Source organism: Anas acuta, chromosome 4 (genome assembly GCF_963932015.1).
Source record: "Anas acuta chromosome 4, bAnaAcu1.1, whole genome shotgun sequence".
NCBI lineage: Eukaryota > Metazoa > Chordata > Aves > Anseriformes > Anatidae > Anas > Anas acuta.
In genome coordinates this window covers 34,500,533-34,572,621 of record NC_088982.1, presented here as the reverse complement: position 1 = coordinate 34,572,621, position 72,089 = coordinate 34,500,533, and the positions used below count along the sequence as shown (strand labels likewise).

At 39.4% G+C, this 72,089-nt stretch overlaps 1 long non-coding RNA gene across 2 annotated transcripts; it reads right to left on the bottom strand.

Annotated features, from left to right (window-relative positions):
* Nucleotides 1–19,419: 19,419 nt before the first annotated feature.
* LOC137855955 (uncharacterized) lies at nucleotides 19,420–47,919 on the bottom strand. 2 transcript variants are annotated; one of them, XR_011096083.1, is made up of 4 exons: nucleotides 47,838–47,919; nucleotides 47,584–47,650; nucleotides 24,670–24,877; nucleotides 19,420–21,859 (listed from the first exon to the last, which is right to left on the bottom strand). It is a non-coding gene; the product is annotated as an uncharacterized lncRNA (long non-coding RNA). The 2 variants fall into 2 exon arrangements; XR_011096084.1 differs by lacking the exon at nucleotides 19,420–21,859 and adding an exon at nucleotides 22,280–23,249.
* Nucleotides 47,920–72,089: the final 24,170 nt, after the last annotated feature.

Below are 72,089 nucleotides of genomic sequence, written 5' to 3'. Positions count from 1 at the left end.
TCTTTGTGCCTGCCTAATGGCATTCCTGTGAGGGTGGGTGGCGGAGCTGGAAGCTGTTCAGAGGACAGCCTGGGTCTTCCCAGGAAGCAGTTTCTAGTTTCACTAGTTTCACCCATATGATATATAAAGGAAATTTCACCTCACAGCTCCGGCAGGGTATTCCTGTACTCCTACATACAGCAACTGAATCCATTTTCTTATCGTCAGCCCTGCACCAGGGACCTTTGTAGTCAGGAAATGGGGCCGATATCTTTTCCAGCTTTAGCCTGTCCCAGAGATGCACCCTCGGCTGTCCTGCTGGTGTGATTGACGCTCCCTGTTCCTATACATATAGAGTTACACCAGACTGACATGCGTGCTTCTCTGAGTTCAGCTCCCCGCTCAGTGAGGATAACCGATAAAGCAGGCTGTGTGGGGATGCTACCACTCCTTTTTATGTTTTCATATGATGTAGGCTATACCTCAGTCAAAAAAACATTCCAGATTGGTCAGAATAACTGATATAACTGACTTACCATTTGGCTATACCACATATTTTTCTGACATTTTTATCAAAATTAATTCCATTTTCTCCCAGACCATTGATAAAGATCTAGAATGATATTTGACCAAGACTAGATGGTTTCTGACAGAGCTACCACAAACACCCTAGTAGAACAAGGATACCTCTTTTTTTTTTTTTTTTGTCCTATTCCAGCAGTCCAGTTAAGTTAGCCTGTTGAACACAGTCTGCTCTCTGAGCAGAGATATTTTATCAGGACTCATATGGGATTGAGTCAAATGCTATAAAGAACCCTAGTATCACCACTCACAAAACTAGTATCAAACTCAAATTTTATGTGATTTTGTCTGGTTGTGTTTTTTTTTCTTTTTTTTTTTTTTTTTTTTTTTCCTTAGATAAAGCCTATTTCAAAATGTGTCACAAATCAACTTGGCATTCATTGCTCGAATTCTGCCCTCGCCCAGCACAAGAGTCTTCCATGACTGTATGACAGACAACAGACTAACCAGCTTGTCCTTTCCAGCCTGTCTGAACGTACATTATTAACTGTTTAACTGTCTCTTAGTATTTTACTGATATGTTCAAGGACTTTTAAAATGAGCAATCCAGGTCCTGCATGCCAAGAATTATTCTAATATTTTTTTCACTTTTTTTTTTTTTTAAGTGCAGCTTTACTGGCATTTGTGTACCCAGTCATAAGATGCCAGGAAAAGAGACAAGTCATATAATTACGTTTTGAGTGTACAGCAGCTGCCAGGAATGGACGCTATTGTTCAGACCATTGAAAGCAGTTATTTGTTTTTATTTTACTATTATATTTTTTCTCAGTAGGTATCAGTCATTTCTCTAAGCCATGCTGTCCTCTAGGCTTAGTGTTATGTAAGAATTCAGTTAGCTTAATTTTATGACCTTGAAATATGCTATAGGCTTCTAAACTAGCACTGGATGTGGGGGTTAAAATTCAAGCTGCATTTGCTGGTCCACATTTGAGGTCGATTGACTAAGCTCCGTTTATCCTGGGGATGGACCAGGGGAGTGCAGCCTCAGCCACCGTTCACTTGGTGGTGGTGGCACCTTGCTGGCATCGTGCCCTGGCACCACCACGCATGGCCACCGAGCACCATCCTTGTGTCATGCTGGCAAATTGGCCTGGCCAGTGAAGTCTGCAGGCTTTCTATAGCAATGACCACTCCCTTCAAGAAGTAATTTCATTTTGAATTTGTCATGTTGTGGGAGGGAAAGTTTTCAGGCAGTGAAGGGTAGATTTCCAGTTGTAACTCACTAGAGTTTCATGTGCTTTTTCAAACATTCTGCAGAAGCCAAGCTTACAGTTCTTGATTGTACTGTAAATATTGTTTTTGTTATATGTCTCTCTTTTTTTGTGTTTGAAGCAAGCAAATGGCTTCTTCATCATTGTTCCAGAGTGTGTTTTTCCAGGAGCTTTTACCACAGGACTAGCCTTGCCATTACTCACATAAACCAACATTTGATAATTTGTTGTTGTTGTTGTTGAAGCCTATGTTCCACGTCCTAATGACAGTCCAAGACAGCTTGTTTTATTAGCCCATAAAACCCCTCCCTCAGAGGTGATATTTCGATGTTCTGGCAGAGCTTTATGGAAGGTGCTATGACAACCAAGTTGCTTGAGAATTGGGAACATCCTCAAAGGAGACCAAGAGATCAGTTTTCAGACAGTTTTATCACAGGCACATTTTGGACTCTGTTTCCCCCCCACAGTGTTATTTCAGGCCCAAGACCAGCATGGCGATAGGAAATTCTAGGTCTTATAATAAAATTGCGAATTTCCCACTACAAAACTTGATGGCAAATCTGGGTTCTATTAAACATGTTGTGATTTTTGTTGTTGTAGTTATTTTAATACACAGTTGCAAAGGACAATTTCCCACGTTCTCTCACCCACTTGTCTAGTTTCATGATTTCCTAGCTTTTTATCTGAAATTGTATTTACTTGTCATAGTCCTCTGCCTCATCTGAGACACCCTTTTCTTAAGAGGGTGAAGCATCTCTTGATGAATGGGTAAATCTAATCTTCTTCAGTTCTTCTGCTGAGCTTTTTATTTGTTGCTTCCTTTGACTAACTTAATTCAAATTAGAAACACCATTTTGTATTTCAGTCAGGGGAAGATATGGGGGAAAAAACAGCTTTGCTCCATTGCTTTTGGTTGTGACATACCAATATAATATTTTCCTCAGGAAGAAGTTTATCAGTAACTGAAGCAGAACAATATTGATTTAAATCAATCACTATTGATTACAACCTTCTCATTATTATCATTTTGCCAAAAAAACAGGAGGAGTCAAAGGTCTGCACACAAGTGGCCAAATGTCTAGGTAGAATTAGCACAAGCCAGCCCATAGACATGAGCAAGTGAGGCAGCAGTGTCATTGTAGATAATTTAAACCTCCTGACAAGAGGGTTGTTTCTCTTCCATTGCCTTTCATAAGGACTTTCAGATGGCATTCATGGATCTCCTGAGGTCCACTCATTGTCGGTTGAAGGAATTAATTAAAATCCATGGATGTGAGTATATGCAATTACTATTATGCCTAGAAAACCCTGGGCTCCTAGGGACTTAGGTTGGCATAATCAGCTCCACTCATACCCTTTTGTAAACACTTTCATGGGGCTCAAAGCTATGACCTCAATGCAGAAAATCCTTCTGGAAACTGATGCAATATAGGAAATATGGGAAACCCTATCTTCAGTCGTGGGCAAGGTTATTATTCTTGACAAGCACACCTGCTTTTCACTGGTTACAAAAACAGCTGACAGAAGTCTGCTTTTCCTTCATTCCCTTACCCAGCCCCTGCTGTCTTCTCTGCCTTACAAAAAGGGAAGCAGGGCACTTTTGTCCTACCAAGGCTGCAGGGGAGCTTGCAATGACTCCTGTGTCACTATAAGCAGTGTGTCCTTAAAATAAACAAACAAACAAACAAATAAATAAATAAAAATAATTCATCACAGAGCCTTGCTATTGATACCCCTGTTTAGTCTCCACAAGACTCAAGTTCTCTTTGCTCTCACCCTGCAGATTTTAGGCTGGCATAATTCATAATGTGTTACTGAGGATCATGTCATCTTTGGTAGGGACAGCAGGATCAGTCCTTTTGAGTCTGATTCAATTCTCAGTTGTCTTCCCAGTCACACTAATGAGAGATGAATTGGCCTTTTTGATATTTAGCACTTAATAGACCAGCAGTGTTTGGAAAAAAAACATTAAAATGTTTTTTCCAGCCATGTTTTATAGCCTAGGAATATACTGGTTTAAGCCCAGTAGATTTATTTTGCAACATCTGTCTGCAACAGTATGTTTTCTTTTTCTTTTAACAGCCAGAGTGTTCAGCAGTGTTCTTAACTGTGTATGGTGGCGGTGGCACTGTTGTTTCAAAATTATGTCTTCTTTTTTAATAGCCATGGCCTGGTTGTTGGTGAAATCTTACTGAAGTCAGCAGCTGCCCCATTTGTAAAGGTTTTTGAAGAGATTCTTACAATCCAGGTGCAGAATTCAACACTATTCCTCTCAAGGCCACATTCCCATCAATTGTATCTTCTGAAAACAAAACACAAAGCAAAATAAAAACCATAGAAAAGCCCAAAACAAATAGAAATCCTCTGCTTCCCAGACAGGACACTGGCACTTCCTAAGGACATCTGATTTGGCCAGGAGACAGAAAGAAATTATCCAGGGTATTACTAATGTTTCTTTACTGTTTTTGTTTTTGTTGTCCTTGTTGTTTTCATTTCTTCTAAGTTTTATTGTTCTGATTTCCTTGGCACACCATTTTAAGAGCCTAAATAGCAGCAGAAGGTTTGTATCACTCTATTTTTCTGCTTTCACTGTAAAAAAAACTTTCACAGATCAAGTTAGAAGTTTGAAAGAGAACGGGAAGATACTGGAATATGTGGCATGTGCATCCACCATTGGGACTCAGAACATGACAAATGGGAAGCACAAATTACATAAAAGCTTTGGTAGTGTTCTATTCATAGTATGCTGCTTATAAGAAATGGCAATGCTCTCATCAATTTTAGACTGAAAAACCTACTAATGATTTTGATACGGAAACTGTAATTTCCTAGATACCCACCAGATGGTGTAGTACAGCTGCGAAGTAGTATAATCTCTGCGTTACTGTTGCCTATGCCATGAACAGATACTATTGCTAACTCGTTAAATAATAATTAATTTTGATAATATCCCAGAAGCTCAATTTCAACTTTTTTTTTTTTTCATAATTTCTGTGAACTTTTGGAGAACTTTTCATTGCTTGTTTAGCCTTGCTATCTATTTTGAAGAAAGAGAATGAGAGCATCTCGTTACTCCTTCAGACATCTGTATACCACACTGTTTGGATACGGTTCTCTTGTCCGATCTGTTTAGTAACCACTGACAGTCGGACATTGAGAAAACCAACTATTTGTCTTGAATCCAGCAAATCTGTAATCTGGTTTAGTGTATCAATTACTGTGAAGCTGCTGGGCTTTTACTCTGTCTTCATAAGAAAAAGCTGCCTTTAAATCAGAAATACAGCCTATCATCCAGTACAACAGCTGTGCAAATCAACAAATCTGAAAGTTAAATCTGTCCTTTGGAGTCCAGCAGCTTTACTGATAGTCTCCCTGATGATATGTGGTGCTTTACTGACTCTTCTCATGAAGCCATTTTTTTTAAGGAAGCTGAGTAATATACCCATGTTTCAAATGCAGTGTTTGAAACAGCAAATCCATTCAGCTAAAATTGACTTGGAGTTCAGAAGAAGAAAAATTTGTTATAAATTGGGCGTATAATGGCAGTTATTTCAGTATGGATGTAATTATAGGATAAAGAAAAAAAAAAGGGGGGGGGGGAGGAAGGAGAGGAACAGTAAAAAAAAAAAAAAAAAAAAGGTTTTTCACATATGTTATTTTAATTTATACATTTTCAAGAGCTATTTCCACTGGTCATTGTATTGCTGATCTGCAGAGCTGATAGCACTGTCCAAAAAGCAGCTCCCAGTTCCCAGCACCCTGCAATCTCCCAGTCAGGCACTGAAGTCCTGGAGCAGTCTGAGTCTCTTCAGGGCTTCGCTTGCAGCTGCTTATAAACCTGAATAAATGAGCTTCTATTAAGCTATTGATACAGTGACTGATAACAGCTGTACAAAGCTCAGTCCATGCTAATTAAATTCTTAGACTCATCATTGGAATACTTTGTTGTTATCTGCTCAACCCAAGTTGCTAATAGGTAATAATCTTTGAAAGAACAGCAGGGGGTAAATTTATGTAAGGAAGAGAATCTGCATAACATTCAAAAATGTGTACAGTCTATAGGAAGTAATAAATAAATAAAAACAAACAAACAAACAAACAAACAAAAACCACAAAAAAAAACAGAAGCAGACATCCTTCATCATTTTTTTTTAAACACCTTAGAAAACCTGTGATGTGTTCAAGGGTGCAAAACGGCACACAGGCTCTGTACTGAGTTGTATGAGATGTAAGTGTTGCATAGGCTTTACCTTACATCTCCTTAAAGCAAATGACTCTATTTCACACTCAATAAAAAAATAAAGATCTCAGAATTAAACCAGGCTCAAAATAAAATGGAACAAGATATTTATGTCTTTGCTTCTAGAATGACATGACATGGAGATTTACTACGAAGGCTTTTTTTTTTTTTTTTTTTTCCCTAAAAGGTAAAACTTTGGAGCCTTCAGGCTGTACAGAAGGTGAAATATGTTATGGTCTATCATAATTCATCCATTTCATATTTTATTGATTAAGGTGGAATTTTATTTTTACAAAAAAAAAAAAAAAAAAAGCCAGTAATATTAATATTCTAACATATTATGAATGTTAGGATAAGGCATAGCTACTTCATATCACTGTTTAATCTCATCCTAAAGTACACGTGTATTACACAAGGTGTAATTACAACAAACTAGGTGCTAAATAGGGATTGATAGTGGGTGTTGGGAACTTACATAAGTTGACAACGAATGAGGAATGGTTACTTATCACTTGAGAAGTAGCTGCATGGGTGCACCCCGTGAGCTCCGCTCCCTGTGGACAGGGCAGTGATGCTGCCAACAGCACAGTGACCGCACATCCCTTGGTACACCAGGTCCCTCACCTCCCTGCAGGGCTGCTTGCAGCTCCAGAGAACGGGTGTCTGCAGAGAAAGAAACAGCAAAGCATAGCTTGGACCTCGCCGTACAGGGCTGCCCTCTGCAGCACAAGTGGAATTTGATGACGCCGAGGTGATGGGTTAATTTGATATTGGTCTAAACATGAACTTTGTCCTGAAATATGTTCAAGATGTTCACATACATATGTGCAAATTCATATGAGCACTCCAGTACACACAATATAGCATGAACTTCAATGGAATTGAAGTTACTTACCATTACCTAATGCAAATAGGCTACTCTTGCCTTAACTGTAAGACCTCAAACAGAAAAGTTGCTTTTCGTTAAGTCACATCTATTTGGGTGTAGAGACACAATTATGCAAATATATATATATATACACATTAGAAACTGCTTTCCCCTCCTTCATAGTGAATAGTCTCTGGGGCACATAAAGCCTGTCCAATACACTCATAATATTTTTACTTAGTTGACTTTGACCTGATTAACTAAGCCTCATAAGAGCTTTATGCCACACCATTTGGATGCACAATGTTACAAAATAAACTATGAGACAGAAATATATTTTGTAGTGAGGTTAGTGAATTACAGGAAGAGAGAAAGCTTTAGCAAACTCAAAGTATTATGTAAAATCTGCATTGTTTTGAAAGGTTACAGGGCCTGAATGCATCCAACAAAGCTTTAAGGCAATCCATTTGGTCTCACAAAAATACTGTGCCAAATTAATAATATGATTATGCAGTGGTGTATAAGGCAGGAACACCCTGGCTTTGCTTCAGCCCAGTACATTTGTAATACTACTTGAGCAACAGGGATAATATCAGGCTGGGGGTGCATCCTTGCTCTCAGATGAATTCATAAAGGTATATTTTTCCCTATTTTATGATTAGTCCCTCAAAAGCATGGCTAGCTGGTCACTAGGTTTGAGAGCAGTATTTGTTGCAAACAAGACTTTCCTTAAAAACATTGTGTTTTAATATAATTGCCATTGAAACATCATAAAGAAGTAAAGAAATATCAGACATAAATGAGTCCCCTCTTTTGACAAATATTGCTGTACTACTGGAAGAGCCACATCAGCTAAAAAGTATTGATTGTCAGTGTGTTGTTGTCTGCTAATTACAGGATAGATCATCATCTACTGAAGCAGCTTCTGCTTCCCACATAGTTAGATTTAAATTTCCTGTGAAATAAAGGCTTCTCCAGCATAGCAGTCAATAGTGTTGATACTAGATCAGCTCTATTGTCACGCTCTATTGTCATGCAATTTTTAAAACAGGAAATAAATTCTTGACTGATACTGAATGCAAAACTCAGGTGGATGTGGTTAATTTGCCCCCCTGTGAGTGTTGCTGGATCCAGTAATTTTGCATCCAGTGACAAGCATTCAGACTAAGTCATTAACACCAAAGAAAAGCCACTAGCTGAGTCTCAAAACCCTCTGAGGATTTCAGAACCAAACCCAGGGCAGTGGCCCCAGCACCCAGCTAGTGACCAAGGGAGCTGGGACTCACTGCTCATCCCTGCTACCATCAAGCACAACCAAACAATACGTGGGCTGATACATATATGCATGGCTTTTATTCCCCCAGGCTGGTCAGCATTGCCTTTGGCAATCAATGATAGTGAAATTGCAGTGTTTCAATGTGGGCTCGCATCACTTCTGTGTGTTAATCGTGTGCTTCAGACATCTCCTATTTCTTGAAGTGTGAGCTGACGTTTCTCCAGTTAGAGCAACCAAAACAGGGAAGCTGAGGTTGGGTGGTCTCTGTCAAAGAATGAAATAGAAACAGAAACAGAAAACCAGATGAGGGAGAATGAGCACAGCAAGTAATTCTTTTGCCCCTCTTCATTCGAAATGCCCTTGTAGTGGTAATTACTGATATTTCTGCTTCGATTACCCTTAGGGAGTATTTTGCTTACATACTGCAGTATGTATTCATTGCATTATTCCAGAATAAATACTGTCTTGAATCATTTGCATTTTTACAGAATCACTTATATTAGTAAAGTGTTTTTTGTTGTTGTAGGTTTTTTTTTTTTTTTTTTTTTTTTTTTTTTTTTTGTATGCAAGTTGTATTTGAGGCTAAGCTGTTTCTATTTCTCAAGGACTCATTATCCATATGGAAGAGACACTTTCCATTACATTTGATCCATCCTCTGTTTTACAGTTGGCTGCTTCAATTTAATTTTGAGGTAATGAGAATGAAAATCCCCACTCGCAGTGTAACTGTTGCTGTTTCTGTTATTGTTATTTTTTTCTATTGCTCCCCATTATGCTTCCTGAATATGCCAGCTTCAGGAACCAGTAGGAACTGTGACAGAGCTCACTGCACTCAGTTCAGACAGAGAAGACGAAGGCTGTCTCCATGTCCTGCTGAGCACTGGCAAAAGCCATCAGAAGCCTGTTTGCAGGCCATTCATTTCATACGCAGTGTACCTGAAAGCAGAGGGTCTCAGCCTCTTCTCTCAGAGCATGAACAGCACACGGTTAACCATGGGGAGGCACTCTGGGTATCAAAGTTTGACTAGTTCATATTTGGCAGGGGTGTTCTCTCATTTCATGGTCATTTATTAGAAAAACGCCTATAATTATATGTTCTACAAATGTTATTATGAAGCTAACCTGGTGTGCAAACGTAATTAAACTATTATTTTCTCTCAAAACATGTAAGTCTTCTTTCTCTATAATCGCAGCCACATTTTGAAACTAATACTTAGATACACACTAAATATTAGGAAAGCTTACATTTTCACACTGAAATATGTGTTCCCATCACTGCAGTTTTGGTGCCTCCTGAAAACAACACTGTTAATATCATAGTACCATTGTGCATCAGGTTGGATTCGGGGATTACATTTAAATAGAAAGCAGAATCTCGGTTTCAGGAAGGAAGATTGGTCTCCTTGTTTATAAGCACACTCTTCTTCCTATCCAGACTTCTGCTCTCTCTGTGGGTGCTCCCACCTGCCCAGGTCATGTTTGCAGGAAGCAAGCACGGCTGTACTGCAGAACATACTCTGCATGGTGGGCATACCCAAACATTAATAATCTTATCTTCTACCTTAACATTTGCTTTATACATAACTTTATATATATATATATAAAACTATAAATAACTATATATATAAACTATATATAGTTTATATAAATATATATATTACATATATATAGAATATAATATATATTTATATATATATTACATACATATATATATTATATATATATGTATGTAATATATATGTGTAATATATATATTTATATAAAAATCTTTTAATATATATAATTTTATATAAATATAACTTATATAACTTCCCTGATGGGCTTGTGTACAGAGAATTGTATTGGTTTTGACAAATTAGAAGGAGCAGAACACGTTTCCTGATATTGTGCCACGAATACAGGGTTTTACTTTTTTTTTTTACATTAAAAAAAGATACGTCATAAAAGGTGACATTTTCCTCTTACACTGTAGATATGCCAAGGGTTTAAAATTTGACAGGTCAGAATTTTTCAGGCATCCTTTCTGTGGTAGGAGCTCCATCCATCACATGTTTTCATCCCAAGTTGAAGGAGTGTATATTTCCCATGGTGTACTTTTATCAGTACCTCCATCTATCAGAGTGAACCACAACGCTCCCAAAATCACTGTGTGAAAAGCACCCACCTGTTAGTTGTCCTCAGAGGTGGTAGAGTTCCCTCCTGTGCCATGACCAGGGGTGCAGCTGGCCCCAGCTAACCTGTCTGTTCTCCTAGGAACCTGAAATTGCTGGTGGTGATTTCCTAGAACTTAATGTAGCTTCCGTTTCTGCAGAATGGTTTGTGCACTGGGAAAAGTACAGCGATTAACACTGTCAGAAGTACCTGGGTCAGACTAATTTCAACAGAAGCATTTTCCCTTAGAAAGCGACATTAAAATGGTATCTGCAATTGTGTCTTTTCCACTTCTCTTCCTTTTGCAGAGTTCTTCACTTGAGTTTCCTCACTTACCTTATTTATTTAGGCTTTAAGCCCTTCGGAGCAGTGACTAAATTTACCTTTAAATTACCCACAACACACCAGCACCTGTCCTTGCTTGGAGACCCCTTCACACTATAATCTCAGGTATAAATTTAAATTGCAGAAATATTCTGTGCCATTTGCCCTACCCTAGCTAAATGATAGAAAAGGTTAAGGAAAATGAAAGACATTTTGAGAAGAAAACAGAATCCTATATAATGAGCTTGTGGTGTCATATCATCGCGAAGCAAGTTTGAAAAAATTATTTCCTGTGAAATGTGAAGAACAAAACACAAGGATTTGTTCAACTGCTTATTCTGTCACCTTAGATCTGGCTTCCTTCCAAAGGAGGTACACAACAAAGTTGTCAGAGCTGCATTTTAGACCCAAGTGCCAATATCAGTATTTTTGAGAAAATAAATCTTCATTGTTAACCAAATTTATTTAAAAACAAATCAGCAGGACCTCTTTGTAATTATGTATGTGCCCAGCTATTTGCAAAATCTTTTATTTATCTGTAATCCTTCAGAGGATGTAGTAGAAAAGGGCCAGTTACTCTGAGTTTCCCCTGCTCAGGGTCTAAAAGGGTTTAATTGTCTGCACAGATGTTGGTCTCAGCAGGGTACAGTAGCTCTCTGTTATTTTCTAAGAAAGGGGGGAAAAAAAGTTAAAGATTTTGCAAAAACTAATACCCTTAGTATTTTCTTGGAGCATCTATGTGAATTCCTTCGAGCTGTCTGCCCAGATCCAGGCATTTAAAAAGCTGGACTCTATTTCCAATCTGTGCTGGACACAAAGCCATCTTTCTGCATCCCCTGCAGAGCAGCGCAGGGGGGATGCTCCCCCCAGCCTGGCCGCCACGCTGGGGCCGCCCGCACCCTCCCACTTGCCAGAGGAGAAGGGGCACAAGGCTGGGACCTGCTCGGATCTGGTGGGGATGTGTATTGCATAGTCACTCTTAAGTCTGCTTGACATTAAAAAAAAAAAAAAAACAAACAAAAAAACAAGGCAATAAATTCTCATTGGAGTCATGACCATGTGCCTGTATCTCATTTTAAAAATGCAAGTTGTACTGTTAGGAAGAAAATATCCTATGCTCATGGGAAGAAGCCTTGAACAAAATGAGAATGGCCTCCACACAAATAAAAAAGGAAGAAAGATGTTATTAAATGATGAAATACATTTGGCAGCTGCCTTCATAAACCTAATATGGCATTTACTTTTTTTTTTTCAGTTTTGTGAATATGATTTTCCAACTACAGTTTCTGTTAAATTTAACACATAATGTGGCTGCACGTCTTCTAACATACCTGAGTAACACCTTTAAAAATGAATGATATCTTCATATTTCTTCATAAATTGCTATTTCACATTAATTCCCCACTAATTTCATGCTAGCTCTTGTAAATTGTACCATTGTTTTCTGAACTTCATTTACCACAATCTCCCTGTTTTTCTAAATAATCATATCCCCAGAAAGCTATTAATTACATTTAGAAGCACTACCATTAGCCAAGGCCTTAATTATGCAAACATATTCAGTGTCCCCATGACATTTGGATAATCAAGGTTGTACCGTCTAAACAGCAGCCCTATGATTAGGCCTCTCTGCCCTAGGCTGAATAATCTCCCCTGCACCTGTTGTACCCCATGAAAATAATGGGATGTATTGTAAAAAAAAAAAAAGAAACAGCTGAGGAAGATCTTTGTTTTAGTGAGCTCAACGAGTGGTGTGATTTCAGGCAGTGGTTTGAAAAACCTGGTGGCCACCACGGCACCTCAGCACCTTTCCTGGCCACCACATAAATGGAGGTTCTCCACTTCCTCTGCTCACACAGAAAAGCTGTGTTTGACTTGCACACAGAAGCCCTGTAGCACCTGAGATTTAAATGATATGTCCAAATATCACACAGGTGGATTTGCTATGCAGATACAGCTGAGAGCAGTTTCTGCCCACAGCTGAGGTCTGTCTCCTCTGCTCCCACGGCCAGTCCCCACCAGCTGCTGATTTCTGCACCATGTGCTGTGCAAGTACCTGAGCTGCAAGGGAAATTATGGCTCTGGCTCCAGTTCATTCCCTGAAACAATAGTCAAATTTGCCTGTGAGTAAAAGATACAGTCCAAGATATCTACAGATTGTTAGCAGGCTTTCTAATAGCTGAATTTGGAAAGATGAAAGTGTTCCTTTCCTGGTGTTTTTTCTTTCAAATATCTGTTTATAGATCAATTATAAATAAATAAATAAATAAGTACAAAATAAAAAGGTCCTCTAGCTACATGGATCAATATCCATCTAATCACTGGCAGAAGGGAATCCCCATAAGGCACAATTAAGTCCTGCAGCAAGCACAATCCATGTACACCAGCTTTTTCACCACCATTAAATGCAATGTTCTGGAGGAAGCATAATATATATGAAGTGATGTCTGAATATATAAAAAAAAAAAAAAAAAAAACACAAAAAATTTTAACTGTTTACTGGAACAATAGTTTTTAATTCTTGTTTAAGATCCTCCTGTTATCTCCGGATTATAATGCTTTGAGTTTTTGTTTTTGTTTTTTCCTAGAAAGTACAGATTTAACCTGCATACATTGCTTCCTTATAAAATAAATTTGTGACATACATGGGATATGCTGCAAAACCAGTGTTTTGCTGAATGGTAGTTGCCATAGGTTGGTTTGTGCTTGTGGATGCTCCCTCTGCTACTGAAGCAGGCAACAGTGGTTCCAGCACAGCGACTGGAGGTAGCTGCAGGTCCAGGTACCACTCTGGCCTTTTTTTTTTTTTTCCAGGAAAAAAGTCTCAAGGTAATAAAATTGATCCCAACTCAGTTATCAAAGGGGCTTTTATATATTTCAAAATCTGTTCATGCTAGTAAGCAAACACTGTAAGAATTGCTTCCACTGGGGTTCCTCTTATTTATCATCCAACCATACTACTCATTCCTTTCCTGTTATGTTTTAAAGACAGTGTTTTGTGTCCTTGCTGCATTTTGATTCCTGTATTTTTTTTTCTGAGCAGGTGTATTTCCGTAGAGCCCCATTAGTACCATGTAATAACCCTGTTTGTTTGTTTAAAAAATTGAAGCCAGTGATTGTCAAACACCCTGTGGACACTGCTTTGTGCACATCAGACCTGCAGCTCCCTGCTAGTATGTCTTGCAGACAGCTTTGGTGCCCGTGGAACAGCCACACTTTTATTTTATGCAGCTATCTCCTCTGCATGTTTGCTAATTGGACATTGGTGGCTTCCCTTCATTTTCATTTAGAGTTAATCCTGTCGAGCCAAATTTCATCTCAAATTCTAATATTCTTGGAAATGCTGCATCACAGAAATGAAAAGCCCTGTTATGCTCACTTCTAGCTACACATTAACAGGTATTTTAGATCAGAGCTTCCTGATCATTCCTCTTGGAGCCTGAAATCATATTTGAAAGCTTGTGCTGCCATATGCACAGCATAGACAGCAAATACTTTGCTCAGTATAGCCTGCAGTGTACCTATCTATCTTTGCTCAGTGGATGCCTGGCAAAACTGATCTTTTTTTTTCTGTCTTCTAAAGAATATAATTTTATGATTCTTATTATGAAAAGTGTGATTCAGATTATGAGAGGAAGATCATGCTATTATTAATATTGATGACCTTTTCTCCCTCCTTGGGCAAAACTAATTTTCTTAATTAGCAAAATCTTGTCAATGCTGCCCTGGAACACAAGAACCCATGAAGTGTTTTATAGAATTGGCTGTTACATTTACGTACATCAAATGCTTTTCAAGATAATAGCATCTGGCTTCAGAATCTGAAAAACAAATTATATTTGGTAATAAAGGCTGTAAGAATAACGTGAAATCAATGTCTGTACTGTGAGCAGAGAGGAACGAGAGTATAGTATTTTTTTTAATCTAGCAGAATACCAGATATGATTTAAACACGAAACATCTAAACTATCATTCCTTAAGTGAAGAAAATTTGAAGCAGCACTGAACTTAGGCAAATTCATCAATTTCAAAGCACTTCCATAAGTCTAATTAATGAAAATTAAAAGATGTAGATATGATTAAACAAGCCAAGGGCTTACCATAAAATTTTGTATTTATACATATGTGAAATACTACAAGTTAGAGGAAAGCTTTCAAAAGGTAGAGAAATGCCTAAGAAGATAAAATGTTCATGTTCTTTCTTCTGAATCAAGGCTTTATTTAAATTAATGGAAAAAAAATCCTAGGATTTCACCTTATACATGTGTCCACTAGGTTCTTGTAATTACCAAAATGTATCTGTAAGCCAGTAGACTAGTCAGTATTAAATTTCTATGACAGTTCATAAAAAAAAAGCATCATGCTTAACTCTGAAGCAAATACCAGACAAAATTTGATGAACTTTAGCTCATAGGTCATACATAGAAAAGAGATGCAGCCCAGAGTACAGAAAGCCATGTGTATTGCTCCACCTCCTGAGTAGGGGGATTGAAAGAAATATTTATCTTTGGATGAGATCAAGCTCTTGTAATTAGAGTTGACTTCATTCCTAAGTTGTTCATATCAACAGACACCTTCTTCTATGTTTCTTCTGCAATGTTTCCCTCACTGTCTGTAATGAATTAGTGATAGATAATGATAATTCAGCCATTTTTATCAGTCTTGCAGACAGCGACTGGTACAAGCTTATTTGTATTTATTGTCTTATTTCTCCTCATGGTTCCATAGGACACCCAGCTATATTTATATGTGTATTTTCTTTAAGCGATTCTGATACTGAAACTTCTTTCTGTTACTGGCACTAAAGTACTTCAATTTCTCCATTGCCAAAGCCTTGTTGATGTTTGTTCAAAAGCCAAACAAAATGCAGTGATTATGCTCAGTCACTGAGTCTAACGAGTCACACTTTGAAGCTGAAGAGTGGGCTACCTAAAGAACTCCTCCTATCTTCTCTTTCTGCCACAGATACCATACAAGTTACTGGGCTGGACGTCCTCACCTCCTTTCTTGTGACTAAAAGATGATTTAAGAAATTATCTGTTCTCATTTAAGAGTGCAAGAATATTGTACTGTCAAGATTATATTTATTTATGGCCAGTGAAGATAGGTAAAAGCCATCAACAAAGATGGGAAATCCTGCATGGTTATACTCCTGGATACTAGATTAACCCTATCAAAATTTACAGTTTCCTTTGGATCCAGACAGGGGGCAGAAATTGAAATGAAAGGAGTTGGCTGCTGTCACAACACTTTCAGCTCTGTAATGTCTATTGTACTGCAGTAGCTTGTGTTTATTCAGCAAGCTCTTCAATAATGTATGGTTAGCTGAGGTGTGTGTTATAAATCTGGCAGGGGAGATGACCATCTCAGCTGTCAGGGCAAAAGAGTCTGAAACAGCAGGGATAGGAGGTGCTTTAATATCCAGATTGGCTGAGAAACTCATGCTGTCAGGGTTTCCCAGTGCAGCCTTACCATCACAATAATCACTCCTTTTTGTACCCATCAACAGTGCCAGAGAAGAAAAAAATTAGATGAAATCTAAAGTTTTCATGGGAGAGTTGAAAGAAGACTGAGGAATCAATCAGTCTTACATTTTATCTTCTACGTTATCACCTATGAGCTTCTTGAGCTTTTGACTCCTATTGACAATGCGATACCAAAGGACTGAAAACAGTGGAAAGACATCAGAGTCACTTTCCTGTCATTGCTTTTATAGCTCGATTGTTCTTTGAAGTCTACGGGGTAGTCTCACAGAGAAACGTCTTGCTTGAAGTGGCAGGTAGGTGAGGCTCAGCAGTGGGGGGAAGCCCCATACCCACCTCTCAGCTGGTGAGAGCCTGGGAAAACTGTCCTTCCCCAGCCTGCCACCTGAGATGGCACCACACGGTGACCCTTCCAAAGGATTCATCTGGGCAATCAATGGGGGAGAGTACCTACTTTTCACTCTGTTTGATTTTTATTTCGTAAAGGAGTGTAGTTTATCTACAGCAGTCCATAAACTCCATAATTAACAGAAAGGAAGCTAAAAGAATACAAAAATATAACATTTTTTTTTTTTTCTTCAGGCATCTGGAAAGATCTAACCATCCCCAAATAAAATTTCACTGTTCAGGCTGGCTTTGTAAGGCAGTGACATGGCACATGCTTCAAAAACTGCAGAGGAAAATGCCACCCCTGCTCAGCACAGACAGCAAAACTCTCCAACCAAGAACTGAAAACTGCCATCTCAGATACCAACTTCTTCTTTAAATAATTTATTCTCTGTCACAGGAATTACATTAAAAGTAAAGGATGGAATAAAATTATTCCCTGTTTGTTTTGTTTGTTTTTGTTTTCTGTCTTTATTTATATGTTTGTTTTGTTTCTCATTTCAGAACAGTCACTGAAAAATCCTCAGGGACAAAACATATCATATTTTCTTTTCATATTCATACTTATTTATAGATCTGGCATAAAAACAAAACAAAATACACCTTAATTCTACCTCTCTGTTCATCAAGTGTTAAGCATGCTGGAATTACTGACATACAAACATTGGCTATCAAAAACTTTCTTCCATCTATATCATTTCTCGATGACAGGGAAATGTGGGTTTACCTAAAAAAAAAAAAATCATAATTTTAAAACTAAAAATGATGTTGGTTCCACAATAGCACTAAATTTTCTTTACTTTGCAATTTGAAATATTCTGCATTTTTCTTTTATTTCTGTCCTTTCATTTTTGTTCATAATATATATGTGATATATGTAATATATGTAATATATGTATATATTACAGAGAGAGGGAGGGAGAAGGGAAGTGAACTCTTGAGAGTGAGAGAAAGGGAAGAAGAGAGAAAAGGGAGAAAAACAGAACTATTATGAACATCCTTGGGTCTATTTAAAACTCTTTTTTTTTTTTTTTCATCTGATAAGAAAATTCAACCTCACCTTAACTAAAAGCACATGAAGCAGACCTACATAAATGTGCACCCTGTGCATGTAGTTAGATATACTAATGTTATAACTCTAGCTCTAATAACAAATGGACTCCTCTGCATGTGAAGAGATTTTGTTTCCCTTGATATTTTTCAGCAAGGAATTTCTTGCAGCATTCATACAAATATCACAGGCAAATTTTGATTTTGATGGAAACTCCATAGGCAGGAGGTGAGAAATAAGACAAGAAGACTGCTCTCCTAAATCAGGAAGAACGATGGAGGAAATTAAATTTATGGTGAAGGGGCTACCTTGCTCTGTGTGCTCACAGGTGGCATGTTACCTAAGTTATGTCATTGAAAAGGTCAGTGGTGTAAAAGTCCACGGGAAGAATTACGATAGCTATTCAGCAAGTGCAGGATATGGCCCAAAAAGAACATGGCTGTGATCTCCCCTGTTGCATTGGAAAGAATAATTATTAATAAAAATGATATCTCTGAGGTATTTTTTTTGTTGAAAAACTTGCAGGTTTTTCAGACTGTTTTTAGATTTAAAATGAAGAGCTCTTGAGTAAGGAGTACCTATCTGTGTCTGTATATTACAGATGCTTGTCTGTACGTCAGTCAGTTCTTATTCAGTGCTTGGTAGATGTTCTTTAAATAAACGCCTTCATTTTGCGCCTATAAAATTTTAAGTATCTGAGAGGTATATGATAAGAATGAGATTTCAAATAAACATTTCCATTTAACCCTAAATAGTATTATTTCCAAGTGAAAAGAAACAATGGCATTCTGCAACACAGCTATTGCTGAAAAATATTTCTACTGCCCTGGCCCTGACTGACTTCTGATATTTGCCAAGATGTTTTAGCACACATCTATTGGAGAAGGGGAAAAAATCTAAAAAGAAACCCATGTCATTCACATTAATGTCTTTAGAAACATAAACCTGTTTTATGTACAGAGGAAGGTAGTGTTGCTGAATCTCTGTCAACTCAGTTTAGAGCGGAAGGACAAGGCATTTGTAATATTTTTCTCTTGGAGTTAAATAGATTTTTGTTTGCAGACGTCAATGGCTTCTAAACAAAGCCACCATTGTAAACGCCCGCCCTCTACATTGCAGCTGCCTGCAGTGGCTTTCCTTTCTAGGAAACCACTTCCAATTATCTTCCACATTAATGAGCATTCCTTATTTCTGAGAAGTTGTAACCTAGAGGCTGAGGTAGCTGTTGTATTGTTATGGCAGAGCAACTGTGTATTGATGTCAAGCTTGTAGGTCCCTTATCAGTTGTCTGCCCCAGCGCACTCAGTCTAGGACAAACATTGTTGAGGCGACTTCATTTACAAAGGTCCCTGTAGTGCTCAGAAATCCCAGATGCTATCAGGGAGTATCAATAGACAGGAGTATAGCATAACCAACTGAAACCTCATAGCCCCATGTGTACCACGGGTGCTTTTGTGGCACTTAGACCTGAACGTTCCCATTGCACAGCATTGTAGTGCTGCCAGCAGCGGGGAACCCTTCCCCATCCTTCTCAGGGGGGCCTTAACTAAACTAACGTCCTTCTTATGAAATTCATTTCCAAATTTAAACTCTTGCTGACTACTGCTGCAAAGCTGTGTGCTGATTCAGTGGCCAAGGGCAGTTTACCAAGACCTCATCAGCAACAATTCTCTACCCAGCACGCAGACACAAGGCTACCAATATGACTGTGATGAGTACTACTCTGAAAGTATACTTTGTGCATTTCTCCAAAATATTTTTCATTACTAGTGAGAAGAACAAACTAGAACTTCCATGTAGTTTGTGAAATAAAATGATAAAAAAGTTTAATTTCATCAATCTTTTTTATATTTTGATTTAATGTGTTTTATAACACCACATACAAATATGCTTCCAAATGAAAAGTGAGAGAATGTCAGAATCTTGCCTTTCAAAAAATGCCGGCATGAATGATGACATCTTGAAAAGAAGACATTTCTATTTTTTACCCTAAATATATCACTGTTGAAACTAATAGCTTCAGATAGAAAATAAATAAATAAAAACTCCTTGACTCTGAATGACAGAGGTATCCTCAGTTCCTGAGAGAGAACTGATTTTTTTTTTCTTACTGCCTCTAAATGCATGAATTTACATACAACCATACTATACTAGGTTTATAAGTCTGTTAAAAATGATGTATGAGGGTCACATTACATTTTGAAAAGACCATGAGCGGAGAAAAAGGACACAGAATGGGAAAGAGACAAAAAAACCGAGGTCATTATCTGTGAAAACAGGCCCAGATTTGGCAAACAAAACTCAGCCCAGAAAAACATGTACTTCTGCATACACAGAAGCATGCAGCTTAATGGGGCTCATGTGGGCATTAGGCTGGCTTGGTGAGGAATGTGGCCAACAGACTGAAACTGGAGCAAAAAAGGAGGGAGATCTAAATCAACTTCAGAAATGGAGTTTAGAGAAATAGTAAAGAAAGAAGTGTTTGTTTTGTACAGAACTGAAAACTAGCACTCAAGAAACATTCCTTTTTATCGTTGGTACGTGTTACTCCACACCCCAAGCTGAGTCAGTGGGCTTGGAAGCCCCCAGAATTACACATAAAAATCCCATGTGCCATCCCAAGTTAAATACAAGAAGGCAGCACAGCAGCAGTTTAACACAATATTCATTCAGCTATTCCATAGGCTTTCTGTCGGGCCATCGCTGAGCTGGGGCGGGCGAGCTGAAGTACCTACATCACATCCAAAGCACAGCCGTGTAGGGACACCCATTGTTTTCCACACCTTTGGGAGCCTGAGCCTTATCCCTCATCAGCAGAAGCTTGCTAAAGCACAGCCTGCACTCAGTGGTGCTTTTTTCCACTTCTTTCCATGTCAGATCCCACTGTACCACCCAGCTCCCATGCTGTGCCTGCAGTGGGGTGCCCCCTTCCCTGCAGCAGATGGAGCCCCTGCATCTCCAGCAAGCATGGCTGGATAAGGGAAGGCACAGGGGTGTGCTTTTTCCTACAGTCCTGTTTTATCCCTGTGGGCCTGTAGCAGGGCGAGGTGCTTTGCAAGCACAGAAAAGTGCAAGTGCCCTGCAGTGTTTTAGTACCGCGTCCTGTTGCTTGGCTTTACTGGCTACAGCCAGCGAGTGACAGCTGCATTTGCAAGTAAATCAATGGGGCTTTTCTTCAGACAGTCGCAGCTGGCATATTTTTCCTCCTCTGCACTTTTTGGTAAAAGGAAATTGTGCCACTACCTGCACACTGCAATCAGGCCTTCTAGAAGAAAGAGGAGATGTGCTAAAAGTTTACGTCCCTGCATAACGCTTCAGAAGTTGTTTGCCTTCCAGACACGTGACTCCCATGCAAACCTTGAGCTAAACCTTAAGGTTCAGCTCCTGTTGTTTTATAACATTTGTATGTTTTGGCTCCTCTGTAAACTTCAGAAACTGCAATCAAAGGTGTTGCAAGATGTACTTCCCCTCTGAAAGAGGAGACTGCAAGCAGGAACACGACCTCCTGCCCCTGTGGTTGCCGCACTGCCTGGCAGGTGGAGACTTGTGGTCTGATCCCTGTCTCAAGGACTCAGTACAGTTTAGTTTCCAGGCCAGGGAACTTTCTATTCTCCTTTGAGAAGTGTATCGACTACCACAGGAACTGGAAAAAGTGGCCAGCACAGTGCCAGGGCTCCTCTCTCTTGGGAGTGTTAGCTAGCAGTCACTGCTGAGGGGCATGGTTGAACCTTCTGTCTAGTTGAAATCAAGGGGAGACAGGACAAGGTGCAGGAGATACAGCAAGCTCAGGCATAGCTAGCAAAGAATATCTAGAAATATGAACAGGGAGATGTGAAATCTACCTTAGCCTGAAAAAAAAAAAAAAAAAGCATTCCAAAGAACATCTCTAAGAATGTGCATTATTCCATCCTCTGCAATAACCTTTTGCTCAGATGTCCCCTACCTGTCACTGTTTCACTCCTTACACAACATCCTTTGGTGGTGGTGTTTTTTTTCCCCCCTTTACATATCCGGTCCATCAGCAGCTTTCAGCCACAATTCCCTGATGTCAGTGCTGGCTGCTGGGGCTGGGGGCAGGTCCTGGGATGGAGGGAATTGAACACCACTGATTCAATTAGCCTCCTGTGACTCACGGCGCAGAGTAGTGCCAGGAATTGATGGGCTTGGGAAAGTACTTAGTTGTTCTAATCAGGAAGGAGCAAATCCCAGGAAGCCCAGCAGAGCATATGAACATCAAAGAGGCCAAGAAAGCCAGGCTGGCCAAATCCCAGTACTGTGGAGGCGAACCCAAGCAGCCTCGCAGGACTCTGTGGAACCAAAAAAAAAACTCACGGTATTTTCAACATCTGCATAATCCAGTCAGACAATAAATTATTTGTCATCTAGTTGCAGGGAGCTGATTCTAAAAATGAAGTCTGGGAAGCCATTGGACAGCTTCTTTCTAGTTTACTTTTCTTCTTTGTTTTTAGATGTGCAAGGCTTTGAATATTGAAGACACTTTTTTAAAAAAATACACAAGTATCTGAATAAATACTGTTCTTCTTTTAACACAACTGTTTTGTTTTGCAAATCATAGACAAAATATCAAGTATTTGTATGCAGTAAGCGTAACATTTTGTGGAGTTGCTAGTATATATATTATTTCCAGACTAGGGCTATTTGTTTGTCTTTCAACAAACATATCTGTTATTGTAATAGAAGCTATGGATCTTGTATTCATGCTGCAGAAGACAATATAAAAAAGAAGCGATTATTAGAAATTTTCTTCTTTGTAGCTACAGATATTCCATCATAATTCAGGTCAACAAATCCTGCAGTTCCCCCAGAAAGGGAAAACCAGCTGTCCTCAGCCTGAGAGAAATATTTTCATCTACATTTTCATAAAGAAGAAGAAAAAAAAATTAAAAAAAAGAGAGAGTAAACTTGATGAATGAAGGTGAATAGCATAGAAAATTGAATAGTGATAGGATATGTTGCAGAGCAAGAAGTTTTGACCTGGTGGTGGCGAATTTCCTTCTTCCTTGGTGTTTCAACTAAGGTCAAATATAGTACGGATGAATTTAAGTCAGCACAAAAGTATGAGCTCACAGGTGGTCTACCACACCATTTGACTTTGACATGTACGTTATCTGCTAAGGAAGCTATGCAAAAGTCAGAATCTATGACTATTTACATCAGCTAAAGAACTGGTTCACCACCATTAAATACTATCATCATTTTGGTTTTGGTACAAACTCACGTGTCAGATAAGTAAATAAAGACTTATAGGAGTGGCTTGCTTTTTCCAGTTCCCTGCCCCACAAAATAGTAACTACAGCCCCAGCAAAGATTTCACCAGGAGCACTGCAGTTCCAGAGTATTCATTTTCCCCAGGTATTCTGACAGCTTGTTTTGTGTTCATTGAGAGGTAAACATGAGGTTACTTGTGATAATGAATGAATCAATGAATCTGAGGAAACAAGTAAATATAATAAACCCAATGGACTGGAACAGCAAAGCTGTCTCATTGAGTAAGAAGATAGAAGCTGTGAAGGAAAAATTGTTAATTTTCCTTCGGCTTGAATTGATGATTTTTGGTTAAGAAGTGGAATGTATTTGTTTTCTGTATTCTAACCAAGGTTCAAGAAGAACTGAGACTGGAAAGAGGATCTACTAATCTTGAAATGATGTCTGTCTTCAAACAACTTCAGTGTGAAACTGCAGGGCATAAAAAGCAAGGATCATAAACCAGAAGCAAGGTGGGAGCAATCCTGCCCAGCTCAGGGCTGGTTGTTGATGCTGGTGTTAAAATGACACCCTGGATGAGCCAGGCATGCGCTTCCTCTCCATCGTCCCTCCCCACCAGGCTCAGGTCTGGCAATCTCCACCCACAGCCCTATTTTTATAACCATTTATTGCCCCAATAAACATCGCCTCACCATCATCTATTGCTAACAGTCCTCACTCATAGATATTTCACTGACATCAGCATAAACTTCAGCCAAATATTTTTTAATTCCAAAGACAGCTTTAAAGTTGGTTTTGCTGTAGCAGTTATTCTTAGGAGAAACAGCTATTCTTATGCACTTTATAAAGGCTAACAGGGCATGTTAGTGTCGGTAGTTGCATTTTTAACCATCATCAGGTTCAGCAGGTTTATGAACTGAAAAAACAGTGGTCTGGACTTTACTCTAGAAGTCAGAGGAGGAAGGCTCCTTTTCTCTGTGCCGGCACTTGTGCAGCTTGCCTGTGCTGGCTGACTTATTTCATGCTCGGTTACACCCTGAAGTTCAATTTCTTGGATGACTCCGGATGCAGTGGCTTGTGTTTGACATATTTTGATATAACAGACATGCTATAAATAAATGATGCATGTATGCCTTCATGGATGAAAAGCCACTGCAGTCGCTATCATGTTGAAGAGGGGGAGGAGAGATCAGTGTATGGCTTTATTTCTGCAGCATGTGCCCTCCTGACCCCACTGGCTCCTCCACCAGCAGATGCATGTGCACCGCAGAGGGGACACAAATGTGGGCTTTGGTGGGCTTCCAGGAGTCAAGCTGGTCATTCTCCATCCAGCAGACATTTGAATCAGTCTCTCATATAAGCCTGATGTAGTATCGAGGTCTGACTAATAGCATGCTACCAATTAGCCCTGTTATTTATTATGTGAAACAAACAAAACTCAGGACTTCAAATTGAGAGTGGAGTAAGGAGGAGATGTGAATGGAAGCAAATACTCTTCAAAAGGCTCTTAGATGTTGCTAGATTTATTAACTTATTCCCTAAGTTTCCCTGCCAAAATAATGTTTGGCACAAGAGGATTGTTCTTTAAAAGGTTACTGAATGAGCACAACGTGGCAATATTGGTTTTGAAATGGCTTTTGAAGAGCAGCCCGCTACTTTTTCAGTTGTGTTGCCATGGCTTTCTTGTTTGTTTTCTGCTGTCATTATGGATTTGTTCTGTTTTCTTTGGGTTGTTCAGTTTATGACATAATGATAAATATTTATGCTAGCAAAGCCCATTATCAGGAGGAAGTATGATCAAAAGATTAGGTGCAAAATTAGGAGCCTGGAAATGGCATCTTCTTCCTCACAGAGATGATAATAAAGTCTGAATAACATCATGTCTTCTTACCTGTGTCCTCATCTGGTTTGTCTGCAAATCTTTTCATGGAGGACACCGTGGATACAGTGAACAACACCTACAATGAGCCCTGGCTCCAGCTGGAATTTCTACATGTTCCTGTTGTTACTCCTCCTAATACTGTCCTGACAGCATTCTTTTCCCAGCTGTGGAGGAAGAATCACATCTCAACTGTACCACAAAGGCAGGAATATAAGCCCTGAAGTATAAGAAATAATAAATTCAATTATACAGCTGTTTGGATCAGAAGCTGCTAATTAAGACAAGGCTGCACACACTACTTAGCAAATTCAGGTATGTGGGAAATAAACCAAATGGAACAGGATGTTTAAATGCAAATATCTTACCAATCGGGAAAAATAGATGAAATAGTAAGATCTGTATTGAAGGTATTTGAAATTGAAGATAGAGAAACAATCAAAATACTCTCCTGACATTCATAAAAAGTATATCTATAAGACTTCAAATGCACAAAGTAAACAAATGGAAAACAAGGGAAGCCATTGGAGGAAAGGAAAAGGAAAAAGGAAAGGAAAAGGGAAAAGTGCAGCATGATGAGCCCTAAATTCTCTTGAAGCCACTGATATTTTTTTCAGTATAATCTGGGAATGAGACAATTTCCTCCACAAGTGGAACAAAGATTAATTTCTTGGAGGAAGGAGACCTTATAAAGTGCAAGGAGAATTAGATTGACTTCAAGGAAGATAAAACATTTTTCTGCTTGTGGTAACAAGGTTGAGCATAATACTGAATAACAGCCAATGCTTTTAATACAGTTGAAAAAATTTTGGAATTTCATGATGTCTCAGAGATAATTTTCAAATAACATATTATTTGTACTATTATTCAATTTTTCAAACTATTATTGACATTTCATATTACATTTTTTTTCTAGTGCATTAGGTAAGTATGGAAAAAAATAGCAAGAGAGACACAAAGAAAGGCCAGATTCCACTTGTGCCAAGTACTGGCAGCAAGAAGAGAGGTGTCTGTAGATTCCAATTATCCTTGTTCTTCTAATGCCCATAATTATTTTGATATGGGCAGAGAATAGCAAATGACTTCTAAAGGTACATTTTTTAAAAAGTGTGAAAAAAAAAATACAAAAAAGGCAGAGCCAGGTAGACTCCAAGTGACCCAAATGAGCAGTGGAGGTTGCACACACATCACCTGTGCAGCCTGGTGGTAGAAGGCCTCGAACCTTCAGGCTACTTGTCCAGACCACGTGCCCTGTAGTCAGTGGGTTCCCCTTGTATGGCAGCATGCCATCATCTGATGGGATTTCGTTACTTATTTCTGTGACTGAAATGCTGAAAGTTTCAGCCTTTTTTTTTTTATATGCCACCATCTTACTCTGGCTTTGTGGAAAATGCTTAGAAGTGCCTGTTTAAAACCTAAAAATCTATTGCTTAAAAATAATACTTAAATAACCAAGTAGTTTCTTCAGATTATCTTTCCATTCTTTTTTCCCTTTCTACTTTTGAACATATTTAGCCTTCTACTACCTACTGAATAATGTAATGGATATAATAGGAGCTGGTAGATTTTTGATTGCCATCTGCAATCCAAATCTGGCCTTTTGCTGCAGCAAGAGTGTTTGGTATTGTTTAGTGCAGGCGAAGGCTGTTGGACAAAACACTATAGGCAGGGGAGGACAGCAGCAGGATTTCCTGCTAGACGGGGGGAAAAAGGAGGGAATCAGGAGAACAGCATTCTCTAGAAATGATTCTTGCATTTCCTCTTTAAAAAATATGACTGGGTCTATTACTGTAAAGGGAACAATGTGCAATGGAGAGCAGGGTTCAGTGCCTGGATGGGCAGAGAGCTGGCATGCCTCTCCATCCCCCAAATTTCCAGAATGCAAACTGGCTGATGTGCACCCACACCAGGACATTTCCCTGCTTGGTGCTGCTTGGCTTGCTCTTTTGTATGGTCAGCTGTGGGGGCCAGTGGAGCGGCTGTGTGACTGCTCTCCCTCGCCCACCTCCCAGAGGCACCTGGCCTCTGCTTCCAAGGCCGTCTGGGCTCACCAATGCTGCAACAGCAGAGCACAGGCAAAGAATTTAACAACTGGATCTCTTCCTACTCAGTGCAATGAGTATGCATCGATGGCATGAGTTAGCTTTATACCCTGCGGGTATAACACAATGAGATATTATTCCCCTTGTAGATAACATCTGGGGCAATGTTAAAATCTGTTAATTGTCATAGAGTCACGCGCTAGCAAGGTGATTCAATTGTTTCCCTACTGGAGACTGCTGCCTGGTCCCAGGTCACTATAGCTCTTTCAAAACAACTCATCTGTTGGCTTAATCATATTGTTGTTTCCCCTCTTTTTGGAAAGGAGTTGCTTCATTTGGCTTCATGAGAAAACATGGTTTCAGCAGAGAATGAGCCCCAAGACAAAAAGCGTAGAGAGTTGTTATTTTCATAGTCTTAGTTGTGGCAGACATTAAAAAATCTTTGCCCAGAAGAACTTTGACATTTTTCAATTCAATGATACTTTTCACAGAGGAGTTCTTCAAACACAAAAAGCTAGCGGGTAAGAGCCTGGTAACAGCAACTTTCTGCTGCATATTTCCCCAAATGGAAAGCTGTAGCAAAGGGCTCTTCTAACATATACATGTACATACTTCCATTAAGTCCAGTTGCAGAGTGCTGCCAGCAGCTGCTGTGTTCGGATGGAAGCTAAGGCTGAGGAAAGAAGTAAATCAGAAACAATACTCCACTCCAGTGAATGAAGACAAGTTTTTACCTTGAAAAGCTTTTTTTTTTTTTTTTTTTGAATTGATGCTTTGATGAATAGAAATCCAAACACATTCCTTTTGCCCTGCAGAATTTAGGTTAGGTAATGAACACCAGAGAGTTTTCACTGATGGCCTTCCTGTACGGTCTTACACTCTTTGAATATTGCAGTAGTTATTCCAAGTGTTTTTTTTTTTTTTTTTTTTCTCCCAAGGGCAAATGGCATACAAACAACAAACTGGTGTCTAAAATAAAAGACACTTGAGCTAGCATGTAGTTTGTGTAGTGTTTTGCTCAGAAAAATAAGTTTTTTTTGCTAACAAAGGGAGCAAAATAAATATGCAAGTTCCAGGCAGTTGAGATTGCTTTGTAGAGCCTAAATAAAGCTTGCTCGAGGGAAGAACCTTCTGTTACAGACAAAAGAGTTAATTCACCAAAGCTATGGAAAGAACTCTCTTCCCCAAATAAAAGACCTAATGACCCCTATAAAGAGAGCCATATTGTGATGCTGTAACTTGATTATAGGGAAAGAGTGTCTTTGTGTCTTTCAGTCTTTGCACTAACAGGAAAACAAGGTGTTCTGCAATAAATAGGAAAACTTTTTCTAAAGCTTTATGGTCTTCTGTGCTATTTTACAAAATAACCTATCTGCTACTCACCACAAAAAGCCACAATTAAAGTGAAGTGATTCATCCCTTTTCAAATGTCAGGCTGGCAACAGGGTTAGAAACGAGGCAGCCAAGAAATTGCTCCTTTGAAGCAAGCAAATGGAAGGTTCTTATTTTAAAGCAGTTGCTGTATGTTCAAGGAGATGGGAACGTATCTTCCAGCAGGACAAGTGGCTTCAGGCCAGCCCACAGATGGCCCTCACATGGGTGTGCACTGGTAGGGACAGCTGCCCTGAGTGACGGAGAAGATTGGCCTCTGTACTTTAGAGATGACTGAAAGAAAACACACAACTGAGCAGAATAAAGAAGGACATTAAGTAAGCTAGGCTTGCCTGTTCTTAGAAACTAAAAAATGATGGGTAGGGGTGTTCAGTGGGTGTGTGGTTTGTGTTTGCCATGTTTCAGAGGAGATAAATATTCACACAGTGACTGGTGGAACTCACTACCCCAAGATATTTCAAGAAGACTAGCGTGACTTAAACAAAAAAAAAAAGTAACATTTATTTTTATTGAAAGAATGATCAGAACTTTTCAAAAACAGGCATCCCTCCCTACCCAAGAGACTAACAGGAAGGGAAGGGAACTGTTGTATTTCAGAGCATAAAACTAGGAAGAAAATGCCCATTGGGAGGGCAGGTCAAGCAAATAGCTGCGATGTAGAATTTTTAACTCCCTCCTCTAATGCATTTCATACCAACCACTTTTTAGGAAAATTAGAGTTGATGGACCATTATGTTTAGTTCCTGTGACTCTTGGGAGCCAATTTGTGTTATACTGCGGAAGCTTTTTTACAATTACTGACAGCAGTAATGCTGTCCCTGGTAGCTGTTGTTTAAATGAAGGGGATGAGATCTATTAAAAATTTGGTTTGATTTTATAAAGAGGTGATATATTTGCTTGAAAGTAAAAATTCCCTATACCTGCCTTTCTCACTTGCTGTTAGGATGAAAATGGAAAATTGGATGCTGTAAGTAAAGAGACAAAACTCCATGAGATTGCTGGCTGCTTGCACACTTGTTACAGGCTCAATGCAGAATGACAGTGTAAAAGAAGTCCCTACATTTTGTGGGGACTTAGACAGGAACACCTCCAAGTCTTTCCCTTGGTGGCTTTTGTATATGAGCATTTGAGGACCACTTCTGGACTGAGCAGGTGCCTTGAAAGGGTGAGGACAAAGAACAGGAGCAAGGGCAAGGCATCAGAGAGACCTCTCTGCTCTTCTTTTATGAATGTGTACACACCATGTTTCTTGAGAAACCTCGAAAGAAACCATGAACCTTCTTGTAGTGGGGCTGTCAAAAATTCAACAGTTACAATTTTGTGAGTCTCTATGTGCACTTTTCTCTAGGTACTGCCTAGCAGTGGCATATGATCATGAAAAAACAAAGGGAAGGTGAGATTCACCAGTGAATCCTCAGGGTGTGCGCCCTGCCCCTGGCTGCCAGCACCCAGCCATCCATGCACAGGACACCTCTGGGACTCCAGGACAAGAAAAACTAATACCCAGTTCCGCATGAGGTTTTTGTTGTTGTTGCTTTGTTTTTGTTTTGTTAGCTCACTTCTGATTTGGCAGTAAAAATATACTTTAGATCAATTAGGCTTTCCCTCAGTGCATTTCTGCCTTGTTCATCACTATGTCTATTTCCTGGTGAAATTCTTGCTATCCAGCACTAAAGCAATCCTTCACAGGATGAATTTATCTGGAGTGGGAGTGAGTGTCTGTCTATTGCTATGACAATCTGTCCCTGCCTGTATTTGCAGAGAGGGATATTTTTCCACTGCCTAGACTTCAAAGCTAGGGAACTGCCTATTTCCAGCTGGTGACAGGGGAGTGAGAAGAATAAAGTTTGGAAGTGGGATGGGTTTTGTTGTCTTTTGGAGTCTTGAATGCTTGCAATACCTGTATGATGTCCGAGGATGTGAAAAGGGCTTCACTGGAAGGAGACACATCCTTGAGTGTTTGTCTGCAATCACCACATCTAACGACCCCACTTCCTCCTTTGTTTTTCAAGAACAGTTTGAAAAGCTGCATTTAACGTGTTAAATTCTCTTCCCTAGAGAATCAAAGGGTATAGGAAAAAATGCAGTGCATCATCCTTGACTTGCAAAATGGCTTTTTTTCCCCTGAGATCAAACAAGGAGAGTGGTTTGGATAGATGTGCTTTCTCTACCATTCACCTTCTGCATCTTCTGTAGGTCAGCATCAACATGGCAGTGTACATCAGGTCCCAGAGAGTTATCTGTTACCACTAACAAACTTTTGTATCTTGGTAGGGCTAAACCAGAGTTGGTTTCATGTGTTTGCCTTGCTTTGCTACATTACCCATATTACCAAAGTATAGGCATATCCTAAGCCTCTGGGTATGACTATAAACACAGCTACTAGATTATTAAAGTTATGTATCATTTACTTGCATTAAATGAGTCTTAGTAAGCATTCAAGGATGCTCACAGAGATGATATAAAACTCTCAAACTTAATGCTATCCTTAGTCAGTCTCTCCAAAGCATGGCAGGAAAATAAGAGGGCAACGGTAGGGACAACTGGGGGAACATCAGAAAGGAACATCTTGAAGAAAGCAAGGACATTCAACTGTACTTACAGCAAAATAGTTGTTGATTGTTTTGTGAGTGTTTTCCACAGATAATGAACAGAGAAATTTTGACACAAACTTAATGACAAAAAATAGGACTGCACTCTAATGGCTAATTACTACCATCTAATCTGACAAATGGCAAAGCCTCCCAGTTTTGCTAATGAGCTGCATCCAAGAGCCTGAATTGAGATTCCAGTCTAGAGAATGAAACATGCAAATATCCTCACGCTTTGAGAAGCCCTCTCAGCACCCAGGTTTACCTCCTGTGACTAATCCGCCTGCACATCCCCACATCAACGGGCAGCTCATTAATCAAATCTCCCACTTTTTCTTCTCCTTTAGTATCACAGCAGGGCATTTCTCTCAGCAAAATAATCTGAGTAAACAAGAATGCAGCCCAGACTGGGAAGCTCTTTCTGTGGATTGAGCTCCTGGCAAGCACTGTCAGCTGAAAAAGAAACCAAAAAGTGGGAATGGATGAGCATGACAACTCCCCGTGTGGAAGTGTCCTCACTTGGGAGCGGGGACAGAGGAAAAAAAGGAAATGCAATGCTCGTTATAAAGATCAACAAGAAAGACAACAAATAGTCATTCCAGCACTAAGGTAAGGAGCCATGGCATTCACACTCCATAACATAGAGGTGTGAATGCAAAAACCACAAAGCAATTACTCTCAAGCAAAGATGGTGTTTGCCATTTTAGGCTCTGAATCTCTTCTCCAAAGTCAAACTGATCAGCTGCTCTTGAGGCTGTATGGTCTTAAGATAACATCCCTGATAACAATATATATATGTAACACAGCAAAAAGCACGTGCTGCTACCAGTAATGTAGGGATCATCTCTTTTCCTGTTTCTTGTGCTTGCCAGATATGAGCAGCAAATACACATTGTCATGCACAGTGAGACTGAGAAGAGGGGATGAAACACAAGTCCTAAAAACACCTGTTTGAATCCCATGTGCTTCAGATACACGAGTGTGTCAGCCATGTGTCTTACAAGGATTAAAAATCTCCCCCAAATTGTCCATTGAAGGTCATTGCCACATCATTAACCAGCAGAAACTTCCCACCAGCATATCAGCTACATGGTACCTCTGGAAACTGTCAGAAAACATTCAGAAAAGCAGACAGGTCCTATCAGGCACTGTGACTTGCAGCAGCAGCTATCTTAATCTAAGATACATGGCTGTATTTTGGATTAAATTGTGAGAAACAGCTGCTTTTCTTGGGCTCAGACAACACAAGCATTACTACTGCACCTTTAAGCTCTGAAAATGAGCATTGCAGTACTCCTCAGTTGTAGAAACCAATGATATTCCCAGCAGTTTGAGAATTCCCTATGCCCGCTACGGCTTTTAAATTGAGGGAGATTCTTGCTCTGAGCAGCATCAACAGCTTTAAATTCTACTTTTACTCTGGCTTGCAAAAACTTGATTTTTTTTTTTAATAGAGTGGAAACTAGGGAAAGAAAGGAGGAAAAAGAGAAAGACTGCACTGATAATTTCTGGGTAATTAAACTGACACAGTTGAGAACTGGAGATCTGGCTAATTCTAACTCTAAACCATTACCAATGTCTATTTTCCACAGCAGCAGGAAGTCAATGATGTAAGTGGAATTTCCTACAGCATAAGAAACAGGATAATGGAGGTTGACATGTGAATATCTGAAATTGCCTTAAAAGTGATCAGGATTTCTCTCGGGTTTAGTGATGAGTTTCTAAGTAGGGCTCTTTTTTTTTTATTATTTTTTTTCTTTTTTTTTTTTTTCTGATATAAATATAGATATCATGCTATCTCAGAAGTAATAAAACCTTTTACATCAAAATTTGTTTTATATTAACTGTTAATGTTGCTGTTTGATCTGGTCAGATCTCAAAATAACACATTAATTTTGTAAAGGCTTTTGTGATTAAAGTGGCAAGACAAAAAGAAGGTATGTTAATATTTTTAGCTCCTAAGTCTAACACATTCTATGTCTATTTCAGTGTCTAACCATGTCCATCTGCTATTGTAGTAGTCTGATAGACTGATTTTTTTTACCCAATATTTCCTCATTTCATTGCAACAGAAATAAGGACAGTAAGGAAATGCCATGCAAAGGTAGGACTCTTACCCTCGCCAGCAAGTGCAAAAGAATGTGGTCCTCTGTTGGTGCACCATAGCACATCACATCTATAGAGTCAAGAGTTCATCAAAGCAACAAGATGAGCATTTGGTTTCTGCTCTTGGGGCAACATAGTAAAATGTTGTTTGCACCTTGGATTTCTGGCAAAGATGCAGCTGATGCCATACATGCATCTCAAAATACCATCTCAGTTATGCATGGTGGCTGAGAGCGCTAAACTACACGATTTTCAGATGTGTATCTCAGCCAAAGCATTTTGTGTGCATGCTTTTATCATACATCTTTCCTCAGGAATAGCTATGACATATGGAGGCAAGCTCATTTTTGGAAGAAGTAGAAGTTTCAGAAAGAAAATGTGTTAAAACAGGAGGGCATATCTTTTTCCTTTTCCTTTCTTCTTTTCTCTCCTTTTCTCTCTTCTTTTTTAGCAGCACTGTTTAAAACCTCTCCTTCAGCCACATTAAAAAGCACAGAAGTTGCATACTTAATTGCCATGTCTCCATTTTATGCAGACTGCGCTTATATATAACAGTTGTGATTACTGCCTGCTGATTGATTAATCTTTGCTGAAGCCCTACTTTTCTTGTTCTTTTATTTAAGTCTTGCAGCTGCCTCTGCAAGTGCTCCTTATCCTGACCTTCTTTGCTCTGTGCTCATAGCCCAGAGCTCAGTGAAACCCTCATGCTGGATGAAGTCTCTGAAATACGAAGCACACAAAGCCCCCAGTCCACAGTGGTTTTATACCTTAAGGTTTTCTTCACTACAGGGTTTTGGACTTCTAGCCCAGAGGAAGTGATGACTTCCAAGGCTGGAAGACAGTTGGTCATTTGTGACTGGAGGGAGAGAAAGCAATCTCAAAAACATCCCCGACCTTCAAGTGCCAAGAAGACAGATGAGTTTTGAGCAAGATCTTGGCTAGTCTATAAGCATCTGGGATATGGTACAGCTGATCTTCATCACAGAGAGGTGTTGATGTAGTAGAGGGAATACACAGGACAATGAGAAGTCCAACAGGAGATATTCTATCAAATCCAATATGTATTTGGGGGAGTGGGGGAATACTGAAAACATGACCATGTGAAATTTTATGGAACAGACAGAAATGAGGGTGAAATTGGTGTTTACCTGATTCTGTCATCCCATATTTTCCAGTAGTACACATTGTTCTTTTGGATGGGAAAGAAGTATTTGGTTCATAACTACCTTTATTCCTCACACTGCCAGTATCCCTCCACCACAATCAATTAGGACCTCTTGCTGTTTCCCACATCTGCATCTTATAGATACCACCAACAGGGAGCCATTATTAGACTCCCTATGCAAGCGCCTGTTTGTGTTTTTTCCCAACTATTCATTATCTGTCTCTAGATAAACACAGTGTGCTAGGATGCATTTCTAGACAGACCCATCAGGTGCAGTTTGGAACAGTGCTCCAATAAGACAATGCAATGTGCATCAAGTCCAAATACAACTGGCAAGAATAAGTACCTACGTGCATTCAGAATCATAGCATGCACATACAAATTCCTTGGCAAAATAACACAAGAGCTAAGGTTTGAAACTTCAGCTAGATGAAACATAGAGTTAGCAAGAGCTCTCAGATACATACTAGTTGTCTTCTGCAAGTTAGTCTTACTGACATTTCTCCCTATTTCATCGAAGACCACCAAGAGGCAGTGGCCATAACCCACATTAAGTATGAGATATCGCAAGAAAATAACATTGTTCTAATGCACTTCAAAGACCTAACACAAGCACAAAACATATTGTTGCAGAAATACAATTGCCTCTAAACTGACTCTGAAGGAACAGAACTGCCACATGAGGCATCATACAATGACAAAATAAAGACACAAGAAACAGATCACCATTTTACATCTCCTTCAAAGCATAACACCTCTAGAAACATAATTTTCTTCAGCATCATGCTGGGACATTGGCTTAAGATTAATACAGAGAGGAAAGTGTCACCTCTTAAATCACCACCGTCACTCATTATAACACTTAGGTTTTCTCTGGAAATTTCCCAGATGTAGACCAGGCCTGAATGCTACATTAAAGATGTGGCAAGATTACAGCCCGAGACACCATGGCTGCAACATACATTAGCATCTGCAGCCATCACCACTCTTTAGATGACATACACAGTATAGCATGTGGGGGTGTGCCCTCCTTCTGTGTTTTTTTTTTTTGTTAGTTCATCCAGATTTAAAACAAAAGCTAATCTCTGACCACAGACTCCTTTCTCAATTTGAATACCATGAAGTAACTTCCGACAGTAACCTGTTTCCTATGATGCAGAGGTAATACAGGAAGCACTGTGCTAGCTAATTTTAAAGCAGGAGAGGCTCTGAGGAATGAAACTTTACAAGTCCCGGTAAAATTTGGATTTTAAAAAGGTTAACACTCAGTGCTTGACCAACCTTTAGGGGACTTTTACAGTCAAATGAGTAAAGAAACTAGGAGTTCCAAGTATGAGACAAGAAATAAGAAGGGCAATGCAAATGGAGGAATTCTTGCTCAGAATAAAACAGTGTAGACTAGGATGTTGGCTTTTATTTTTCCTTCTCTTTTTTTTTTTTTTTTTCTGTGGGATAAAGCACAGACATGCCAGTAATATCATTGTAATGCAAAACAAAGTTCTGGAAGTTTAGTGCATTGAAAACAAGCAAACCAGCAAGAAACAGTGTGCTTTATTTCATAATCCCCAGTATCTTCCTCCTCTAGGGATCAAATCCACATCTGGTATCAAATATCATTTTATTATTGTAACTGAGCTACATGAATTTACTGAAATAATACATCTGTCATTTTATCCTCAGATACATGTTTTTTGAGATACATGGCACCCAACATCTGATACACTCTTCACTGGCACCCACACTTTGATCACCAGAAGCCATGTAAATGAAGAGCAATGCAGCAAACAGCACTGTCATTTTCTTCATCTTTCAGTATTTGGCCTTGTTAAAAGACTTTCATAGCACAATTACTGTATTTTGGGTTTGGCAGGAAAACAGCTCTGGGCAGGTGTAAAGGAAGCTTGGAATGGGTCAGGAGAAATATGGCCAAGAAAGGAAATGAGTTCAGTCTGGAAAAGAAATTAGGACAAGGACGTTGGGATCGGTAGGCCCAGGAGCGGGGCTGAAGCAAAAAAACAAATGGAGGGGGAAACCCAGAAAGGATGCAGCAGGGAGATTGTGGAAGGGTGAAGAGGAAACACACATGGACAGGGAGTAATTAGGTGACTGTGGTAATGAAAGGAAGCAGAGAATCCAAAACAACATGGGGAAGATGTAAAACTTTTTTTTAAAATCTCCTCAGCCATAAACTGGAAGCTCTTTTTACAAAGAAAAAGAATAAGCTGCATCTAAGCCAGACTATCTGAAACCTTCTAGTGCACATGATATATATAAGAGCCTTCATTTGCTGCCTCTAGTCTCAGACATCTTTCTTTAATAACACAGGTGAGCATTGTATGGGATTTAGGCTTATAATACATTGTTAGTAAGTACCTCCAAAACACTACACAGACTCTGTTCTCCCACGTGAAGAATTGAGACACTACTCCTCAAGCATCCAGAGGAAAGGTTGGTTTTAATTTGAAAATCTTCACTGAGGTGTGCTTTTCCCCTCCAAGTGATACATTTGACACTGAAATATCTTCCTTCTGGAATCATTACGTTGTACTAAATGTTATCATCTTACATGACTGTTCATAAAAAAAAAAAACAGGAGGTAGTGGGGAAAAAGAGAGACTGGAGTTTAAAGAGTTTAAATTAAATTCAGAGTTTTATAAACTGACTCTCCCTCATTTCTCAGTAACATGAGGATTGTCTTCCATTCCCAATTCCAGCTCAAAATGAACCTCAAAATAAAGCTAATGCAATCGTCCTCCTGGTTCTGCTCAATTATGCCCTGCCTCTGATGGGAGATGGAGGTGCAGAAAAACCTACAACAGGCAATTCTGAAATGCCTGCAAGGCAGTTTGTGATGTATATGAAAATCCTGAAACAAAATAGTAACGTCTTCTGGAAATTTTTTTTTAATTATTTTATCCTTACTGTTGTACTGTTAACAACTTGCAAAGGGAAGAAGTGGGATGAAACTTGAGTATGAGGTTGAAATGCAGAAAGTCACATTTAAATCATCACCTTACAGCAAGGCAGCAAGGACTTATTTGCAATTTACAGTTCTTATATGTCATACTTCCCTGTAACTCTTTGTTCATAAGGGACTGAAATGAGAGAAGAGAAACAGCTTGAATGGAAATGAAGTAATACTATTTATTGCACTGTTATAAATGATGCTACATGAAAAATAGCATAATACTATTGATGTTGTCATGTCAAAAAGTTTACCATATCAGGAAACTCCTGTGATACAGATATCATCCATTCCATAAATACATTTTTATTGGATCAAAATGGGAACCTAGTCTTTAAGAGCATCCACAAAATTATTTAATTATTAAATACAGTAAAAGTATTTTCTCTTGCTTAAAATTACTGAACAGTTTCTACTGGAAGAAATTGTAAATAAGAGCACCAGAAAGCTGACATCCAGCATGGAAAATTTCAGCTCAGCATTTAGGTTTAACATTTTTAGAACAAATTAAAACTAAGAATGGAGGCACTTGGCAAACCTAAGAAGGCGGCGGCCAACCATCCATCATCTTTTTCTGCCCTACCTAAAACAGCTTCCCAAGACACAGTTTCTGAGTATGTCATTTCATAGAGTCACTTGGTGAAAGAGTACATAGCTGTACTAGAGGCAAGAAGTCTACATCATTTTTTACATACAAGAGGTGGCTGTTCCATTAATTTTCCTGCTACCGGTAGGCAAGTATTTATTTGTGGGTGTTCTGCAGTAGGAGCTGCAGATTATTTATAATATGGGGCTGGTCTAACAGAATATCTTCCCAAAGATTACCTGCCTCAAAAAGTACTGTTTTATCCAGGCATTTCCTCTGAACAAGGCTGCCATTCTTCTCACAAAGCACTCATAGGAAGCCTGCAGATGGTTATCTCATACACAGAAGTATTTTGACATTTTATCAGATTAACTGGATACGTCTAGCTCAGCTTCCCCCCCCAAACTCACAGCCCCAAGATGCAATCACAAATAAGGTAACATGAGAAGCCAGTGGCCTTTCCCCAGCAAAGGTGCTGGCCTGGGAACCTGGGACTTGTCTCTGACATGAGGGATGAGTGCTGTGGTCCCCAGAAGTCCCCACAAGCCAGAGCCTTGGGGACAGTGCGGCTATCGGGAGCCCTGCAGCTGCAGTTGGGACTGCTTCACCTGCACCTGCCTGGTGTTTCTGTCTCTATTTATGCTACACACTTGCATTTTGGGAATGGTTTTGTTGTTGTAAAGGAACACAGCCTGTGGTTTTAAAACAACCTCCCACCACATGCCCAAGCGATAAACTCTGATAAGTAAACCCATTACACAGACAAATGATGTTTCTGTAATTGTTCAAGCACTGTTCTCCCTGAATCAAGTGCTGTACAAGCTGCAGAGCACCCAAGTGCTTCAAAACCCATCTGGACATGGTCCTGGGCAACCTGCTCTAGGTGACCTTGCTTAAGCATTTTGGCTAACCCCTTCCTGTTCCTAAGACAAATATCACAGCCTCCCTTAGTATGGGGTTCAAGTGACAGTCCAGAAACCAAGTTTTGACATGAGGCAGAATTAAATACCTTGCTAAACAGGCTCAGAGTAGCAGGAGCACACAGGAGCAGTGAAGATACCACAGCAGCTAGTGGAGATGGATTGCTACTTGCATGTGGCAGAAGAAACCTCAGCAGCTGGGAAGAGGTGCAGGCAAGTAACATTTCTTGGAAAGAGTGCTCAGTGAGGATGAACAGCAGTGCAGAGCACAGAGCAGCCCATGGGGTGCTGCAGATGAGCCAGAGGCTTCTCTGGTGGAAAACCGCAAGGTCAAGAGAGCACTGCAGTCACCTAAAAATAATTTGATGTTTGTTATCTTGGAAAGCAGGCATTGCACTGGGCAGATTAACTCCTAATTGAGTTTTCTGTTATGAGTGTGTAAGAAGAAAGGAATTGGATGTGGTTTTATTGTACATAAATATGCTCAAGATATAAACAGAAGGCTTGGTTTGTGAACTTGTATAGCACAAATATAAACTAGCCTTTGGAATAACAGCTTTTTGGACAGAAATATATTCACAGATATTTGCGCACATAGAAACTGGCACAGCAGGGCAGAGAGTGCAGGTCCACCCAGATGTGTGCAGGTACCTGGGGAAGAGGTTGTAAGATGGACCAAATCCTGGATGTTAACTGTCACACACTGACCTACCTATGGTCAAGCTGTTTCACTGAAGATGGCAGAGTTACACACACACACAGTCATAGCTGAGCTACCTTGCTGAATTTACCCACAAGCAAGGTTGTAGGGCCACAAAAGCAAAAGCGCAGCAGAGCAGAGAAGGGGTCCCACAAAGAGCCCTGCTCATTGGAGATGTAGGCTTCTTGCCAGCTCTTCAAAGGCTGCCTTTGAGGGGAGATTTGAGGGAAAGATCCTTTGTGTTTATGCAAAACAATTAGCTGGGAAAGGCTCTTTCGTGGGTGCAGAAAGCTAACAGCTGCCCTGCCAGCCCAGGGGCTGAAGCAGCAGACACAAAGTGGCCATAACCACATCCCTGAAGCCTGCCTTGGGGTTGTCTGGAAGGATTTTGTCTCTTCAGTGCTACATTCGTAACAGCGATATAAAGCCAATTAGTAGTTGGGCTCCTTTGTTATTTTTTTCTTCTGCGCCTTTACAAAAAATCCAATTATTAAGACTACCGTCTTTCTAGCTGAGGAGCTTTACCTAGCATAGACTGCATGTTCGGCTTTGTTTCCATTTCCCTTTTGTGGCTTTCTTTATTAGAGAAACCAATTGGAAATCATTAGTAGGAAATGCTAATGGTTTTAGTCATTCATCAGTCACAAGATATTTCAAAAGCTGCAACCTGGAGTACTGTTAATGCAATCTGCAATACTCCTTGATATTGTTGACCTCTTTGGGTTGGCACAACAGGGCGAACAGAAGCAGATCCAGAGGCACTGGCTAGCTAGCGAGGGCTGTGCATTCAGCCTCCCCCTCCCAAGCAAGCCACCTCACTCCTCTCTGAAAAACAGTGCCAAAGGGAAAATGGAGATAATCATGTCCGTGAGGGAATGAAAGACTCACTTTGAGCACACTGATGTATGATACTATTTCCAAAGCAATTCTTCCATCAAAACTAATCAGCACGAGCAGTGTGTAGAAGAGTAGCAGCAGACTGACAACCTTGCAGCAGGGAGTGTTTGGAGACCCAGCCACTGGAGCAGTTTTGCCCCTCCAGAAAGGCTGGGGGACCTTGTCGCAAGCAGTGCTGCCAATTTAAACAGGGCTGGGATATGACAGATCTCCTCGCAAAAGCACAGTCTCTGCTGGGATAAATTGTGCAGCTGTGATCACAGAGGTTTGCTCCTTCTCCAAGTCTGCCTCTGAAAAATGATGCTCTCACTATGCGTACAGATATTCAAAGAAAGACTTGATCATTTTTGCATTCAAATATACTTTAACATGTTCTCTTAATCCTATGATGAACATAATCATAAAAATTTTGATGAAAAAATCTTCAAGCATATGACCTCAGTGCCACTTCCTAAGGGCAGAGGAAGAGTTTGCACGTGAGGCAGTTTTCCTGCTGTTGGTCTTATTTCAGTCTTCCAGGAATTATACCTGGATCTTGCCTGTAATTATATGTCCACATGGGAATAAATGGCTTTGCCAGAAATAAATAAGTAAAAGCTCTGCATCGCATTTCTCCTAGATGTAATTTTCACAGAATTTAAAAGTTAATCCTGAACAGTTGACTCATTCAAGAAGTTTAATCCCCCCACAACACACCACCTGCCCATAGGTGTTAAAGAGCCTGGGTCCTTCTTGAGTCATCAAGGGATTATTTTCTCTGAAGTGACAGTGACTGGCCTGCTTTCATGCATATTATTTAATCTGCTCCTCCACCACACGAGATTTAAAGTGTAATGAACACCACAGAACCCTGATTTATTGCTGCAGAATACAAGATCTATAACATAGGTATAGTTGCTTTCTTATTACTATGCTTTAGAATACCACAGGCATATAAAGAAAATGTAAAGTACTTTTCTTTACCTCCCTAGAGCCTAACAGGCTTCCACATGCATTCCAGTCTGCATTGATCAGCACAATTAAAATTGATGCAAAAAGCAGAAAATCCAGTTTCATCACTGGAACAAAGGTATATGAAACATGCTTTTCAAAAAACACATTTCCTGTTTTATTGCATGTATTCTGTACGTATCTGTATTCAAGACAGGATAATTTTCTATACCTCAGGATGCATTTGAAGTATTTTTAAAGTAATAATGCATTATGGGATAGGAAATGGCAGTTTCCTCCCACAGCTCTCTGGAATTCTGGTTTGTAACAATACAGTATGACTAAATTACTAATAGTCTGATCTAAAATATCATCCATTTTCCTCAAAAGTAGAGGCTCAAATACTAACCCAAAGCTGTTGTATTTTCCCCTGAAGGAAAAAAAAGAAGTGATTACAAGTCATCTTCATCAAGTTAAGAGTGTATGTCTTTTCCTACAATGGCCAATCAATTATACACTGAAAGCCTAATTAAGGTTCCAATGCACAAGCTATCATAGTACATCACTACTCCTCACTAACAAAAAGTTGGTGTAGAGTGACAAACTTCAAGGTAAGAGAACAATCATTCACTGTCATAGAGAGCAATACTCCTAGTGTGTCCTGGAGCTGGACAGAAAGCAGGAGAGGTTATAAAGTTAGGTAGCTGGAGCCAGCTGTCCTGGAAAGTGTCTAACTCAGAAGGCAGGTGAGGAAATGGAGGGATGTATTTTCAGTATCATTTGGGACCACAGTCTGCATGATCCGTGTGACAGAGCAGACAGGAAGCTTGCTTTGCTGGATAAGCATTTTAAATCCAGATGGACTGTTATCCCAATTACACGCATTTTTAAAAATCCATAGACTTCTCAGAGGCAATTTCATAGGGGGAGAGGAAGGGAGGGAAAATATTCAAGCTAATAAAATACATTAATTGTGACAATTTCAGCAAGCATTACTAATTAATCCACTCAACAGCCCCATGGGATAAATTACTTTGTGATATCCTGTGGGTAATTTCCCTTTTAGTCTACGCATTTCTTCAGTTGTTGTCCAGTTAGCTGAAACAGTTTGGCTTGAGCTCAGAGATGCTGATTCCCCAGTGTGATCTGTATGTCACTGGTACCTATTGAATTATCAATAACAAAGGTGCCCAAAAGCTCCAGTCCAGGAATATCTTTATTCCTCCAAGTTCACAGGTCTAAGGTCCTTTCCTCATTATACTGAGAACAGAAATGAGGGAGAATGGCCTTTAAATTCTGTATGTAAGAGACTTTTTAGTTAAACACAGGTAGACTGATGTTTTGTAGCATAGAAAGTGGCTTAAATGCAAGAGTAGGACCACAACTTTAAAATACCAATGTCAAATAAACTCCCCTGAATTCACAGAGGTTTACTTTCATGAAGAGTTTACAGAAATGAGTGCAAAGAATGCCTAAATTGTGATCTGGAAGCTTGCCAGGGCTCCCATAGCAAACCTGTATTTGCCTTGTGGATCTCATGCCACACATACATGTACCATCCAACTATTGCAGCTCATGTAAACATAATTGCAACAAGTTTCTAAGTCAGACAATGTTGTGGTATGGATCAGCAATGTGAGAATTTACCTACTTCCTTTAATGGAGATCTTTGTACCAAACATCCTTCTCTTTGGAGGACGCTGATAACAGTATCCCAGACAACAAGCTTAAGCAAACAAGCTAAAGCTATCTTAGTCAATTATGATTAGAATAACAAATTAATTTCATTTAAGTTTTTGAACACTAGCAAATTTATTGTATAATTTACTGATTAAAACCATTCTTAACCTAGTATGTGTGAGATTATTGATCAGAGGAACATCAGTGACATTAAGCATTAGGCTACCTCAGCAAAGACAGGAGCCCTGTTTGCATCTCCCAGGTTTAATCAGAGCACAAGTGAGTGCACCCCTTTCTCGGCTCACTGTCTCTAGCAGAAGCCTGGTTTTGCAAGAGCCAAAAGTGTCCATTGCATTGCTTCTAGATTGGCTCCAGTTTCTTTGGAAATCAGATTTCAGCTTTATTGAAATGCCTTCTTATAAGCCATATTCAAAGAACTAGCTTGAAGACTTCATTAACCAAGAGGGAGACTGGGTTTTGCATCAACATCTTTTGGTACTGATCCCACCAGCAGTTCCACAAGTAACCACTTCATAGGAAAACCATGAAAAGGGGAAGTGGGGGGTGGAAATGAAGTAGAATAGGACTATATTGCACAAAAATCTTGCTTTGGAGGAGGATCATGGAGGAGCCGAGAAGCAGTTTACAATTTAAGTGTGACCTCCCAACCCTTTGCTGTGCTGGCTACATCAAAGAGAAATGCTGTATCTATGATGATTTACACAAATAATCAAATCCCTAAATTTACTGTTTTTCTCCCTTTCATGTGTTGCCTTTGATGTCTCAGCCTCCCCATGCAGGTGCAATAACAGCCTTGGTCAAAAACTGGTCTCAGAGCACTGCATTACAACTGAATGTTCCAGCTCTGATTGGGCTCTGCAGGAAGACATGACAAATATACATATATAGACATACCCAGAATCCAGGAAATGCTTTTAGACATGCACAGGAGGCTAAGTATTTACATTTGTCTGTTCCTTGTGTTCTTTGGAGGGTCATATACTAGAGGGGAAAAAAGCTCATAGCTTGAATTGAGTTCATAAACTGGTCACATGAGTTCTCTTCCCTTCCCCTTCATTTTTTTTTCCTACCAAACTGATAATGACATAATTGCATGATTTAATATTATGCTGAGTATTCAACACAGGAAAACATGCTGTGATAATTTCAGAATTTACTCAAAAATATATTGCCTTTCTACTTTTGCTTAAGAACTGTCAAAAGGAATAAGAAGTACAGCATCTAGGGATCTTGTTTAGATATCTAAGTAGACTTTAACTAGGATAAGATTTTATTATTATTTTTATTATTAAATATCTATCTGCCAACAGTCATTCAGGAGTTCATCTTTGTTTTGGGGTTTCATCAACTGAAATTAGTAGGAATACGCATTATTTATTAGGCATGCAAATCATGCCTAAATCCCAGTGAGCTGCAGAAATATGTTTGAGGCAAACACTATATTGTATTAAAATTGGTCAATCTCTGTATTTCACACTGAAGAACAGCATTGAGTTTCCTGATTCATATATAATAGTAAGGAGGATTTAGAAAAGTCATTTCAATGTATCTTCAAATAACACTCAGGTTAATAATAAGCAGCCTATAACACATCTAATAATGATTAATATGCAGATTTAGCATTGTTGTAGCAAAAAAAAAACAGGACTCCATCTATACTCCCAGTCCTAGGAAATATTTATCAAAAAGAGACAATTTAGAGACAAATATATCTAAATGCATACAAAAGGATAAATTTTTAAATCACTAGGTGCAGTTAAGAAAAAAACTACCCAAACCACACACCCTCCTGCCAACACACTATTCCAGAAGTGGGAAGCAATAACTAATATTGCTTTCCACAATTTATATCTATGTAATTTGTTATTTTAACTATAAGAAGTTATCTACCTGGGCTTCTCAGTACAACTGTACTTTACACTTTCTCTGTAATGAAAGTATGTGGATTACAAAACCACTCCAAAAATATTCTTCAGGTACATCCTCAGCTTAAGGATCAGTCTTGCTATCTGGGCAGAGGTTCACAGTCCTCAACTAACACAGACAATGGGTCAGAGTAATAGTGGAATTACCTAGTCCCCACACTGCAGGAGCTAGACTAGAAATTCATTACTGTTAAGGCATTTTAGAAATCCAAAATATTTTATAGCAACTTCCTCATTCAGTAAGATTCTGCTTGTGACTAATTTTACTCAGTATACTCAAAACTTTGTGGAAAAGAACTGGCTATTGTATCATTTATCTTTTGCAGAGGTTTTGAATGGACATCAAGTTTCGATTCAGATGCAATGTCCATAGCTGAAGGGGAACCAGCCACCTAGGATTCCCATCACAGCTCTGGTGTTCAATCACTTGTTTCCTTAGGACTTCCCTGTAACTCTACTACATAAGACACATACTTGGTCCAGTAGCTAAGTTCTGTACCAGTTTCCATTGTCTTCATTATCTTTATGGAAATATTTAGCTTTATGGATTTCTATAAGAAGATTGTAAAATCTTTCCTTTCTCCCTTTTGGGAAGAGACTGAAGGAAGAAGATTCCTGATGGACATGACAGAGATCTTTGAATACTTTGCTGTCATTTGGACAGGAGTAACTGAAAATTATTATATCCTCATACCTTTAAATTTAACAAATTCAAGCTGTTCTGTAATGTTAAAAAGATTACTAGCAGTAAGTTTTTTCTAAGTGATATTGAACTAAAAATTCTCACTCCTGTGCAATGTAGCTGAGTTTCCTGTAGTGCTCTGCTGTGAAATGTTCCCTAGTTATGACTGCCTTTTGTTTTTTTAACTAAGCTGGCATCAGTTATCCAAGTGAAGCCAACTCTTCATTCTTGCTTTTTCATTTTAGCCTTGCAACAGCTTTTTCCTAGAACACAAAACATCCATCCTCACCCCCCTCCTCCTACCTTTCTACATTACTACTTATTTAATTCTACAAAAGCATGCAGTGGCAAATTCAATTCTAAATGTACTCAGTTTTTCAGGAATCTGAGAGCTAAGATAAACACATAGTTCATGTTTGTTTTTTTATTTCCTCATTACAGTCCAGGAAGAAACATTATTTCTCCAGGAAGCTCACACCTCCAAACCACATACAATACAAAACAATCAAGAGTTTCCCTGCCTTTATCTTGGTCAGTAAAGATGCTGAAATCTTCCTACAGTCACTTTTAAAGGGAAATGCAACAGAGAAATTGCATCAACCTATCCTGCTAAGTACCAATTTAGTCTGCTTTTCTTGCTTAACAAGATTTGCACACCATAGCTCGTAATGTTTAAATTATTTCTACTTTTTCCCCTGTTTTCTTAGAAAATAAATCATTTTTCCCCCAGTTATGGCTTCTTGATTATTCCTTTCAGAGAGTGCTCCCACTTAGTACAATCTCCCTTTCCACTAGAGCCCCTGATGATCCTTTGGTTCACCTCCCCTCTACCCTGGCCTCCTCAAATTAGCTTAAATTCTGCTGAAAGCCATCAGCTGTGCAAACTACAGCAGAATCAAATGGTAGCAGGAGGCTACCTTTAGCATTGCCTGGCAACATGCTACTGGACCCCCCATTACATTAAGTCTCAGTCCTCCATCCTTGCACCAAGCAAAACCCAGAAGCCTCTCCATAAGGCTGTGGACAGATGGCACATGATCTTTCATGGGCACATAATCTTTCCTGTTCACATCTGATAAACAGCCACTGGGAGGAGGGGTCCACAACAGCACCCACAACAAACTCCCAACAGCCACTCCCAATGTCACTGGTCTTCACAGGGGTTTTAGTCTTGAAGTCAGCACAAAAATAAGTGTTGCTGTATGATGGTTTTAATAGGGAAGAGAATTACTATTTCTTCTGTTTAAGCAAACCACAGCAGATGAGATGAAATCATCTGTTGGATTAGACAGTCAGCTGTCTTTTCCCAGTGTATTTCCTATGCATTTCTCTCAAGGTCAAAAGACATTTAAAGTTGAAGTACCGGAGACATCTCCTAGATGCTAAGTTCAGCTGCTACACTTTCATATATTTGTTACAAGCATGAAAATAAAAGCAGTAGGAAAATGTGTTTGCTTTGAATAACCTCCAGCCTGCATTAAATTCTCCATTTGAAATGCTCCTACACATTTACCTAGCTCTGTGTTTCATATTCTTTTAATGAACTTAGAGAATGCCTACCTAGGATAAAATGCATCAGAACCCACTTTTGTAAGGCCTTTGAAGCAATTATGGAGCCACACAAGTGTAACGCCCTAGTAAGAGTTCAACAAGGCCAAGGGGAATGCTCTACTAATAGCAAGTGTTGAAGTGACTGAAAAATAGGCAGAGCTTTGGTAGATTTAGTGTTAGTACTAAGACCCACACTGCAGTGCAGATGGTTCACATATTTTAAATTGTAATTTAATTACTCTGTTCATGATCATACTACATTTGAACTCTACTGAATTTCTGGCATGTTTACATTATGCAAATACTTCATTGCAAAAATATGGCCTTAATAGAGTAGCCTTTTATCACAATTATTTCTTTATTCTATGCATGTTTCACAACAGAGGAAAAGTACTGTTTATGCACAAAACTCATATTTACATATGCAGTAAGGGCTTTGTTCTTATGCATTTCTTTGAGTCTACATTCTGGTTTACAGAAGCTTTTCTTTCCACTTAATATTATAGTATCAATAGACAGACTAGAATAAGTAATAAAACAATGAAGAAATAGTACAGCCTCTCTACATCAACAAAATCCCCAATTTAGCTTCTTACATTTTAGCTACAGCCTTAAAAATAATTGCATGGCCTAAGAACATGGAAGGTTAAATAGAAGGTTAAATAAATATTGAATGCACCTACAGAACAACCTTCAGGTCCTGTATCAGGCTATATTCACCTCTTAATGCAAAACAATATGAAAATTTAGGGAGCTATATAAGTTAGCCTTACCTTGCTTTTGCTATAGCTATTCCTTATCTCTTCTTTATTTTTCCTCAAAGGCAGTCACAAAAGAAATCTGCAGTATATAAAATAGATTTCACTTTCACTAAAGAATTGAAAATGATAAAACTCCAAGAAATAAAAGATACTTTTTTCAGCTTACAAAATCTACTGCTACAATAAAGAGGAGGAGGAAAAAAAAAATATGATTCCATTTTAACTTTATTTTTCTTAACTTTCTCATTAAGGCAAAAGAAATGCACCTTTATATTTAGCCTCTATAATCATCACTTCATACTAGAGCTTCTCCATCCCTTCTGTTGCTACCCCATCCTCAGGAATTAGCATTACCTTTTTCTTACCTGTCCCAGATGCACTATATATATCACCCCACCTGCATCGTGATTCCAGACTATATGCCCTTCACCTGTGATGGTGGGTGGAGCACGGGAGTTAAAATTCTTAAAACAACAATCTAGGGGGGAATTGGCTTCTTGTTTTCTTATTTCTCTGTTAATGGAAAGTGAGGAATTTATGAGGTATTAGGGCTGTATTGCTTTTTAAGATGTGGTAGCCTTATTTATAATACAGTAATTCCCTTTTACTTGTTTCTATTTAACGAATATTATGATGTTGCTCTAATGAAGCCTGATATTGCCACTGAGAGAACTAAGAAAGAGTAGCTCTTCTAATTGTGTCTTTGCTTTGACTTTCCATTTATAATGAAGTATCTCTTATTCTGGTTGCAGTTGGGATCTGAGGCAGGGTGTGCCTGCTGAAAAGGGTTTCACAGATCTAGAAGCTATCCCTGATACCCAACTGTACCTAGATGCAGTCAGAGGCAGCAATTAAACTAGTCTGTCAAAAGCTTGGATTCAAATCTGAAATCTGGCAGAGCAGGGACTGGGAGGCTTCTTCCTCTCCTTTCAGGAGAGTTCCACCTCACAAGTTATGGTCATATTTCTTGTGTTGTAACAAATATCTGAAAGCAGCACAGATTTTCCAGGTGCTAGTAAACTCCTTGACCTAACCTAACAACCTTTCCAGAATTTTAATTTGGACCCTTCTATTATTTAGCTTTAAATTGTTAGCTCAGGCTTACTTTAAAGGATTTCTGCTTATCAATGCATGTCAGATTTTAAAGTTTTCCTGAGTCTTTTAAAAACAATGTTGCTGATTGGCATGTTACTGGATTAAAGGAAGGTCAAAATATAAAATACTGAGTTTAATTGGTTTGTTTTGTTGTTCCTTTCCTATGCCCTTACTCATGCTGTTATATTAACACTACTTCCAACCATGCTGTACTTTATATGTTCTCCACTTTTTGAAGTGAATTCATCGCTTTGCAAGATTGACTTCTGTCTCCACAAGCTTGTTTTTTCATTTTTACTCTTCCTTCATGCTTAACCATTGTTTGACCTTTCATATGGTGGTGATGGCTCAGTGCTTAAGGAGTTAAAAACCTGTTTCCTTTTCTCTGTAGTAGTACAGACCAAAGGGTGCCAAGGGTATTACATATGAGTGACCATGGAGTTGATATTTATTTTATGACAGTTATATAGGAAACAAAACCAAAAGTTAAAGTTGATAAGGAGCTGTAAAGAACCTGTTTCTGACTGCAGTCACCATATGGAACATAAACAGGTCTGAGCAGAGTTATAGATAACTACAGAGAAATAACCAGCGGATACCATGATACAAACACAATGAAATACTTATTACACAAAAAGGCTGTATACACTAAAAACATTAAGTACTTTTACCCTGTGTTCTATTCCTGTATTCACTTAACAATGCCATTGCGCAGGTAGAATAATGACCTGTGTGTGAAGTCCCCAAGTGCACTTGTCTCAGGTCTCTCAGCAACTGCACTGTTTCTATGCTTGTAGCACTCCTGAGGCATTTACCATGTATATCTACCAACGTATGCTCCTTTAGTTCACCTTAGTTTCTGTTATTTGCCTGTTAATGAATATTTTAATGCAGTAACTCCAAGATGGAAATACTGTTTTCTGCTACATACTTTCCTCTTTGCTAGTTGGAAGCCATGGAGAACCCTGTTGCAATTAAAGACCCCCTTGGTTCAAATAGGTCTAGGTTGTGGGTTTATAGGGGGCTTCCGTACCCACTGGTTTTGAATTACATTAACTAATACTATTTGAGATGCCTTATTTCTGTGAGTATTCCCTTGAAGGCCACTATAATTGCAAATGAGCCTTTATGTCAACAGGTAGATTGAACACCCTTGTCCTTGTAGCTGAGCCCTATCCAAAGGGCAGCCAGTGGCACCATCTCTGTTGATTCCAGCCAAAGCAGGGCTTTATCGTGGTGTCTTGGGCCCATTTATATAGGTGCTTTGCCACTTTTATTTTTCTTCTTTCTGAAGGCACACTTCACTGTTTCTCTTTTAGTGAAAAGCCCGTGCTCAGTACCATTCAGTTTGGCACCCTGAATCAGAATCATTTTGGTGAGAACAGAGTGAGAACTAAGATTTCTCACTTCTCCAGCAGCTGATCTTTTTTTCCTTGCTGTTGAAGCATCTATAGAAACTGATGGGAGTTTTAATAGCATGAGGGCTTGGGGAAAAGGTGTCCATGTGGGAAGATTTAGCTGACACACTACAATTGCCTCCAGAAGTCCCTGGCACTTTCTGAAACCTACATCTGCAGCTTTCTGAGTCCAGTATGCAGCCCCGTCTCAATGCACACAGACTTTTTTTTTTTTTTTTTTTTCCATTTCTGTGTGCTTCTTGTCCTGTTTGGCACACTTCAGTCCAAGTCTTTCTGTTTGCTTTTTGAAACATTCTTAACTTTTCTTGTATACTTTGCTTTTGCATTGAAGGATTACTCAGAAGTCTATTTTGAGGATGGGCTATCTGAAAGGTGGCAGCTCTTATACTGAAAATTCAATGCAAAGGGTCAGAGGTAATTGCTGGGTAAGCAACACCCACTGAACTGGAATTCAGAGCTCAGTATCTTTTTTTTTTTTTTTTTTGTGTGTGTGTGTGTGTCAGATATATCCATGACCTCTCCCAGTTTTATATTTTCCTCTGATGTTATGTACTTAGTTTCCTGTGCTATTTGTTCTTTGGGTATGCCAGATTTCTATGGGTGGCATAATAAAAAACTGCATGTAAACAAAACAGAAGCCAAATAAACAGTAGAAAGGCACACATTACTTAGGACTTTTAACTAATGGCAGGCATTTGGGAAGTTCTTCAAATACCATAGGGGAAAGATTATTGATTATAGTGAAAAATAAAAAATAATTAGCTTTAACAACTTGTGTGCATTTACTTCGATGTTTTTAAAGCAATGTACGTATATATGATCAAACCCATATGTCTCTAGCTTTACTCAGGCAAATAGACTAAAGATAACCGCTTAGTTTCCTATACGTAACTTTTTTATATCTTCCATCTATTTCATCCCACATCAACATGCTAACTTGTGTCTCTGCTTCTTATTGAAAGACAAAAGTACTAGTGGATACAGAATAAATAACATCTGCAATAAAAAACATTTACCACTTGAAAGTCTATGTGCAATAATTCCTTGAGTTGCAGCATTTATGTATATTTTAGTATGCTTTCTTTCCTTGCAAGGTTGATAAGCTAGAAACCCCAATTTGCTGTACTTTCTGTATTTTCCAAAGGTAAAAATGCACTGTCTTATTGCAAGGAGCCATGGGGTGATAATTGCTCTTCTCCACTGCTCAGTCTAATTATTTTTTTTGTATTTTTTTATTTATTTGATACCATTCACTGGGTTCAAGCCAAATTCACAAATAAACAGAAATTATGCAAAACATCTTTTTTTTTTTTTTTTTTTTTTTCTTCCTCAGGGAGCCATAATCACTGCCATAGTTTGATAGAAGAGTATAATAATTGACTTTGATAGGACCAATATTCAGACTTCTACTTCATAAGACAGTACAGCTGCTCTGGATTTTACGTGGGTTTTCTGGAGCTGGGAGGACAAAAGGAAGTATGGTATTTTCTCATATTATGTTTTTTAGGATTCTTTTTTGACAGTGGCTGTTACATTCTAACATAACCTCAGTTGTTATAATCCAATCCAAGATTAAAGAAACACAGATGAGTTTGAAATTGCTACTGTATATATAATATGCTTATGTACCAAGTTTGCAAAACTTTCTTCCTTTCAGACTTCTGAATTGTGGTTTAGGGAACAAAACAAACAACAACAACAAGGATAAAATATAGGGACAAAAAAAAAAAAAGTTTTCTTAATTGATTGAATGTCCAATTAGGTAGCTAGATGAGTAATTTTACCAGTTTATATTTCAATGCAGAGTTCTGTTTTCTAGTTACAAGTGTTATACAGCTATTAGAATATCACCTCTTATTTCTTCCGTTTAAAATATCTCATACAGAAAAAAAGAGCAATCATTTGGCCTTCAATCATGTAAGCAACAGAGACTTTTTTTTTGTTGATAAATAGAATACTATAAATTAAAATTTGTGAGGGTATACAGTTTGTGAATAACTTGGTCATTGATAAAGCTGCATATTAATTAAGTCTAAAAGATCAGAAAGCATTCAAAAAGCTAAATGAATTTTCATCAAATACATAGTTTGTGCTCTAACATGTATTTTCAAATTTGCAATGAAAATATTAAGGGTACCTTTACGGACTGAAGATTCTGTATGGCAGTGTACAGAGACAAGAGAAAACAGAACAAAACAAAAACAAACAAAAAAAACTCATCTTCCTAGAGGGCTCTCTGCAGTACCACTCACAGCCCATCTGTATTGTCTTGCTATTACTCCTAGATCTCAAATCAAGACCTCAGTGTCTCCATGGCACAGATCATCCTGATGAATTCTTCATCACTGATCACTTTTAAAGTGTTGTGTTTTGTTTTTTCCTCATTCATTGACATTATAATGTCAATCCAGACCACCAACCTAGCCAGTAGTCTGGAAAGAGGAAATATCTAGCTACACCGATTGCAGCCATGAAGGATGGTAAACTTAGACTACAACACTGATTCACTTTTGCCTCAGAAAAGGAAAATACAACTCATTTCCTGCCTCTGCTGTTATTCCATATGGTGGGGATACCAACTGAATATTTTCATATTGTTTTAATGATATCACAGATTGGGAAAGTAAATCCTCACCCATGGAACAATCAACAAAAGTGTGCGTTATTACTGATAACTTCCATTTGTTGTCATATAGTTATATTTGCTACTGACAATGAATTTCATCTTGAATTTACAAGACACTCATATGAGCAATTTCTTGTAGACAAACCTTACCAGCAAGTTTTGTGGGATTACTTCTACATGGAAAAGTAGCTGCCCTCTTCCCCCAGTGCTGAAGTCTGGGCTGGGTTTGTGCCTCATACTGCCAGTACTCTGTTTCTCTGAGTACTCTGTTTCCGAGTATTCTCATTGTTTCATTCATGGATAACTGTAGATTGTAAAGTTTCTAGTCTTAAACCATACAAAATAAATAAAACACGTTTTTCACCTCAGCACTCCCTTAGGGCTTAACATGTTGTGAGACACATATTTATGTGCAGTGTGCTTCCAGACAAATTACGCTGGCTTTAGATTGAAAGTCACCTCTGGAAAGAATATACTTATATTCTTATTCATTCCACTTCTTACATTTTCATTTTTATTTTTAGTTCTTGATAAGTTAGGATAAAATTGTCATATCAAAGTCTACTCTAAAAATCCAAAACACTGTACTTTTTTGAGCACATGCAAATGATTTTTATGTGCTATTAAAAAGGCACACTTCCAGTTGGTAGCAGAAAATACAGAAAAATTCCTCCCTATTGCAGTAGACAGATGGAGACATCCTTTTGCCCTTTCTTTCCTTGATTCTCTTACTCCTACATCAGCACAGGAGTTAAACCTCATGGTCTGATGTTTGTGAATGGCAATATAAACTGGGGTTAGAGTCTCCTACCTTGTCTGTTTTACCAGAGTTGTTAAAACAACAGTGCACTAAAACTTGCATGGTTGTTTCCCTGTTGGCTTGATGCACCACGTGAAGCAGCACATCGGCTGCAGTGCCCAGTGGGCAGCTGGAGAGGAGCGAGCAGGAGCTGCTTGAAGGAGCAGTCGGGGCTGACCTGTTCAGAAGAAGAATTCTGCCATTTTATGTTGTCTTTTGCTCTGAAGCATGTCAGCCTGTTGTGCTGTGTGATTGTGTACTGGGTGTACGTGGTGGCCCCTGTGAGAAGATTCCAGAAGCTGCCCCATGTGCCCCATGTTAGATAAGGGCCAGTTGCAGCCAGCTCGGAAGGGACCTGCCACTGCCCAAAGCCAAACCAATAAGTGATGTTGTTTGCCCCTCTGTGAGAGCAGATTTAAGAAAGGGGAAAAAAAATAAACAAAGAAACAAAAACATAAAAAAAAAAAAAAAAAAAAAAAAACTTGCTGCACAACAGCAGCTGGGAGAGCGAGGAGTAAGAACCAGCCCTGCAGCCCCCAAGTTCAGTGCAACAGGAGGGCAGGAGGTGCTCCAGGCAGGCAGCAGCAGTTCCCCTGCGGCCTGTGGAGAGGCCCCTGGTGGAGCAGGCTATTGCCCTGCAGCCCATGGGTCCCACATGGAGCAGATCTCCACACTGCAGCCCATGGAGGAGCCTCCGGTGGAGCAGGTGGATGTGACCGGGAGGAGGCTGCAGCCCATGGAGAGCCCCCACAGGAGCAAGCCCGGGCCAGAGCTGCAGCTTGTGGAGAGGAGCCCACGCTGGAACAGGGGGTCTGGGGGGAGCTGCCACCTGTGGGGGACCCGTGCTGGAGCAGGGAGTGAGACAGTAGCTGTGGTGGCGCTCAGCTGCCCAGCTGAGTAAAACCACCACAGATTGCTAAGGGTGTGCCTTCAGGACCAGCTTGTCTTAAACCCTCTACCTTCAGCGAGGAACGCAACATCTCATCATTTTCTGTCACCACTATTTTCCCTGATTTTCTATTTATTTTGCCAAGTGTTATTCAATTTAAGCAAGAGTATTGCCATTGAGTCCTGAGAAACAACTGTATGTTCTCACAAGTCAGGAGAGGCAAGGTATTTCCATGCAAAATATAACAGCTGCTTAATGAAGCAGTACATTAATTTTGATATACAAACATAAAATACTACAGAAAGCTATTTTTATTTGTAAAATGTTCTCATGTTTCCTAGAAATATTGGTTCAAAACAAGGTGTAATTTGCTTTTATACAATGGAACAGGGCATTTCTTCCAAATGAACTCAGGAAAGGCCTGTGATATATCTTTCAATAAGTTAAACAAGATACTATTAGAGAGAATAGATCTCTCTGACTGAGAGTTCCCATACCTGTGTTTATAAATTCCCCCAGCTGAATTCTTTCATCAGGTACATGCATATGAGCCCCAATCATGGCACATTTAAGTTCATGGAAATGCATCAGACTCCCCAGTTCCCAAAAAGCCTTATGAGAGTTTTATATAGTTATAAGTACAGAAAATTACTCTAATGAGGAATCTACTTAAACTTAATTACCTCATTTAATTAGACTGTTTAAATTGCTAATCATTTTATAAGCATTACATTCTAGGTTGTTTTTAGTATATAGTTTGCCTTTTTTTGTTGTTGCTGGAGGAATTTAGTAATAATTAACTGACCTAGTGTGCAATTACACTGCTGAAAATAAGCTATGAGACATTTAATAAAGAGAGACTATTAACAGGATTTGAATTTATGACCTTCAAAATATGAATCAAACACTTTATCCATGAGGTCACAGAAGTTTTCGTTACGGTCTGAGAATTTATGGTCACTAGTTTAACCATAGAAAGACTTTGCTCTTGTTTTTGGATGCGCTAGGAACATACTGAGAAATAGATTACAAATTCTATGAGAAGAAGTATAACAGCAAAAGAATGCTTGACAAAACCTTTTACTTCTAAACATGCAGATCTATATACATACTATGGGGTCATGGAAGTCAAATCTGATGCATAAAAATCTGTCAAATTGATGTGATGTGTAATCTGATGACATAAAAAGAAATCTAGGACCATACCTCTCTCCATATGAACTTACAGGTATTCATTTTTCAATACATTTGTTACTGATGGTTCAAGTGGCAAACCAGCATCCTGGCCATGGGCATCCTGCCATTGCTTGGAGACCGTGTGGATAATATGTCAGTGGTTGGGCTATGCTCAACCTGGTGAAAGTCTGCAGTTGTATATTTTCAGATATTCTTTCACATTTGGGGAGTTTGCCTTCTCCATTCCCATGACTGGTCCAAGGGAGCTGGAGCTTTGTGAACATCAACACCCATAGCACAAAGACTTTGGGAATTGCTGCGTATAGTAAGGCAGTGGTTGTGACACTGAGCATATTTTAGGACAAGAGAATTTCACCCTTACATTCCCATGAAACAATAGCCTGTAATGCCCTCTCTTCTGCTACAATAAAAGGTGGTAGCATTTTAAGCAGCAAACTTTAGGGATGTCAACGGCCTTTTTACACCTAACATACAGGACCCAGTTTTGGATAAGAAAACTACTAAACACGTTGGCTTCCTGGCAGCTTAATGATTTGTGCCACATTTTCTTTAGCCTTTAGGACATACCATATGTCACTGCTTCTCTCATATCTAGAGTTTTAAAACCTTTGCTGCTTTTTTTTTTTTTTTCTGAAATACTTGGCTATGCAGAACACTATATTACAGATAGGGGGTTTAGAAGTGGGTGTTTCAGCAGCACTGATGTCAGGAACATGAGGCTGTTGTAGTTTCTATCTGCTGGGAATCCTGGCAGTTTCCTTATAAGCTCTCAGCTGCTTTGTGTTTCAGAGAGCAAAGCAGAATATGGTGCAGTTATGGTCAGCTTACACGATTTGAAAAAGTGTTCCATGCTTATTTCTGGAATCAAATGCATCTTCCTCCAAACTCAGGATGATCACCACTGTCTGTTTTGCACTTCAAATATTTTGAGAACTTGTATATTTTAAAGTGAAACCATGCACTTTATATATGTCATACAAAGAAGAGGTTTTGCAGCAAATCCCACCTGTGAAAACACTACAGCACAAAGCAGGGGTTGGCACTCTTGCACTGCTTTTTGCCGGCAAGAGAGTTTTTGCAATACCAGGTAATTAAGATCCCATAGGAAATGGTCTAATATTTGGGTAGAAAGCTCAGAAAGCAAAGGTGATTAGAAATGCCCTGCATCAATTGGTGATAACTGTTTTCAGTGCTTCTCAGGATTGTTCCCCTTTTTTCAGCCAAGACACATGCACAATAAAACTGAATGTGCCTAAACATAAAATAAGAAATTTGGAACAGAGGAATATGTGAATGATTTCTTCTCCATAGACAAAATAGTGTCTTCAAGATGAATCAAGTGGAAAGATATGTTACGGAAACTCTTTTGGACCATGAGTGAGGAGAATGGCCTTGTGGCATGGCTTTAAGCTGCCAAGGGTTATTTTTTTCTCCCCCTAAAGGGGAAGTGGCTCTGGGTACCGCAATCAGCATTACTTTCTGGAAACAATTGTGAGTGGTGGACTGGGACAGAGGGACGAAGCTAAGTAACTGGCTTATTCAGGACCATGTCATTAGATTTTGGTAATACACCAGTGTAATAACAGTTCCTGATTGTTTGCTGATGTAGGGGATGAAAAAGCCTGTGTGCAAACCGATTTGCCAGCTCTGACTTCTAAAAGCAGCAAAGCCGATTTTCAGCTGTAAGTGGGAGGAATGAGCTGCATTGTCAGATATAAGTCCACTTCAGGCGAGGTTGGTGACCTCAGTCAAATATTTATTAAAGGGGAAAGAAGTATTTGTGGTGACTTGTTTATTCTAGTTCTTGCTCACACTGATAGGATTTCCTTCTCTGGGTTATCACACCGAAACCTTCCTTATGACTAACTTTTTCTTTTGGAAAAGTTTCCAGTCCTCATCCGACTTTTTCCTGCTTTTTAGCCATACAAAAAAACAAGCAGTCTACTTCTCAGGGGTGTGTGTGGCTTGCACAGCCCCCGGCATGGGGCAGGATGCTGGTGGGGTGGGCAGAAAGAGAATACTTCTCTGGGGAAGACACAACATTCCAGGAGCTCGTGGCCAATCTTCACTCTAAGGAGATAGCTGCAAGTTCATTTTAGCAGCATTTGATCCATAATGCAAGCTAAGGATGAAGCTGCCATATACTTTTATCAGTTTCACTCATCTCTTGAGCTATCCCATGGAACTAATTACAAAATAGCGTCTAGTACAAAAGAATCGCGTGTTTCAGCTTTATTACAGAGATATTATTGCCTGTGTAATATGAATAAGATGCAATAAAAATTACATTCAGGTTTGGAAACATTTCCTCCGTGCAAGATTTGAAGTAATTTTTCATGTACTTGCCACTAGTAAGATAATAATTAATGCTTTTACAGTACTTTCAACACTGAATCTGAAAGTGCTGCACAGAGGGGGGCAAATACTCTTATTTCTGCAATTATAAGAGATTAAGAGACAGACAACCTGCAAAACATGCCCAAAATGATGATATAAATGAGTGACAGGCTTGGTAGAAATGTTCGCCTTTACCAGCTTTTCAGTGCTGCGGAAGAGCAGCTACTTGTGACAATAATAATGAGTAATGGAAAGGAAAGTGTTTTAAATTGATTCTGTCTATATAAATTAAGCATCACTTTCATTAAAAGAAATGGCTTTGGGCTTTTAAAGAACAGAATTCCTCACACGCTGGTGTAATCTAAGGAGAATTAGTTCCTTTTTAACACACTTTATAAATAACTTAAAAAGCTTTCAGTGAGCAGTATGTTCTTCTCAGGTCCTGAAATACCACCAAGGACCTCATTAACCTCCTGTTCTTTTAAGCACAGCGCTCTCAACGAGGCATGCTCCCGATGTGAGTTTTCAGTTTCTTCTGACCAGTTTCCATCACAGAGCACTGCCAGACAGTTCCCTGCTCACTGGGCTCAGCATAAAACTTATGCATAGCATGCTTCCACCATATTTCATGTTATTTTAATTGGAATATTTATTTTAACAACTGAGCAGCTATCCAATGTAAGTTAATGCAGCTTATCTTGTGTTTACCAGAACCTGTTCCAAAAATACCCAAACGCATTTATAACCAGTCTTCATTTCAAATGAAATTATCATTTCCCTCTTCATGGGGTTCTTTCTCCTAATGAGAGTTCAGTGAATAATTAATCTTAATTTTCTTGATAAACCTTGTTTTACTTTCTGTTAACTGCTAGCAATCCTGTTTATTTATTATTTAGTTATTTTAATTGTGTGAAAAATGACTTAATGAAAGGATGTGAGCAGGTCGTTTTGGTGTGACCTGTGTTCCGCTGAGGAATTATTTAAACTAGATTATTTTGTTCCTGTTACTGGCAAGGGGGGGAAGTCTTGAGCCTGGCGTTATGATCCAGGCTGTCCACACCCTGGCTCGGCACCAGCTGGTGCTGCGGGAATGCTGAGGTGGTTCCCTCTGAGCAACCACACGTGTGAGATACCAGCTAGTGTACGTGCTGAAGGGCGTACAGCCTGCTTCTGTGTACTCGTGAGAGCGCACATCCATATCAGTGAGTGCACTGAGTCTATGCCAGTATTTAGGGGTAATCAAGAAGAGGGATGTAGAAGCTTAAAAACTTTCCTGTCCTCACAAACAGCCACATGGTGGGGGAATGTGCACTGCCATGGCATCTGAACTAGCACAGCCACAGGGAGGACAGGGGCATGGGTCCCAAAAATGGCACTCTTCCCCCCAGCTTGTACCAGGGATGGGCAGGCAGTGTCCTTTATTCCCCAGTGTACCACTTCATGCATGTGCAGGATGGGCATTCCCCAGATGAGCCAAGAGGATGTGTGCATAAGTCAGCCCAAGTGCTACACACAGCACTGACAATGATTTGTGAAATTGATTGCTTTCCATGTGCATTCAACTATTCAGTTTTACTGGGGAAAAATATTTTAGGTCATGGAAAACAATGTTCAGCCTTGGGAGCCAGGGAGCAGGGTGGAAAACTCTAGGAGATCTTAAAGTGCGTGTTTTGTGTCTGAGAAGAGGCAGCAGCTTGGTCCACACAGCCAGACCTCACTGGAAGAAACAGCAATGGTAATGTACTAATAGCAAGGAGTGGTGACATGGGGTTATTGCAGTATTGTATTATATTGTAATATTGTGTTATGTTGTAATTTCCTTTCTAATATTAATCTGTGATGGCTTCAGTGGCTTCCAGGGAGATTTTAGTACTGACATTTTCAAACATGTGAGGGAACATAGATCCTGGATTATGAACCACTGCTCATCCATCAAAGACAATCTCATCTAGTCTCTCAAGTGACAGCACAGAAACAACAAGAATATAATAAGAAGCTTTAGAAATAGCATTACTTTGAGTAACATTTTCTATCCAATCATGAAAATCAAGTTTGCAAGGCATCTGGCTAGACTTGACCAGGTGGTCTGCTTGAGGTGAGCAGCTGAGCTTTTACTGGCAATGGAAAGAAGTGCTCCAGTGCTAGCTAGGAGATACAGGACAGAGGGCCAAGGCTATTCAGTCTCAGGGACCCTCTGTCTTAAAGGAAGTGCATTCTGTGCAGAGTGTGCCTCACAATGAAAACTGAATTTTTACATACCATCCTATTTTGTAATGCATATTAAAATTTTTAAAATGCATATTGAAAATTATTAACCTACGCCAGCATACAACAGAAAGATGTCACACTTAGAAAGAAATATTTCCCATTCTCCTCTATTCCAGCCTTCAAAAAATGTCTTTTCTCACCTAACCCATTAGAGGCAAAGTTCCTGCCTACCAAAGTATGCTAAATGCTCAGGCAAGAAACATAAAGCACACAGCACACCTCCAGTTATGACAATACTTGCCCTCTACGATGTAGACCAATACGAAGGTGAATATGCCTTCTCCAGATCTGAACATAAAACTAGCAAGTTTCAAAGCTGGATATAAGTGGAGAAAAATTATTTAGGACTGAGTCTGATGAGTGTGTTAGACCACTTATGAAAGAGAAGGTAGCGGATGTCTGAGAGATTCCCTTCTATACCAGCTGACCTCATAGACTCTTGTTCCCCTCCCTGTGTTACCTCCGGTGTCCTTAGGACACCACGATCCATCACAGCTCCACCAGACGTTCATCATTCGTCACTCCTGCAAAGGACAATACTGTCTTCCTTTCTTTTGCTTAGTCTTAGTATAACATAACAGACTTTTTTAGGAAGAAATGTGGCTTTTTTTGTTTCTTTGTTTTGTTTTGGTCATGGACAGCTTACAGGTTCAGTAAATATTTTTTAAGTGCTATGGAGAAACAATTAGGAAAATTTGTGGCTAGTCAAAAATTTGATCTTGATGCAGCGATTATGTGTTTTAGTAACCTGAAGGGGATAAAAAAACATTTACAAAAGAGAAAGTGGACAAAAAATACTTTTATTTATTTATTTATTTATTTATTTATTTAAATTTGAAGATGTAGCCAGAGTTCTCAGATTTAAGGCAAAGAGAGAAAAATGAAGGGTGTTATTGACAGCATCACACAAATTCACCAACATGTGTGTGGGATCAAGACCAGTTCAGTGCCCAGCTTGGAGGATGATGCTGAGACCTGTGGGTCAGATGGCAGCCATGTACTCTTACTTGTACCTCACACCACCGTGATAACAGGGACTTCACCAACATCCATAAAAAGGCAGTTCCTGCCCCAAACAAATTCCTCTGGCAGAGACACCACAGCAGGCAGGAACAGATCCTCATTCCAATATGTAAACAGGGACATGGGGTGTTTGTTTCCAGTGGTTTGCCCAGCATCAGAGACCTGCAAGGGCCCAGAATGCAGGAGTCTAGGGTAGGGCTGCTCCTTCTTCTTGGAAACCTCTTTTCACTTAATCCCACTGATTCGGGGGGTTCAGCTTTAATCTTAAGGTATCATTCCCATTTCAGCATTGTTTACAGCAAAAAGGGACAGGGGGATTCTGGAGCTGATTTAATCTAAACACAGAGCGCTCAAGGCTGTCCAGACCTATAAAAGGAAATAAATAAACTCCTTTGAAGATCAGAATTGTAACAAGAACAGTTTTGTTTGGTCTTTATTTAGCTTGAAGGAAATGAAATTCACGTTGTAGGAGCTAGTTGTGCTGTGGGTGTGTTTGTTCTTAATTAACTAGGAAAACTTTGCATGTGCAACACAGAAAATAAAATCTTGGCACTACTAAGACTCAGTTTCTTATGTAACTTGTTTTGGTTTATTTCTCAGTAGCATTTATAAGATTGTGTTAATGAAATGAATTACTAGGGCAACTTAAAAAATTAATGAAAACAAAACTATGTGGAAAAATAGATCATTCTATGGATATGTACAATTAAGGTATGTGAAAAGTACAAAGCACAAGTATATGACACAAGATAAAGAACAAGCTTGGTGATAAACCTTTGAATCAAAGCTGATGTATTCACTATTCAGAATGGAAATAAAGATTTTGGGGTTTAATGATTTAGAAAAATGAAATAATTGACATCTTTTATATGACTAACTAAACATTAATAGTAGTGCAGTACAGGGTATCCCCAGCAAGGGAAGCAGATCCTCATTTTGCTCCTCGTCATTGTGCCTCTAAATGCATAATTCCTACCAGCTGAGCATCTTCCTCACCATGCAGACACAATCAAAACAGTACTGAAACTTCCAGTAGTTTTGTTTTAGGGACCAGACCAATGACCTAGGAAGAGGTTGAGGAAAATGCTAAGTATTCCTTTTGTAGGTGTGCTGGAATGGTGTGTATAATTTTCCCCTATAGCAAGGCAGGTGATCAAAGCAGTTGGCCATTGCTGCCAGCAATAACTGGCAGTTTCTGTGGCAGCAGAGGAATGACTGCACAGGAGACGTGAGGAATGCCACAGAGTCACAGGTCAAGCTTTAATGGCTAGCGGAGCCGGGAGTGGGATTCCTGTGATTCCTCCTGCGTGCTGATTTGGTCTGATAAAAAGGCACAGAGGGGGCATGCTCACAGATATACCGACAGCCTTTTTAAAGTTAAAGTTTAAATACGGTAGATGGAGTTGCAAATCAATGTGTGTTCATCAGGAAAGACAAGATATGGTCTAGTCAAAGCATAAAAAAGCTACACAGAGGACCTGTGGAAAGTGTTCATTATATACATATGCAGTAGCAAAAATAGACTTAAATGGTGGTTTTGCATAATTACATTACTAGTATAATAGTTTCATTATTATCTATGATTAATACAATAGTTTAACTATCTAAACCTTGTTGGTTTTAAAACATGTATTATGTCACAGTCTTCTTTGAATAATAGCAAATAACTGATCATTATTTATTTAAACTGTCTTCCCAGGTTATTTTCTTTTGAAGTGGCAAGCCTGAATTTCAAAACAGAGCACTGAGTATGTTAAAATAGAGTCAGGTGGACAGCTCGAAGTAGAAAGCATCTTGAAATCATTCATGTTACATCTCAAAATCCCAGCCCAAGATGTTTCACACAAAGTTTTGCTATGAGCAACAAGATAACTACCGCCTTCTATGGAATTAAGAATTGCATATTAGCCTAATTAATTCTTTAACCCCCTGTCAGAGTTTATTACTGGTCTAGTCAAAATGCTATGCCCTTGGAGTCTACATTGCACAATGAAAAATAAAAATTAAAAAAAATCCTTTTTAATAAAAATGGTTAAAATAGTTGGTTCCCCAGAGATGGCCCCGCAGCTTGCATGCTGCACCGCAGCAAACCCAGCTCACACAAGCCCCGAGCCCCAGAGGTGCCAGGCCACTACAACACACATGGGCTCTTAACAGTAGTGGCAAAAACGTTATGATTTGGACTGCGAATGGTAAGACATATCACTGGGAGATGTGATTTACAGCTTGTAATTGAGGGAACCACAGGGGTAAGAAATGCATTTGTGCTAAACACATGGCTGTCTGGCAAGAGCTTCAGTCACAACTGTCAGTTGTCTTTACTGTGTAGTGATTTTTCTTTCAGAGGATCATATTTAATTTGTGATTTATGAAAAAGAATGGAAGTTCCTTTGGGATTTCATTTATAAATTATGGCTAAGAAAACTTCTGAAAACTTTGGAGTTACTGTATCCGCCTATCCCTGTATTGCTGACAGAATAAGAAAATAAAATAAAAGGTGACATCGGATCTCTAGTTACCAGCTTATCAGATAGTTGGGTACTGACAGATCTTATCAAAGAACTGTTATCCAAAGAAAATAACTTCTTTCTATTGTGGATTAGATAGAGAGACTAAATTTAAAAGGACCTTTTCCATTTCACCACTTAATATCACACCCCAACTTGTTGTTTAGAAGTTGTTAAACAGAACCCCAAAATAATTTCACTTAATTTCTTACCATAGTGATGCCATTCCTGATGAGTATATTTTGTTACTTATGGTGATATATCAGAAAAAAAATGGTCCAAAGGATGTGATGAAATAGCGATACCATGGGGCTTATTTTAAAACAAGAGTATTCTTACCAGTAAGTGACATAATGACATTTCTAATACTCAGACTTGATCTTTGCCAACAGATGTATTTTTCTTGTTTATTCTCATCTGTGGCGAAGATATCTTGTGAAAAATGTTCTTCACTATAATGCTAAATACAATTCCAAGGAGTCTTTGAATATTGAAGGAGTCAGTGAGATGGTATAGCCTCTGCTGCGTGGATCCATGGACTATGGGGGATTTCTGATGTGCAATAGTCATTGCTTATGATCCTTCAGCACTGATGAAACATGCTGACAGAAATACCTAGAAAGAGGCTGGATATTTCCCCACTGAAGGCACTAGTGGTGGAGCTGCTGAGCTCCTGCATGGAGGAATGGGTAGGACACAAGGACATATGTACCATGAAAAGTGTCCTTTAGAAAGCAGGAAGGCAGGGAGGTAATTTTGGTCTGCCTTGAACTTTTTATTTCACTATAAGCCTACAGAACATCTCTTTCTATTGCATATTTATATATGTAAAATCGCAGACAGTCCTAAGCAGGAGGTTATATTTTAGTATCAAACATGTGCTGGAATAGATGGGCTGAATATGTTATAGTGACTACTTTTATTCAGCTTCTGAAATGTTCATATTTACCAAAACCAAATATTGTAATGGCAAAACACAATCACTTCTTGCTTTTTCCCAACTGCATGTGGAAAGAATAGTGCTACATAACAGGCAGCAATACTTCAATACATTTAAATTTCTTTCAGTAAAATCATTTAACATGCATAGCATGTAGTACATTGAGGTACGTACTGTCAGCAACTCAGAAGTGACAAACTTCACGCATGACTCTAACCTATTTGGCAGTCTTCAATGGGATCCAAAGCAGCTGGGGTGGAGAGAAAAGGAGGGTTTGTTTGTTCTTTGTCCAGATACCTGCTTGGTAAAGTCTTACTCATTAGAAATTGATGTAAGTTTTCAGTGATTCTTGAGTCAATGCTTCAGTGACAGACAAAGAAAAAACATAGACAAATGCAGTCAAGCAGCAACAGAACTGCACTTTGAAGACATTTTCTTACAAACTCTATTGGGCTAACACTGTCAATGACAGTGGAAACAAAAGCAGAGAAAAAAGAAAAAAACAACATGGTTCAGAGCCTGGTGGGTCCATGTCTCCCTGCTTATGTGGCCCTTAGATGTCCCTTTTACATTTCACTAATAGCCACATTGAGATGCAAAGCACTAGACCAGCACAAAATAAATAATGATAATAAAAAAGAAAACAAAATAAAATAAAACTAAAAACCCATACAGCAAATAAATGGGCATAATGGGTAATTCTTACAGCTGACTAAGTGCTTTAGATGTATAGGTTTAATTTTATGCTCAATTGTGTGGAAAGCTGATGAAACAGAAACATAGTAAGTACGTCAGTCAAGTGCTAGATCAATTGCAGCTGAGCTCCCCCCAGCCCCAGCAGGACAGCGGAACCCCCCTGTCCCAAACAAGTCGAAAACTAAAGACAACAATATACAGAAGGAAACTGGGATTCAGTCCCAGAAAGAAAATGTCTACATTTGAGAACAGGAAAAAAAAAATTGTATGGAAGGTTGTGACACAACCGCCGTAGGATGTAAATTTGCCGGCAAGCATACGCAGAGCATGACACATGAAGAATGAGAATGACTTGGATGAAATCAAGCTAACTGTAGTGCCAAAAAAAAAAAAAAAAAAGAAAAAGAGAGAGAACAAGGGCTTTGTCCGAACAACCCAGTCATGTGTAACCTTCGGGAGAATAGGTTTAGCTAGTATACAACCATGCACATATTAACAACAAGCTTTAATCTCCCAGTCAATGCCTTGGTAAAATTATTCCCTATGCTGCCTTGAATCCCAGAGTCCAGATAAATGTGCCCTGTAATTTTTTTTGGCAAGTCGAACAACGGAGCCCTCCACGCTGCCTGCCTCACATGCATGCAGCTGCACTGGCCTCCTGCTTGGCTCAGCAGCTGCCTGCTTTTGGAGTGCTCAGGATGGGAGAGGGTGGAAAAACCTGGCCCCTGAAGTAGCATGGGAAATGATAACCTTAACTGCTAGGCGCTCTGCTCCTTGTCCCTCCTCCTCTGTGGCTACATTCACTGCCTGTCACCAGGCTGTTCAGCAGAGAGCAAAGCGAGCCCCTCGCAGGCCTAGTGGACGTGTGTCTGAGCCTGGTGGGTTTATCTGTGGTGGCTCAGATATATGTGTCAAGAGATAGGGGAGCAAAGCCAGGGATTTAACTGGCATGTAGCAATGGAAGGAAAAAAAAATGCTGTCTCCTATCAACAACTTTAATCTGCTGCAACTGGTTGAGGAAATAGCTAGCTTCAAAACAAATTAGTGGAGGTTTAGGGGGCTGCATTTCAATTAATCGCAGGAGGAAATGGGAGGTTGGGGGGGGGAGGGGGCTCTTTCATTACACTCTATACAAAAAAATAAAAAAAAGTTGTGAACTTGCTATATTTCTGTTCTGGTTAACAAAGGTGCAAACGAAACTTAAAGTTTGAGCCTATTAAGATTAGAAATGCTATCTGCTGTGAAGTGCTCTTCATCTAGGGTTGTGTGCTAAGAGGCTGCTGGCAGATGAGGGAAGAATTTTTCCTGCCACCAAAGTCTCTAGTGGGAGGGGATTTGTGGCAGTCAATTGGCAATAATAAATAACAATAACAAAAACAATAATTATAATAATAATCATAAATTGTCAATGTACAGAGAGATTTGAAATGTGAGCCACCACAAAATAAAGATAAGAATTAAATCATGGGCATGGCATTTGTTTGTGCAGACCAAAAGGCACATACATCAAAAATGCAAATGATATTGCCTTAATTACACAACTGAAATTAGGCACTGAAGCGGAAGCAAAGCTGTTTCTTTAAGATACATCCTGGATCAATTGATCCAATGATGCAGGCATTGTGCTTTTATTTTCCAAAAAGATTGGGCATCAGGCTTCAAAACAAATGAAAGGCCGACTATGTTACTCATTACCCTTGCTGGAGGATTTACAGCCAAAGTGGTAGCTTTTTACAGCAGTGCAGAAATGTTATTATCTACAGAATTTGTCACAGTGGGAAACCCTTTTAAGTGGTCCGTCTTTCCCCTTGTTTTTTAATTATAGGGTAACGTATGAACTTTGCCACCCTATTAACTGAGTGTCATCTTTTCTATAAAGACAAGTGACATTATTTATGATTCAAAGTCCTGTTTGAAGGAGACTAGTCTCCTTGGCTTGAAAAGAATGAATTTTCAAGCTGCAGTGTTATATTAAACAATTCCCCACCGCTGTGCTGTGATACCCAGCACTGAGCAGCTGGCCGTGACAGGAAGATCAGCTGGGGATGGTTTAAGCCCCAGAAGCATTTGTGTGTTGGGGTAGGTCCAGGTAGGGACATGGAGGGAGCTATCACTCAAGCATGTAATGCTTCTGCTCAAATGGTTGGAGTGATACCTGGGCAGAGACCCAGACGAGTACTCAAAATCTGCAATAGCCAGCTTGAAACACTTCAAACTAGCAAAAAGTGATCGCTGAAATCACTTATTTAAAGCAGAGATAACAGTGAACCAAAGCTTCTTACTCAAATGAGTTGGGAGGACAGGTGGGTATGGTACCAGCAGGGAAACTGGGCTCTGCCATAAAGATGGACCTCAGCTCTCAACCCAGTGGACCTCGGTTCTCAGTCACAGCTTTAGCCCTGCTGCTGTGCAGACAGCTATGGCCACGCTGGCCATCTTATAAACTAGCTCTGCCATGCTCAGAAGTGCCCTTTTCCTGCTGAAAACCAAGAGCATTGGTGGAGCTGTGTGTATGAGAACCTTTCCAGGCTGCCTCCTCTTCCAGTTGGCAAGAAGATATTAACCTTCAGGATGCTGGATTTTAACATCCACTATGTTCATTTGTATGGCAGGAAAAAAACATTCAGAGCTTCTAGGATAATACTTTCCACTGTTAAGGGATCTCTCATGTCTTTTAGTGTACCTAATGCTTGAAAACTTTAAGGGATTCTATTCTCTAGTGTAAACCCATTCAACCCAGTGGAGAAGGAGTAATAATAGGTTTCATGGAAGAAGAAATGATATCTCTAAAAGATATCTCTCATCATGAGGACTTCTAAGATGAAGAAGGTGGCTTAAACTTTCAGAGATGATAAGGAGTATTTTGTTGGCTGTCCCACTAAAGCTCTGCCCAGTAGACTTGGGCCCTTGTGATTTAGTGTATCATAGGTGGGGCTGGGACCATGCCACACTCTCTGATATCTCTTTCCTCTTGTGTTTTTTGTTCAAATGCTGAGGCATCAGGCTTTTTGATTTCTCTTTAGTTCCAAATCAAGAGAAATGGAAGAAAAAAAAAAGGGGGGGGGGGGGGGGGCGGGGAGGGGGGGGGATAGGAAGGGGGGTTCTCCTTACAGGCACTGGTAGCTGTTAGTTGAAGTCTTATCACCCTTTGGCTTATATTTGTACTGTCAGAAGTAGCAGTAAAAGCATCTTCTCCTTCTTATATTTCAGCTGTCAAAAAGGAAAACCTGAGAAGACAGTATGGCAGGACAGAGAGAGTGGAAGGAAAGTGTGAGACTAATGAACTGAGGGACTGAAAAATAAAGCAGAGAAAAGCCAAACCGAGAGGGAAAAAATAACGTATAAAAGTCTGATGGTCCTCAAAATCAGAAGAAAATTTTGCAAGTGTGTACTTGTTATTCCAATATAATCTTCTGGTGAGAAATGAATCTACTCAAACCTTTCTCACACACAGATTGCACAAAGGCAAAGTACAGCTTTCTAAGATATAAAACTGTATCTAATCATGATTAAATGTGGCAGAAAACACCTAGTAATCAGCTACATAGCACAAGAGGAAATTTCTTTAACATTTGAAACTAGAAAAATGATTGAGTTAAAAGTGATTTAGATCTGGAATGAAGTTGATGTATTTTCATCTTCTTTCTTTGAGCCTTTAAGATCCTCTCTTTGCAGTGAGGTTCCAGCTTTGTGGTTATGCATGCATGTATTTGCTAAGGAACAACATATTATTTCTGGACCATGGCTCAATTCTTAAGAAATACAATACAAATAAATACTAATTTATAGATAGGGGTGGTACTTTATGTTTAGATGAAAAGCCAGAAAAATGTAGTTTTACCTCATATTAAAAGCTCTATCTTGCCCTGCAAGCAATATTTTGATCAGGCAACTATATTGCTTTTTTTTTTTCTTTTTCCTTTTTTTTTTTTTTATCTCCCTCTTTTGTTGGACTAGGGCTTGAGATCTAGAGTTATGAACCAGAAAGACCCCATATTCAAACACAGCAATATTTCTCAATACATCTAACCAATATTTTTTCTATTTTATTTTCTTCTCTTCTTTTTACCCCAGCAACAATGGTTTGAATCCCTTGAAGAGGCTTGAGGTGACCGTGTCCTGTTAGATGAAGAGGGATCTATCTCAACATAAGAGATAGACCAAAGGTCTACTGAGTAAGGAGGTATACAAAATCGATCCCGTGAAAGGATTTCTCTAAGCTCAAAGGATGTTTAGGGTTAGTAAAATGCTTTTCCAGGCAGTTTTTGTTACTTTTTCCTAATTTGCATAAGCTTCGTGACTTTGATAGAAATCTACATATGTCGAAAACCCTTTGCAGACTCTGTCCTATTTACTTGCATTGTCAGATAGCTCTCAAATGGGAAGCAGCAAACCCGTAAAACAGTGAAGTCCATAATCTAGTGAAACCCAGGGAGAGGTGATCTCCACAGGCAGAACCAGTTTTATGGCCTGGTAAATTGAAGAGGGAGCTCTTCCCTGTTGCGGAGGTGGGCCCTGCCTGAGAGGCCTGGGCACAGGCACTGGGGTCAGTGCAGCCCCAATGATCCCTATGGGAACAGCTGAGGATGGTGGCTGTTCTAACTGAACTTTGGGAGGCTTCCCACCTTGCAGAAACACGCACAGATGAATATAAGATTTCCAAATGAATGCAGCGTTACATTTTCTTTCTTTCCTGACACTCTGATCCCAGTAACTACTTTGCTGCCTGGCAGGGAAGCTGTGTTGACTAAACAGCTTTCATACGACCACAAAACCACTTCAAAGTCTGAGAAAGAAGAAAGACCATGTATCTGGCTGACAAAGATCCTGTAACGAGGGGTTTGCATCCTGTATATCCAGCCTGGGGTTAGTGACTCAGAAGGGCCTAGCTGCACTAACACACCGCATCAGCTGTGACAGGCCCCACCACCAGCATCTGACCCCCAGAAGGTGCCACAGATGTCAACCCAGCTCTCTTCTAAGGAAACAGTGTTCCCCTGGGTAAAGACGTGATTTTGGGAGGATAAACTTCAGATCCATGCAGTGGAGAGCCAGGCTGAGCTGAAGAGTGGGTGGCAGTCACAGCAAGTGTGTACCCATGTTGAGGGGTGCCCACCAAGCTTGGCATCACGGAGAGGATCCATGGGGGGTCAGAGCTCCCGTTAGCAGAGCTGGGCATGGAAAGAAGGGTCTGTCTTAAGGGTCCGGGTCTTTGGTAAGACCTTTCATTCCCTTTCCTCCTTCTCCAACGTGCCTACTTCACTGGTAGTGGGGCAACTGGTGTAGAAATTTCCCATAACAGTGAAACAATGGCAGAAGCTCCAAACACGAGCTCATTCCTGTATTTGCAGCCTCATTATAGAGTCTGCCGATGGACAATAAATACACAGAGATCCTCAAAGACCCAGTCAGATTTGTATTAGCAATGGCTGATTTGGACTGCTGCATGTAAATACCTCTAAACTATGTAAAAGCTGCTATCCTGATCATTTTCTAGGAAACAAAACAAAAATTTTCCCAGGCAGCTATAAATGCATTTAGCAGCCTTTGGCAATAGACCTCAAATTGCCTTTGTGAGGGTAAGCATTATTACCTCTGTTTACAGGGAGAAAGCAAGGCACCCAGGGAAGAAATGACTCCCTCAGGTCACGGAGCGAGCCGTTGCCAGACATGAGAATATAAGTTAGTTCTTGTCATTCCACAGCCCTGTCTTCTGATTCATGTCTCCCAGATTAAGATCTGAGGTCAAGCATATCATTATTATGCAAACATTTTTCCCCTTGGAGGAAACTCAGGTCAGGATTATAGATTTGGGTCAGGAGCTTGAGCACAGATGTAATTTTTACCCACATACGAAAGGCATTATTGTGAAACACTTAGCAATCAAAATACATGCCGTGTACCTAATATCAGTGTACAGAAGTGAGGGGCTGAAAAATCAGGCAACAGAACAGAAAACAACACCTTGGCATCACCATTATGGCCACACAGTACAGTTCCTTGGGTCTGTCCCTATAGAGTGTGCTTGAAATGAGCATAGGGTTTCAAACAGAAAAGAAGCAAGAAATGCCTTCAAAGAGCCCAGATGATGGTGATGAGGTTATGAGAAGCAGTATCTTGTCTTTCTCAGAGGAAGTGATGCATGGCCTTTTTGCTGATTTTTGCTTGCTCTGGTTTAGCATGTAGGTGCTCCTGTTGCATTAAAAATATAATTTTTTGGACAAGTGAAGCTATTCAAAATAGAGAAGTGATTTTATGACATTTCAGCACATCACTCCAAACAGTACTTACAAGCTGGCCACTTCAAACAGAGCCCTTGGCAGAACTGGATCTTCCAAAGGAATCTCAGCCTTCACTTTCCCTGTTTCTTTCTTCAGCACACAATGTTTTCCTTGCAATAGCTACATTCAGTATTTTGAGTAGTGGTTTGTCCACTACTACTACCTTGCAGATGAGCTATCTTGAACATATGTGTACAAGTTTTTGCCATTTACTTGGAAAATCCTTGCTGTTACATTTTCCAACTGCCTCAACCTCAGCAATTGCAAGCAAATGAGCTAATTTGTCACAATCAGCATAACTGTTGCTTGCACATGTCCACCTGTATGGAACAAATTGCAGACTAAATGTCTGAGTTCAGCAGTGAAGGGAGTGAACTGAGGACACCTGGAATATAAACCACACCATATTGCTATAGACTAGGACCAGATCCTTTGGTAGCTC